The sequence below is a fragment of the Denticeps clupeoides genome, chromosome 18, assembly GCF_900700375.1.
Source record: "Denticeps clupeoides chromosome 18, fDenClu1.1, whole genome shotgun sequence".
NCBI classification, from domain to species: domain Eukaryota; kingdom Metazoa; phylum Chordata; class Actinopteri; order Clupeiformes; family Denticipitidae; genus Denticeps; species Denticeps clupeoides.
The window spans coordinates 17404404-17476492 of NC_041724.1; the positions used below are offsets into that span (position 1 = coordinate 17404404).

Genomic DNA, 72089 nt, shown 5'->3' on the forward strand with positions numbered 1-72089 from the left:
TACATAATTGCATATTTTTTTCCACCAACAGTTCCATTGGTTATACATTGAAGTGTTATTAGTTTCACTCCCTGCTTTGTGTCACAAGTGATTATTTCCTGCCCACTATCTCCAATCTCACACCTCACTTAAAGCAAACAGGATACTTCCAGTTACTTAACCACTACTGAGCTATCAGTTTTGCAAGCAACATCTCTCCATCGCCACTTTACTTACGCTTCCATTCAAAACAATGCCAGCGAAGACGTCCCAAACGTTTTCCCAAAATGCACTTCGCTCACGTCAGCTGTCAAAGACCGATATTTAGCTCATAATGTTATGGCTGATTGGTGTAAAAAGCAATGCTTATATATACATATATCGTTGTAATAAATTGTAATATCTGGTATGTTTGCTAATATATGTCGTATTCCATTTTGTTACATTGCGCTTAGCTGGTGATTCTTCTGCTAGGGACAAAATTATAATAACATGATGTTTTTAAAACTGGTTCTAGAAGCTGGTGTATAACCGCAATTTTTAAAAGTGAGTTTCGCTCTTAGTGTGTTTTAAAACAGAAGAATCCAACGTCGGCTAGTTCAGGTATGCAACAAGTTCAATGTCCACTAGATGGCAACCAAGAACAAGTCCACGACAGAAAAAGTCTCTACAGTCCCGATCAAATACTATTATTAGCTGCCAACCTCACCTTACTGACGAGGTACGACCATCATCATCGTCACCACTGACTGTGCTGAACATGATTGCTCCTTTCATTTACACTTTACATGCTAATTCTTGAAGGTGTCAAAACTGCATAGAATTAGTTGCCAAAATAGTACATTACCTAAAGAATTCAGTAAAATAATACAGTGACTGGTGTCACTTGAGCTGCTCTGTAGCATAAATTACATTTCTGGGCACTAAAAATTTAATTTGTTGTCCAAAAAAATCTCTTAAAGCAAATAACATCATTCTCGTTATATAGAGTACCCAGAACATTTAACATGGAAATTCATGATGTATGGTCATCTGTACTGTGCATCTCTTGCTAGGTTAGAGTTGTAGGATATGGCGTAATGATTAGTTTACATCACATGTACTGACATATTGAATATGTTTTAAATTGACTACATGCTACAAACTAAATTGCATTAAAAGAATATATAACCTTTTACCTTATGCCTTTCAGTGTCTGTGCCATGGTAACACCAAGACATCTGACAAAACAGTGATAACATAAAACTAATTGAAAATTAAAATTAAATGGTATTCATTTGAAATGGTCCCTGTGCCACTGGCCCAAAGTACATCATATCCACCCCATGAGCCTATACTCAAGATTCAAGATTTTTATTTGTCACATGCAGAGTTATAGCAGTACAACATGCAGTGAAATGCATCCTGAACCACTGTACATAGTTAATTAAACGTTATAGAACTAAATAACATAGAAAAAAGGAGAAAATAAAACTGAATAAAAAAGGAGACAGCAAGATATTATTTTCAATGAGAACATATGACACAGACATCATGAGTAGTGGAAATGTATTCTGCTAAAGTTAATGGTTCATAGATTGTGCAATGGCCAGTGTAACAGTACAGATTGCAGTAAACAACAGTGAACATTTAGATTTTTGGGGTTGTTCAGCATCCTTGTGGCCTGTAATGCTGTAAATGCCTGAGGATAGAAGCTCCCCCTGAGTATCTCAGTCCTGGCTATTATGCTTTGGAGCCTTTTGCCCAATTTTAAGTGCTGGAACAGGCTGTTGTAGGGGTGTGTGAACTACATGAACTATAAAAGCTGCATTATGAAATCAAATTGCATTATGACACTGAATGGAGGCAACATGCTTGCAAAGTATTTACAAATGTGGGTTTATCTTACAAAATTATTCAAATGTTTTGCTCTCTCATGATCAGAGAATGACCACATTCTTAATGACTTTGATCTTGTTATAGATCATAAGGCATCAGTGGCTCACCCCAGAGCCTGTTTTTACTTCTCTCTTGCAGTAAAATTAATTTCAGGGTGTCGATCATCCACTCTACATTCACCAATTCCAAAGAGATCAGATGGGTGATTATTCTCAATACTGCACTCTCAGGACAAACATGGTTGGTAGAAGTGTATAATCGAATTTATACCTCCATCATAACCACTGCAAGCTAGAGAGTGGTCCACCATCCCAGGAGACGCCACAGCCCATGACGTCTGCCTAGCAACAGCCGGTCTATATGATCTGCTAAAAAACAAAGGACGCTTGCAGGGGTAGGTGTCTGTAATAAAGCGGCCTCTGTGTGAAATATGTCTGTGGTCGCGTTGGCACTTCGTGCAGTCTGTTTCACCCCCCACCCAGCTACGCGCTCACACATAGCCACAAGCGCGCATACGTGAGCGAGCCTCGCACACTATGGCAAGCCATCCGGGCCAATACATGCCACATTACACTTTACACTTCAAATATTTTTACGCCGCTTTTATGGGTCAGATGGTGAACTTGTTTGGCGTGTGTTTAAAACTTGGACAGGTTGGTCAGGGTGCCCTGAAGAACCGGTTATTTACTTATTTATTTTAATCCAAACAGGTCCAAATTCTCTCCAAGATGCCGTCTGGTCCTGCTGCCTCCTTGGTGTTCACTCTCTTGAAGGCTCTCCTCACGTCATGCTCGGTGATAATGAACGCCTTCTCGGTGCTGGCAGTGTCTTCCTGTAAGCGATCATAGAATGTGTTCAGCTCGTTTGCCAGAGACACGTCTGTGTTCATCATACCGGATGTTGGTGCTTTGTAATCCGTGATTGTTCTTAGTCCACTAGGCCACAACTGCCCAATAAGTGTATATATCCACGCTACACAAATAGATATATAAGATTTTTTATATATTCATACACTCATCCACATTTATATTTCCAGATTATTTTTGTATACTTTCATACTACTTTTATATTTAAGAAGCCTGCAGACCCGATATAGAAACCTGCAGACCAGGACCAGCCAACAAAAGATTTTTTTTTCTCCTCGTTATCACCGTCCTCAACTTGTATATCTGTATATCTATGTATATCTGTATTGTCTCAGCAATCTGTAATATTTGTATTTTCATATATATAAGATTTGATTATATTGTATATTGTCGTTGTTTTTATACTGTTGTTCTTGAGAGACACTGTTAACAGAATCAAATTCCTTGTATTTGTTCACTTACATACTTGGCTAATAAACGCGATTCTGATTCTGAACTAACGCCCCTATCCAGAGTGACAGTTCCCCTGGAGCAACTAAGGGTTAAGTGTCTTGCTCAGGGACACATTGGCAATATGTGGGGTTTGAACCTGTGATTTGTGTGTTACTCACTAGACTACTGGTGCTGTTAATATAGTTTTTATTCCTGTCCATTTTATTGTACTGTCCATTCCCCTCTTCTGTGGCTAATAAAGGATTATCTTATTTTATGCAAAGTTAAGTCACTTGGCCTTGTTTCCATGTCAGTGAGTATCTGGGTCCCACAGGTTTCTTCCATTTCTGTGAATTTGGCATTGCTGAACATCCTAATCATACACCTGAATATAATCCTGCAAAACCCTTTGTGCAAGTGTACCTGTATGAAATTATGCTGACAAAAGTAGTTGTGTTTGTGCTGTGAGTTCTTGAACAAATACCCCTCGGATTATTCGACAGACACTGATCTTTGCTAAAATTAAACATTCATTAGATTTTTTTAATAGTTCTTAGTTTTTAAAAATATTCACACCTGCCTAAAGTAAACATTTTTTTTTCTATTTCATGGTCACACTGGAATAAAAAGAGGGGCAGTGGTGGCCTAGCGGTTAAGAAAGCAGCCCCGTAATCATAATGTTGCCAGTTCGACTCCCGAGCCGCCAAGTTCACTCAGGGTGATGGGATAAAAGCAGAGGACACATGTCATTGTGTGCACCGTGTGCTGTCCTGAAGTGTTAAACAATGACAATCACATCACTTTCAAAATGTTTGAGATGCATTTTGTGTGTTATACATCAAATGAAAAAAATGAATCAAAATGCTTGTATGAAATACACCTTCTTTCCATCATATATTAACCACCTTATGGTTTTAAGTGCTAAAACGATAAGCCATGATATTGTCTACCTACTGAATTGTTTCATTTTGTTCAGGCTACCTACATGTAAAAACAGAGTATTGTACAAACAGGTTGCAACCGATGCATCTTAGGAAATCTGTGCTGGACTGGTGTGGTCTGATGTTCTGAGTCACTGATTGAGTCCTGACAGTTCACCTTTATTGGTTGGGAAGCGCACAGGGCGGAGATCATTATAATACAAGAAAACGACATATTTTACGCCTCCTGTGTAACGCGCGATGGCATAAAATACACCGTTTAGGGCGTGTTCAGAAGGCCGTTTTTTACAGCGTTTTTACACCGTTTTAACCAGGTTTTACCACAAAGCGGCGTAAAAACCGGTGTCGTGGATGTTTGAACGGCGTTTTTTACGGCCTTGACTTTCAACATTGTATTTAAAATCGCGTCGTGAGAACTGGGGGTTTGACCCTTATGGCTTGCCACAGTACTCTCGTCCGCTCGCGCTTGCGCATGGCGTCGTGTTGCGGGAGGAAACTGACGGATTCGCGGTTTCGTCTTGTTTTCTGCCGAGAGGGCCGCTGTGCGCTAGAAACCGAGGTAAAAAAAAAACAACAACCGAATAAATAAACCAAATTGACATTTTTATCTGTGTAAATAGGTGTGTTCGTAAAACCTTTCGCCATTTTGACCGGGAATTCGCTCTAGTGTTCGATATGCTGTTGTAGTATTATTTTGGTAATAGCATACAACATACGAAACGGAACTGACAGCTGTGGCAAAATGTAGCGAAATGTAGGGAATGTTGAAGACACAACAGAACCGAAGGAATTCGCAAACCGGGGCTGCTCATGCTCCTGCTGCTGCTGCTGTTATTGCTGCTGCTGCTGTTCAGATTTTCCGTTCGCGTTACATATTTCATATTTACCGTAAATGTATTTACGTTAATACGTTAGGTAAATAGCTTTTTATCTGATATTGGGCCTTAATGTTTGATGAACGCCTCTCGCCCATTAATCACAACTCTCATATATATATTTTTTTATGTTGCAACTCCTCAGATTTCGCCCATCTACAGAGGGTTTTACGGGAACGCGGCATGGTGTGACGAGGACAACATGTTTCCCTGAAAGGAGGACTGGCGGAAGGAAGGCTGCTGCCACGCCAGCGCCCTGCGACCGGGATCAAGCGCGTGCCAGCGTGCATGAGTGGGTGTGAATGTATCTATCGTCTGACAGTTTGGGTTGCTGAGACGGACTTAAAACCGATAAGACGCCGCCGAAGATGCTGAAGAGGTGGACCGCAGCATCGCCGTGCACCAGTTGTCTCTCCGCCATGATCCTCATCCTCGCACTGCCAAGATGCATGCTGTCCACCGACGCCGACAAGAACATGGTGAGCAAAGAAGAGTATTACAGCGCCACGGTCAATGCCACCGTGCTGGACCTCAAAGGCAACCCAAAGCAGATGCTGACCAAGGATGACGGCAGGTATGGGCAGAACTCACCAAAAACGGAAGCCAAAGGCATTGTGGTGACCCCTGCACCAGTGAATGGAGGTGGGTTTGTCTTCAGAGAACATTTCCTGTAGAACCTTACACCATCACTGTCAGTTATATTCTGCTTACATATTCGCTTGATCAGATTTACCATGTGGGAAGTAACTCTCATTCAATGCTGCTTGCCCGCTCATTAAAAACAATGCACACCCCTGTTAAAATTTCAAAATGTTGTGACCTTAGGTTATAGTTCACATATAGATTATGTAACTTGTACACAAAATGTTTGGGTTATAGGTTCCAAGATGGGCAACAACCTGGCATTTTAACAGGGTTGTGCACACTGTGTACAGCCAGTTTGCATAACATTAATCAAGTCATTATGACCAAATGCAAACTGTGTTCATGGTCTTCAAGAGAAGCCACCCCTGTTGACCCTGATGACCCTGAAATGGAGATGCTCTGTTGTTTAGGCCACAGATCCATGTCATATTGATGCACTGCACTGTCCTTGTCATTGTAAAGAACCTCATGGTTTTCCAGTGTCATTTTAGGCACCAGTAGAAGCAGCGCTAATGATCTTTTATCTCAGAAGTAACCTGTTAAATCATCACCACAGACATTTTCCGTTTGATTTTATGTTTTGTTGTCTGGTGTATCACCTGGTAATGCATGTTAATCTTAAAATGAATTGAATCCTTGAATCCAGTGAAAGGTCCTTGTGTAATTAGTGTAATAACATGCTAATAACATCAGCCTAAAGGGGAGGTCAAATGTTGCACCTTGGTTGGTTCCTCTGGAAATATTATACCAGGGCAAGCCTAATTTTAGAATATTATATGAACCGATACTCTGCAGACTGTTGTCCTGTTTATCTTTTTTTCTGTGTGTGAGCTATAGAGCAGTTTAGTGCCATCGAAAACAGAAAGCAAAACTGATGTCCACATTCAGCATCCTTAAACTCCTGTTTGGTCCTTGGATGCTTCCTGGACCCTTTTTATAGGTCGATTGTGTTGTTGCTAATATTTGAGTCCTTTTGTTGGCTCTGACAGTGGCCTGCTTTGGTTTTTCTGTGTTTCATGAACTGTCCTGGATTTCACACCATGGTCCATAATTTGCACGGGGGTAAAGGGGGGTCCTGACCCCCTCAAAAATCAGATACAGCCAATATTGTCCATGTTTTTGAGGTCATTGGCATCCTACTCGCCCGATTAATTAGGAAATTCTGTTCTGGCAGATTGAACAGCACAACATAAAGCAATTTATTGTTTAAAACAATTACAGATTATTCCATACTGCCAATTCCCCCTCCCCTTCCCCTGGTCATGCATTTTGAATCTTTGCTAGCACCACCTTCTCCTATTTGCCACAAGCATTACATTTATAATTTTGCTGAATCACTGGTTTTGAGCAGTTTGTCTTGAGTGTCAGTGGTCTGAGCTGGAGGATGAGCTTCCACATTTCAGAGATGTTGGCAATCCGGTTGTTATCAGCATTCGATTACAGGAAGCTCTCAAAGGCTCAGACAACCATAAAACTGAGAAATGCAAAACAGTTTGGTTTTTGAGATCGTTTACTTACTTAGTTGACTGCAGGCTGAAAATGTACTTCAGGCATTGAAGAGATTAAGAAAGTTCACAAAGGCTCATATTTAAACAAATCACATCTTTCAAAGCTCTATCTGGTTCCTCTGTTGTTTTTGGTTTATTAAAGTAAAGTTTATTTTTCAATCTAAAAGTGACTGATTGAAAACTGATGCATGTCCTACTTGATGTAACTGGAAAAATGAAAGAATACTGTGGTCTGGTGTGAACACTAATATAACCAAGCCAGAGACTGAGCATCCTTTTTTTGGTGGGATTTTTTTTTTCAGTTCAGAACAATTGTAAGTTATGATGTTTCAGACATGATGTTTGTTTCCTTGAATTATTGGTTGTCTAAGCAAACCTTATGATGTGAGCATGCAGTTTTTCTAATGTTGCAATACACTGGCTAGAGGAGTTACTGGTTTTTGTAATTGCTGCAGCATGCTCATTATAGTTTAGATTACCTCTCATTTCACATTGTTTTAGTTTTATTCATAGTTAGCTGTCATTTCACGGCATGGAACTTTTCATAACTGTTATGTTACCACAAACCCAGTTAGCTTTATTATCTACTTAAATGAATGTTATGCTTGATTATTATCCACCCTCTTCCTGTTGTGTTCACTTCCTTTCTGCATAGCGTTTCTTAGTCTCTCTCACTCTCTGTCTCTCCTGGCCTCAGATCTTTGGCATTAGGGGGACATGTGGCAGAGATATCAAATAATTGTCTCTCAATCTGCACTGAGGCGTGTCCTTACCGCTTCTCCCTGCTCATCAAAGATTCGATACCAGCTACAGCTTGCTCTGAGAGGCTGGCACCTTATCCAGCCATCCAGTGTCTATCAGTGTAGACAGCTGCCAGTGGCCAGGGTGTGTGTGTGTGTTTGGACCTGAAGTGGGAGAGATGCTGTTCAGCGTTAATTATGACGTTCACCGTTAATTATGGAATCAAATATGGAATCAAGATAAATTGTGTGTTTGCTGTTTGTCATGGTAATCCCTTTTTTTGTTAGATACTCTTGGTGTTGGTGCCACTCTTGAAGCTGTTTTCCTGGCTCTGGGACTACCTTGCTGGAAAAGTGGTTTAAGTAAAGTCATTTCATAATCTACTCTTTTAAACAAAGGACTTTTAAGAAAGAATACACAGCACACAGAGAGTTACTGAGAGTTTATGCCATGCTAAAGGGAATACTTTTAAAAGTCCATGTCTGCTACACATCAGGGAGGAATTCTTCTTCAGTCTGACAAATGTAGTTTAAGCCCTGGTGGTGAATCATGTGAATCAATGTATGCAATTCCCAGTACTTACAGGCATTGAGAAGACTGTGTTCTATGTGCATGTTGTATATACAAGTGCACACACCCCTGTTAAAATGGCAGTTTTTCGTGATGTAAAAAATTAGACCACAGTAAATGATTTCAAAATGTTTCCAACAAAAATCTGTTAGGGGAAAAAATAATAAAAAACTTGTTGCCCCTTTAAAGTGTTCAAGGCCCCAATATGGAGTGGGTGGGGAAAAAAGTAACCTGCAATTTGACAAATCACATTTAATAACTGTTCAACAAAGTGCTTGGGCATTTACTGTTTGTGTTTGTAAACCTTTTACATGTAAATAATATGTGCATTTCATGCAAAGAACTATTTCACAATATTACATTTTATATTATTTTACTTTTGTAAAATAAAAGTACTGCATGTTTGACCTCAACATAAAAAACATACCAAATAAATAAACATTATGGAGACCTTTTCAAGAGTAGCATATGTGAGCACATGCGTTGAACCGATTGGCAAGTGGTCCAGATTCGGCACTGACTGCCGAAGCATCTTCTGACTGCGCGTTTACATTGGGTTGGTGTGTGCGAATGTCCTGTTTCAACCAGAAATGTGTAGTGGGCTGCAGCAGTCAGAAACGGCAATTATACACAATTCCACATTTTATATCGGATTCCGTTTTATATGTTGTACTCCATGTTTTCCACATCGTGGGTGGTAGTAGCCTTGTGGGTAACACACTCACCTAAGAACCAGACACACTCACCTAAGAACCCAGGTTCAGATCCCACTTACTACCATTGCTCCAGGGGGACTGTCCCTGTAACTACTTATTGTAAGTCGCTCTGGATAAGGGCATCTGATAAATTCCGTAAATGTAATGTAAATGAGATCACAGGGCCCTAGTTAAGAGTAGGACCAGTGGACAGTCACCTACCTCATACTGTCATTCTTACTCATTTGCATTTATTTACTTTTGTTTCTATTATATTTAAAAGTTTGGCATTGTGTAGATGGCAAAATATGAGTTTCATTGCTTATTCTACTGTACATATGACAATAAACACTTTTTACTAAAAACGAACTTTTTAAAGAACTTTTAGTTTAATTAAAGTTGGTAGGAGTCTGTCCGCATGGCACATCTTGACTTGGCAATATTTACATTTTAACGTGGGAAAGGATTTGAAATCAGTTCTTGTGGTCTCATTACATGGCATTACCATGATGTGGACACTCATGTGCACTGTTGAAAGTGAAAGTAATTGTCACCCTCGCTGACAGCGCTATTCTTATTTGCAAATGCTGCTTTCCTTAGAAGCATTTAACTGAAAGACACATGGACTGGTGCTGTCTGTGGCTCTCTGTGGCCCCCAGTTGTGGCCTGCAGAATAGTTAAATGAATTCAAGATGAAGCTGAAGACCAGACGTCGTGTCTGTGGTGATGTCATATGTTTGTAATGGATCCTAGGAGGAAATGGGAGAGGGTCAGATGATGTTGGAATATTGATTGAAGGCTTCTGGGGGCACAATGAAGACGTCATTAAAGACAAATGACATGCACAGTCGTCTCCTAAGCAACTGGAGAGCCAATGACTACTAAACTTGTGCTCCTTCGTGACCTTGTTGAGCGGTGGGGGGAGGGGGCTGGCCTTTGCTTCGCTGTGAATGTCTGTGTGTGTGTGTGTGTGTGTGTGTGTGTGGGCGGCCGTGTCATTACCTGTCCTGACAAGTCTGAGTCACACGGAAGATTATATAATACATTTCACTGAGATATGAAATGAATGAGTTTTTTTCACTTTATTGCATGTAAATTGCAGAGGCATGCAAGTTTAGTTTGCAGGGAAATAAATCCTTGTATTCCTTGTAACAATTCCTTCCTTGTATACCATATATATATGGTATATATATATACACACACACACACACACACACACACACACACACACACACACACACACACCATATATATAACTTGTATATTCCTTGGTTTATCAGATTTACTGCTTCTTTATCAAAGCTTTTCGGGAGATGCAATAGTTCTAAGTTACTAAGGAGAAGAAAAAATGCCAGGGAAAAATAGGTTTATGGTTATGTGATTGAAAATGAACTTGTGCTCTCTTTAACTACAATGATGAATTAAAGCACAAGCACAAGTTTTGACTGAGTTATTTGGATTAGGCCACTTGACCATTTTAACCATTTATTTGACTAATTGATCAGCAGAAGAGTTATTTTGCTGCAGGCCAGTTTATACCCAGAATGCCGAACTGATAAAAATTAAACCTTTGGTAAGAAATAATATGGACTTTAGATTAAATGTTTTTGCATTTTTCTTGTTACTTTACTTCCCAGCAACTAGTGGCACATCCGTCAGCAGTCTGTGGGTTCGCTTAGTTTCTATCGCAGCATTCCACTCAAAGCTTGCATACCAATGATTCAGAGATGCCTGAATGTGATAACGTGCTGCTGGATCTTCACCTATGCTCCAGGTGGCATGGAGAAATGCTTGCCTGTGAATGTTCTCTATGTCACCTGTGGTGGCTCTGTCTTTTATCTCTGCAATGTCAGACAGTAGTCGTGCCCTCAGCCTGGTGTGGTTCACATTGTGCATCAGCTGCGGTCAGCTATGGGGTCATGTCCTTGATTCTGTTCTGCTGTTGAGACTTGTTGTAACATTGTGTTATTTGTTATGTTCTTTAAAGCTTTGTGTTCCCTGTGTGGTGTCAGGAATTTTTGATGGCAGAGAGGAACCTTGTTCCTCTCTGCCATCAGTTTGAACCTAAAATCAGTCTCTTTATTTTGGTCTGTTGGTATCATGTACACATGGCCCACATTTCCACTCCACCACCACCATCCCTTTGTTCTGCCTCATCAGGTCAGTATTGACAGCTCCTGCCCTGCCCTGCCCTGACTCACTCTAATTAGGTCCATTGCATTTGTTTTGTGGCACGGTCAGAGCATTGTAGTTGGATGGATGCAGCTGCCACTGGGGTTGCATTTCATGGCTGGGTGCAGAGTGGCTCTCTCTGTCTTTGTGTCAAGTGTTCATTAGACTCTAAAGGGGTGGGAATCTTGTCCTCATGCTATAATATTATAATAATAACAAGATGCTCATTCTTGATCTCTTATGATTCATCTTTGACACAGGTGAAAATATCAATTTGATAGTATTTTTTTTCTTACAATTTTAAACCAATGTTACAATTTTAAGCCAATTGAAATAGAGAAGTATTTGAAAGCTTCAGTGGTTAAACGTGACTGTTTATTTCACTGTGAGGGACTGGAACGAACTGAAACAATGATTTATTTTTAATTATGCTTGCCAACTACAGTGACTGCAAAAAAGTTATACATTTTGACCCTTTTTTTCCTCTCATGATTTAATGGTGAAGTGAGCAGGTCAGTCAGCACATTCCTTCCCTTCCTTCATTTTTTTTGCAGTTTGCAGTGACTCAATAAGAAACATTTGGCTTAACGTCATGGTTTATGCACAAAATTCTAACACAAGACTAATAGGGGAACAGTGATTAACTGAGCAAATGAATTGCCAATGAATTGGCATTGACTATGTATTAACACCACTAGTACACTATTAAATTTGTATGTAGCTAACATAGCTACCTACAAGTCTGCAATCTGCATCAGTGAGTAAAATAACTTTGCAAACTAAGTTCAGTTGAATTTCGTGTCCTGAATGATCCTCACTTGCACATTTGGCACTAAGTAATGTTTAACTGCCAAATAAAATGGAATAAAGCAACATGAATGTTTTGTCACAATGTTTAATACAGGATTCAAACCAAGGGCTGTAAAATACAACAACATTGTCTGGGCATAACCCTCTGAACCAAGTAATCGTCACACAGTCCTGCTCTCTTATTATTTTGGCACTTTATTATCTATGTAGCAGTGAAACCCGGCAGCTGGGGACACAGGTGACCGTGTGTTTTTTGTTGCCGGCCCAAGTAAATTTGGAGGGTTGTGTCAAGAAAAACTTCAGCCAAATCTTTGTCCAGACAACCTGACCAGTTAATCTTGTGTGGCAACTCTTAATGGGAGCAGCTGATGGGAGACAACATTTACCATGTAGTGGTATGGGAAGGGGACCTGAAATGTATTAAAGTCACCTTAGCATAACAACAGTGTTGATTTTCTACATGACATCCCTTTTGTTTTGTGTGTGTTAATCTTTAAGATGCTGCCAACCATGGAAGCAAATTAAACGTAATGGGTTCTACATCACAAATGTATTCATGGCTTTCTGTTCATGTTATGTATTTCCATATGTGTTCCATATGTCCACTTGTCACACACTCAACACAGCAGTGTGTTGAGATGGGCAGCATCTGCTCCCCTGTGTTGACTCTGCAGATTGCTGAATATTTTAGCATCAGTCTCAAAGTGTTCCTCGAAGGTGAGGATGGAGGGCAGGCACCCAGCCATGATGCAGCAGGCATACACCCACACAAACACGCATGCAAAACTGAATGTAGACACATACATTAATCTGGGAAATGCATTTCTGCAAACTTGCTGATAAATGCACACTTTACTAGCTCACACCAGTTGGTCACTTAGTATTAATTCTTAGTATTAGTAGGGAGGTAGTAGCTACCACTTACTACCATTGTGTCCCTGAGCAAGACACTTAACCCTAAGTTGCTCCAGGGGGGGGTCTGTCCTTGTAACTACTGATTTGTAAGTCACTCTGGATAAGGGCATCTGATAAATGCTGTAAATGTAAATGTAGTTCTTTTTCTATTGCGTGTGTATGTTTAATGTGCCCCAGCACGCTGGAATTGAAGAGCCTGCTAAAACCAGCTGAAACACAGCTTCAGACCTGACTCTCCTCATTAAAGACAATCAATCACTGTATCTTTCTCTGTTCCCTCTGGATCTGGCCTTAGTGGGGGGCCAGACCTGCAGGTGAAGAGCCAGACTGTTACCTTTTGTAACTATGAGTTAACACAGCTCTTCTTATCACCTCTGACTGTACCAAGGACAAGGACAAGCACCTCTTTTCTGCTCTAGGTTTCATTTATGGCCAGCTGTGCTTTTTCACTCCTTAATAAGTCTCCTCCCTATTAGGAGTCTATGATCTTCATACTCCATACTTCAAACTTTTGTAACCTTAGAAACCACAAATGTTCAATGTTTTTATTGAGATTTTATGTGATAGACCAACATAAAGAAGCACATAATTGTGAACTGCAATGAAAAATGTTTTTCAAAAGGTGATAAAATGTGCTTTTTTCTGGACAGTGGTGGACCTGCAGGGCTGCTGCCCCAACACACGCTTTGTGGTTCCTCCACGCACCACTCACTGGGTGGCACTGGTACAGAGGGGCAAATGCACCTTCAAAGAGAAGATCCTCAAGGCTGCAGCCTTCAACGCCTCTGCAGTCCTCATTTACAATAACAGCTCCAAAGAAGAAACAGTCACCATGGCGCATGATGGTGAGACCATATCTATTCACACACTCTCACACTCCTGCTTTTAATGTAGGACCTGAAGAACCATTGGTGCATACATCAAAGATGACCTGTAAGAACACAGAAGAGAGTATAGGAAGTCCGAGAATATATAGATTTATGGGTTTCAGTACATAAAATGGAAACATTTGTTGTATTTCTGGTGTGTCCATAATACCTAGTCAGTGTGATGTGTGTACACATGATGATGCTGATAATTATCCTCATTGTGTTTGGTTTATACAGTACCTTATAACGTTGTCAAAAATGCATTGTCAGATACTAATCGATATTTTGATATCATTTACCACTGGACTATTGGAAGCTAGTGAAAGCACCTTCCTATGGCAGCTTTGGACCACAAATTTTACACTATCAAGGCAGTAAACTCTTTCTCATGTAACCCAAATTTTTGCCCAGTAGTTTACCAGTGATGTGGCTCTCGTGTTCACACAGCTTGCTGATATTGTTCATTATGTAAGTACCTTTTTAACAACTTGTCTAGATGCAGAAATCAGTTTGAGGCAGCTAATCATTGTTCATACTTTGTGACACTTCTTGGATTTGTCACTTCTTGAAGAATGAATAACTGACACCTGGCATAGTGCGAACTGGCTTAGCCTGGTGTGGGGCTGAGCACAGAGGCAGTCAGACGGCCCCTGGGGTGCTGAGGGAAAGGAAGTGGGCAGTGAGTCATGAGATGTCCATGGGATCGAAGGAGATTTATAAATATGCATGGAGCCCATGACTAATTTAGATGGTTGTTTTCTTCTCTTGTGAGCCCCTGGTTGGGTATTGATCTATAATTGTTTGTGTGGGGAGAACTTCCAGGAGTGCAAGCCATTTCTGGTTTTTGAAGGGGTCTCTGCAGATAAATTTGTGAGCATTGCTGTTCTTGTCTTTCACTATTGCAATCAGTAAAATATTCTGTATTCACAGCTGTCTGTATGTATACTCAAATAAAACTAATAGATTGATGTACTTGATTTTCACCCCTGTGATCCATTAATGGCAATAAATTGCATGCGATATAAATTTGCCTAACAGGATAGATTTTGATTACCACAGAACTATCTGCATCCCATGCGCAAAACCAAACCTACTTGCAGCATGATTCATTATCTTTGGAAAATGGACGAGCACATGGAGGAGCAGCTTGTTAAATAAAGTGCAGCATCTTACTTGAGTAAAGTTAACAGTTGTCCTGTGTTCGACAGACATTCACAGATGTTCGCTGTATTTTCTCTTACTCATTAAACAAAAACCTAGAAATTTCCACTTGTTTTTTAATACAGCCACTCTTCTGATTTAAGACACTCACTGTGCTTTTGATGGTATGCAACGTTTCAAAATAAAAGTGCCAAATGGAAAGACAGGGAATTATTTAATATACATTAATAAAGTTCCTTTCAGGTTGGGGTCAAACAACATGTAAATCCATGTGCATCATGCACTTTCACACTTATAATAGCACCTGAATAGGGTTTGGTTTACATTTGGGGTTAGGCTATTATTTTGAACCGTTGCATACATCAAAAGCACATAGAGTGGAAGAGCAGGTGTATAATCGACAATTTATCGGCTGCAGCAATTCAAAAATCAACGTGTGTAAGTTTACAGGAATACATGACATTGTGAAAGTGGAAAGGTTCTAGGTTTTTGTTTAATAAGTAAGAGAAATTCCAAAGGACTCGGAATGTCTGTCAAATACAGGACCCACTTCTAACTTTACTGAAGTTAAGACCTTTATGGGAGAGATGTTCGAATGTTATCATACTTTTTCTATCATTGCAAAATATGGCTACTTAATGTTGCACAGCCCTTGTCTTGGGTTCCCCACCCCTGCAATACACCTAGCTTTTTCTACAATGAGATAATAAAAGAAAAACATTTATGCTTCCAAATCAGAATATCAATGAAAACACAATAAAAAATGCCACAGCCTATTAGGAACATCTCTGTTGTCGTCCTTTAACAATGTCAGTGTTGGTGCCAAGTCCACACATTTTCTGTTTGCAGTGTGTGATGTAGAGAGTGCATTTCTGTCAAAGGGGAAGTGAAGAATTCTGTACACAAAGATTTCACCACTCTTTCCCATGACTGCCAATTTTCTTTTTTGGGTAGCAGTTGGTGTTTAAATGCCTAGTGTGCAGTAAATTAATGTGTTGTGTCATTCTCCTGACTGAACAGAGAATAATGGTTTGGATACATGTCGACAGTTCCATATTTCACCAGCTGAGCAAGGCAACTACTGATGTCCGTGATGCGCTGTGCTTTGCATCTGATTATAGCTAACATTCTTCCTTCTTCCGTTCTCTCAAATTGATGTCACCACAGTGACTCAGGAGTAGTGCAGACTGGATTCTTGTTGGCTGGAATATTGGACCGCTAGTGGCAGACATGTTTAACCAGCAGGTTGGTCTCTGTAATTGTGCAGTCACCATGAGCAGGCTAAACCATTCAGTGGTTATGGATTATCCCTCCATGCTCAAATTGTCCATTCAAACATTTCAGAAATGAACCTTTCCCTTTACGCTTGTCATCTTGACTGAGTTACTCAGTGTGGACAGTTGACTGACGTGATGCGTATGACATTGATGTTTTGGAAGTTTGTAGCAAGTGTAAGGATCTGAGAAACATTAGCCATAATATGACCATAAACTGAAATTATTAAGGATGTACTTCAGAATCTTGTAAATTGTCACTTTAAATTCAATTCTTACTGGGTTACTGATGGTATCTTTGCCGTAGAGGAGTAATATAATAATATAATATTTTTTTCCATAAAGGAGTACAGTCCCTGACAAAAGTCTTGTTGTTTATGTACAAATTTACCTCAAGTGCCGCTGAAATATATTTCTAATCAAGATTTTTTTTACAAGAACATTCCCAACATTCCCCTATTCCCAACAGCTTTTGTAATAATGTTTCCGTGCAAAACGAAACTGTCCAAGTATTCTAATTTAAAATTTTTTTTTTGCATAAGTGTTGTCACATTGTCATATGAGCTTCACCTGTGACTAATAATGGATCAATTAGGTCTCAGGTGTGTATAAAAAGAAGCCCAGTACACTAGACCTTCACAGCAACTGCAACTAGACCTCTGCAAACATGCCTAAGATTCACCCTGAGACTAAAGTGTTGATTATCAAGAGGCTGAAGACCAGATCCACTGCTGATGTGGCAGACACCTTCAATGTGTCTCAGCGTCAAACACAGAGGATAAAAATTTTTTTGAAGAGGCTGGAGACATTTTTGGCAAGCCCACATCAGGCGGACCCCGCAAGACAACTGCTTGAGAGGATCGTTTGTTTGCTCGAGAATCCAAGGCCAGCCCATTTTTCTGGTCACCTGATGTCCCTGTGTCAACCAGAACAATTTGTATCAGATGAATCAGTCCTTATCTATCAACACAGGCCACCCATCTACTGGTTCAGTAATCTCACGACTGGACTACTGTAACTCCCTTCTAGCTGGTCTACCTCTATGTACCATCCGACCACTACAACTGATACAAAATGCAGCAGCACGACTGATCTTCAACCTTCCCAAATTCTCCCACACCACCCCTCTGCTACGTTTCCTCCACTGGCTCCCAGTAGCTGCACGCATCAGATTCAAAATACTGATGCTGGCCTACAAAGCCAAACATGGAGTAGCACAATCCTACCTCACAGCCCTTATTATACCTCGCACTGCACCTCGTATATGCAGAGTATCCAGTACTGCTCGCCTGGTCCCTCCATCTCTGAAGGTAAAAGGAAGACATTCATCTAGACTCTTCTCCGTCTTGGCCCCTCGGTGGTGGAGTGAACTTCCTCTTGAGGTCAGAACAGCTCAGTCACTGAGCAATTTCAAACGGTGGCTCAAGACGTTCCTCTTCTGAGAATATTTAGATATATATTTATAACCTTCTTAATGTCTTACTTATGTATAGAATCTACAACACGGTGAATAAAAAGATTGTTGGGAGTCCTAGTGAACCAGAATTGATCACTTCATTGATTGTAACATGGAAGCACGTTGGACGTCGCTCTGGATAAGGGTGTCTGCCAAATGCTTTAAATGGAAATGTCACAGTGTCATTGTTACTGTGGACAGCCTATTGTGATTGGGACTGTAATTCCAATGTCTATATATATCTGTTAAAGACAGACTCTTCAGAAAAGCAGGTCATAGCAACAACTTGATTAACCATGTTTTTTTTTTTTGTTTGTTTTTTTGTTTTTTACTGTACCTCAGGGTTTAGTATGCAATCATTAATTTGCAAAAATTCCCCGATGTTCTCTCTTGTTGGCTCCGATGTCTGGTTGTGTGTTCAAGTTCAAGTGAACTTTATTGTCATTTCAGCTATATCTTAGTCAGTAAAAGACAGTATATAGTTTCACCGCAGTGCTGCCTTGATCAGATCAATTTCTGTCAGTGATATTTACGGCTGTTGCCTCGTACCAGGAAAAAACGTTATGCCAGACAGTGAATAAGGAGTGTTGATATGAACACTGACCGCGACTGAGCTCTGATTCACTGAAATTGATTGCGCCATTCCCCTCACATCTCTGTCTTGGCTGACCTTGCTGTTTTCCATTGCGCAATCTGGTGATATTTTAAAAGAAAATAATCAAATAAATTAAAAGATGAGACTGCCTGTCTAAACGTCACTTGCACGTTGTTACTGAAACTGCAACCTTACCCACCTCAAATCAACTTACAGACCCCTGAGCAAGGGCCTTCACCCACACGTCAGTGTTCCTTAATTTATGTTATATGAGCCAAACTGAATTGTTGCCTTGGTGACTGAAGGGCGCGAGCAGTAGCAGATTGTCAATGTGAACCTGTTCAAATTGAACCCCCTTCAGTACATCCAGTGTTCATCTCAGGTCTTCTGTAGTGCAGTCCATGCTCTGCCGCTGCATGCCAGTAGACCTGAGTTAAATGGGTCACAGTCCTAGGCAGGTTGAGGTGAACTCTACACTGAGTTGGATGATGCAGTACTTGGCTAGAACGCATGATTCTAGAAACTATGCACAATGAGATTGGTTTTATTGAATACTCATGACCTTGTACCTTAATAAACCGAAATAACTGCTAAATTTGATGTTGTGTGGATAATTTGCGATAATTTGACAGTTATAAAAAAAGGGGTAGATTTAGTGTAATTGTCCACTTTTAATCAGTGTTTGGGTTTTGAGATCTTCTTTTAAAATTACTTTAAAATTACTATTAAATACAGATGCTACTAAATACTTATGCTACCCTAAATTTACCAAAGATGTGTGTTCACTAATGGCTTCTTGTTCAGTACCACAAAGGCGTGTGTGTTTATGTGCGTTCACTAATGGCTTCTTGTTCTTCATTGCATTCTCAGGCACTGGAGACACAGTTGCAGTCATGATTACTGAGTCCTATGGTAAGGAACTCTTGGGCCTTCTGGATCGTAACCTGACCGTGCTGGTGTCTGTGACGGTGGGCTCACGTGGCCCCCCCAGGGCCATCAACCGTGGCTCGCTGGTCTTCGTGTCCATATCCTTCATCGTCCTCATGATCATCTCATCTGCCTGGCTCATCTTCTTCTTCATCCAGAAGATCCGGAACACCAACGCACGCGACCGTAGCCAGGTCTAGAGCTCTTTCTCTTTTGTTATTTTTTTTTCTTTGTTAATTTTTACTTCTCACTTCTGTCACCACTCAACATTCTGTGTTCTGTGACCACTGAACATTTTTTGTATAACCCCTGAAAACTCAATTCTGATCTACATAGAATAAATGTCTTTCTGGACCTGGGAGTAGTACGGGGTTAAAATGCTCTTGAAAAACATTGGCAAACACTCTAGATTTAAAAGGAAGCTCTTGAGACCTGAACAAACTTCAGACATAGTGGGACTTTATTAGGATTGATCGCTGTGAGTGTGTTTCTTTATTTTGTAGCTTTAATCATAGCTAAATTAAATTGGATCTGGTTTCAATGGTGGAGAATAAATAGCAGAAATGACTGGTTGTGCTTGATAGACAGTGGTGTTTGAAAGTTTGTGAAACCTTTAGAACTTTCAGTATTCCTACAAATACCATCTTAAACATCTCAGAATCTAGAACTTATGAGCTGGATATGTTTGTGGTACTGAGTGTTGTTTTTTTTTCATTCATACCATTAGTGCTTTTTTTTTTTATCTGGTTACATCAGTAGTTGCAGTCTTGCCACAGGACTGCTCAGAGACTCATCCCATTCTGAAAAATTTGTGTGGTTCCTAGGGGTGTTTAAATCAATCATATAATTGATGCATCACAATGCAGACATGAATGATTCTGCATTGATGCACTGCAGAACATAATCAATTATATCATAATGACGTTGCTCTGTGATTGTCTGGTGGTTGCATAAAAATTATCTATAAAAAAGTTGTGCCGTTAGTGACTTTGGCGGCTTTATCTGAGTACAGGGCTGCTCCGGGTAGGTGTTTCATGATACGTGTTGCGGCATTCGCCGACCAATAGAATCAAAGCAGGCAAGTTTTCTGTCTGCCACTTTGAAACACACAAACAAAGCGCGAATGGAGGAAAAGCTGATCCTAACAATCTCTGGTTGTCCAGAGATCTATGCCACAAAATTATCATCTCATGGCCAGTTTAGAACACCACATGTATTCTTCCTTGTGCTGAGCCCCGCTGTGAGTGGCGCTGCTGCATTCAGTTTGAAAGCAGCTTTAGATTTTGTCCTATGAGCAGAAAAATGGTCTGTGTGCAGTCCACGCTCACTTGAGTCCACCGATGTCTAAACCAGCCATTTTCTGACATTTGTGGCTTCAGGTTGTTATGGGTTTGGGTTGGTGTGTAGTGGAGGAAACTCTGGTGAAGCATGCAGAGAAAGGAGACCCACCGGGAAGAAAGATAATCTCAAGCCGCTGCTGGGGTTTCAATCACGTTCTATGCATCAGGACTGGGCCAGACGACTAACTCATCCCACAGAATAGTGACATACTACCAGTATATACAACTGTTATAAGGTGAACACAGATATTGTCATCATGTGGCAATGTAGAACATATATGGGATGTATCTCGATGTGTCAATATTGAGGAATTGGCCTCTTTGGCTACTGTCATCCAGCGAGAAGAGTTTGAGGTCATTACTTGGTAACTGGTGAAGCCCAGTTGTACAAATTATTTGTTTTACACAGTTTAAACCTTTTTTTTTTTTTATTAATTAGTTGTAGGGCTGCACGATTTGGGGAAGAAAAAAAAATATTGCAATTATTGAGATCAATATTGCGATATGCGATTGCGATATAATAAAGGGAACTTGCTTGTATACCAAAGTCGCATACAAATTACTAATAGTGAAATGTTTCATTTCAAAGTGAAACATACAAACTACTTATAACAACTTGAAATGCCCAGTGCTTTCAAAATACAATATTATACAAAATATTAGCTTAGCTAAGGTTAAGATTTGTAAACTGAATTTCTTAAGATAACCTTCAAAGTTTGAGAAAAGTTAACTAAACAGCTAAGAACAGTCTAAATAGTTAATGCCTACGTTTAGCCAAAACGTTGTTTGGAGGCTGACATGAACACAGGAATGCATAGTTTAGCCTAGCTTAGCTAAGGTTAAGACTAAGGTTAAGACTTATATAAGACTTAAGACTTTTATAATGGCCAAATATATTCAAAACAATTGTCCAGCCTTACCTATGAAATGTAATCCCCCGGGATCTGGTTTGGAGCGTACAGCGGTTTGTACAGCCCCAAGCAGCACAAGAGTGAGGCATTTTTATGCACTTCTCGCCATAGACATGTATATGCTTCTCTCCACAGCAGAGCCTATCGCAATATGGCGGCGATGTTGACGTACGATGCATTTTGTCATGCGGCGTCACCCATATGTCTATATGAGTCACGAATCTGCGGTCTCCATTGAACCGAATCGAAAGTCATGTGACCAAACACGTCACATTCGACTGAAGTGAGACTTCAGTCAGCTCGCAAACTTTGAGAGAATGAGTGATATGTTGCCGATTCTGTCCATGTACTAATCATTTAAATCGCAGCTTTTTGCGTTAATGTAATCGCACAGACTGACATCGCGATTACGATTGCGATTAGATTCATCATGCAGCTATAATTAGTTGTAATGTTTGAGCCTAAAAGTTCTCTGATTGGTGGAAAGGAAGACTGGTAGTACCCTAGTGGGGACACTAGCTACTAACTATCATTGTGTCCATGAGCAAGACAGTTAACCCTGAGTGTCTCCATGGGGACTGTTCATGTAACAGTTTTAAGGCACTCTAGATAAGGACATCTCATAAATGTAGGAAGAGGCTATGAAGAGAATGGCTGTGTGAGTTTTAATATTTATGTATTATTTTTATGATTTTAGTTGTTTTGTTTATTTGTTTGAGCAGTTGACAGTCCGAATATTCACACTTTATTTTTTGCAGAGAAGACTTGGTGATGCAGCCAAGAAGGCCATTGGGAAGCTGACCACCAGAACAGTGAAGAGAGGAGACAAGGTAAGGGTCAACCGTATCAACTGAGCTCATATCTAAAATTAAAATGGGTGTTGTAGAATATGACATGATTTTTAGCCAAACTTTAGTAATATTGAGGCTTGAGAAATTTCCTGTCAGAATTACTTAATATTTAGAATATGGTAATCTCCTGGGCATTCAGAAAAATTAAATAGTGCACTTACACTATAAATGTTAACCTGCATTTTTAGTAGGGCTGCACGATTTGGGGAAAAATACATATTGCGATTATTGAGATCAATATTGCGATATGCGATTGTGATATGATAAAGGACACTTGCTTGTATTTCAATGAAAAGTTGCATACTTATAGTGAAATGTTTAATTTCAAAGTGAAACATACAAACTACTTATAACAACCTGAAATGCCCAGTGCTTTAAAAATAATATATTGTACAAAATTAAATAAATCACAAAAACTCTTTTACATTACATTTACATAAAGCCTGGTAAGGCTAAGCAACTGTTTTGATTATATTTGGCCATTATAAAATCCCGTATTATAGTTCTTATGTTTAACCAAAACGTTGTTTTGGGGCAGTGGTGGCCTAGCGGTTAAGGAAGCGGCCCCGTAATCAGAAGGTTGCCAGTTCGAATCCCGATCTGCCAAGGTGCCACTGAGGTGTCACTGAGCAAAGCACCATCCCCACACACTGCTCCCCGGGCGCCTGTCATGGCTGCCCACTGCTCACTCAGGGTGATGGGTTAAATGCAGAGGACAAATTTCACTGTGTGCACCGTGTGCTGTGCTGCTGTGTATCACATGTGACAATCACTTCACTTTGTTGTTGTTTGGAGGCGGACACAGGGATGCATAGCTTTGCTAGCTTAGCTAAGGTTAAGATTTGTAAACTGAGGTGAAATTCTTTAAGAAACCTTCAAAGTTTGAGAAAAGTTAACTAAACAGCTAAGAACAGTCTAAATAGTTAATGCCTACGTTTAGCCAAAACGTTGTTTGGAGGCTGACTTGAACACAGGAATGCATAGCTTAGCCTATCTTAGCTAAGGTTAAGACTTATAAAATGGGATTTTATAATGGCCAAATATATTCAAAACAATTGTCCAGCCTTACCTATGAAATGTAATCCCCCGGGATCTGGGTTGGAGCATACAGCAGTTTGTACAACCCCAAGCAGCACAAGAATAAGGCATTTTTATGCATTTCATGCGGCGTCTAACCATATGTCTCCGAATCGAAAGTCATGTGACCAAACACGTCACATTCGACTGAAGTGAGACTTCAGTCAGCTTGCAAACTTTGAGAGAATGGATCGGATATTTTTCCAATCCAATCCATGTACTAATCATTTAATACGCAGCTTTTTGCGTTCATGTAATCGCACAGAATGACATTGCGATTAGATTAATCGTGCAGCACTAATTTTTAGCCTAGTTTATTAATATTTTCATTTTTTTTTCTGCATGCTATCTGAGAGATAGGATTTTTCTTTTTGGTCAAAGCCTTGCCATGTCTGTGAGCACTCCTTTGTAGGTCCACTCCTTTGAGATGAGTGGGTTGTGTTGTGTCTCAGCAGATCAGGAGGGTGTGATAGGGCTGGTCAAGGACAATCGGCAAGGACCAGGCATGAATAAAACATTGGAGGACTCTGCAAGAAATTGCAGATCCCAGAAAGTCAGCGCAGGAATGATTGAGCGCTGCAGGACAGAGAGGATAGGGAGGGCAAGGGAGTGAGTGAATGTTGTCACTTGAGGCTTGTTAAGTTTAAGCATGGTCAAAATGTCAAATACATATAAAAGCATAAATCATTTATTCATACAAATGGTTCTAATGGGTTCTTCTAGCCATTCTCTCAATCAGGGATAGCTCTCTCTTGGCATCTGGAACAATAGGGTGAATTTTATGGGAAAATTTTTGATATTTGGTTGAGGCATTGTTGAAGGTGAAGGGATTAAAGGGGAGATAAATGGCTTGTTGAAACTGAGCCAGGTCCAGAGGTCGATGGAGGAGGAGCCCTATCCCTGGCACTCCTTTGAGACGAGTGTGTTGTGATGCATCGACCGCTGAGACGAAGCCCATTAGAAACAGGACACCATGTGGCATGCCACGACCTTGACCACTGCTGAGAGAGGTGGGATGAGTTGGATAGCAATGACAGAAATAGCATCTGTGCAGGAGGAGGACTGCTTCTGCCATTACACATGGAGCTGTTATACAGTCTTTTTTGTGTCTGTTATCAGTTTTGTAGAAACATCTGCTATTAACCTGACTTTTTATTTATCAATTGGTGTATGAAAAGCTAAACCCTACCAAATGATGTTTAATGCATTGAAATTAACTAGTTTCACTGAAAAAAAAGGTCAGACAGAAAGGTCAGACAGAAATTTAACAAATTTACTGCAAATACAAAAATATGTCAGCAAATTATGTAGTGGTGTTGTGAGATCCAAATATCACTTCCATGAGCTTTAAGGAGTACATCCATGCGGTTTGGCAAGGATTCATACAATGTATTGATGAAGTCATCAGGAATAGCAAAGAAAGCAGTCTTGCATGCCTCTCAGAGTTCACCAATATTCTTTGGTTTCATTTTCCATGCTTCCTCTTTCATCCTACCCCACACATGCTCAATTATGTTAATTTCTGGTTACTGGGCTGGCCAATCCTGGAGCATCTTGATCTTCTTCGCCTTGAGGAACTTTGATGTGGAGATGGAAGTATATGATAGCGCACCATCCTGCTGCAGAATTTGGTCTCTTTATGGTTGTGAATATAAAAGGTAGCTAAGATTTCTAGGTATTTCAGACTACCACCCTGCTGATCTCTCACACACCCCCAAATTGGATGTAAGCACATACCATGATTTTTCCACCACCAAACATCACTGTTTTCTGGGTAAATATCGGATCCATGCGGGCTCTAGTAGGTGTCTTGCAATATTTGTGGCAACTGTGGTGTAATTCAACAGAAGATTCATTTGAAAAATCCACCTTCTGCCATTTTTCCATCCTTTTAGCAGGCTGTGGGCCTTGGCAAATGCTTACGGTTTTTCAATTGTCTTTTGTTTAGTGCTGGCTTCTGGGCACCGATTTGACCATGGATGCCAATTTGAGACAGAATCCGACAAACAGTTCTGGTTGACACAGGGACATCAGGTGACCAGGTCTTGTGGCGATCTGCTGCAGTGGAAAATGAGCTGGCCTTGTATTTTCAAGCCAACAAACAGACCTCTCGTGTAGTTGTCTTGCGGGGTCTGCCTGACCTGGGCTTGTCAAAAACGTCTCCAGTTTCTTCAAATCGTTTTTTTTTATACTCTGTATTGACGCTGAGACATATTGAAGGTGTCTGCCACATCAGCAGTGGATCTGGTCTTCAGCCTCTTGATAATCAACACTTTAGTCTCAGGGTGAATCATAGGCATGTTTGCATAGGTCTAGTTGCAGTTGATGTGAAGATCTAGTGTACTGGGGTTCTTTTTATACACACCTGAGACCTAACTGATCCATAATTGGTTACAGGTGAAGCTCATATGACAAAAATTGACTCAATGGGCTTTACCAAGTATTAGAATACATAAATACATTGCTACATAAAATGCTGTGAAAAAGTACATTACAGGCCAAAAGTTTGGACCTACCTTCTCATTCAATGTGTTTTCTTTATGACCATTTACATTGGTATATTCTCACTGAAGGCATCAAAATTATGAATGAACACATGTTCATTCTTTTTCTACGTATTAAAATTAGTTTTTCTAGTGACTCATTCATTTATTGACGTACCATTCATTTGAAAAGGGTAACTCAGTGCTTGGAACTTCCAGGAACACGTCACTGTGTTTATATACTGTGATATTTTGGGCCCAATTCAAGTCATATTGCATGTCGATTATGAATTCTCCTCTTCAGCTCCACTCACAACATTTAAATTAGAACTTAATTGAAGGTTGTTTTTAGCCAGCATCATGGTGGGGACCAGGATCTCCTTCCTCCTGTGCCACATCCCTCCGTCAGCAGAGATTGATATCCACCTTAGGCCATAAATAGCACTCCATTGATTTGCTTCCTCAACCTATCATTCTCTGCTCTTCTCCCACCTTTTTTAACCTTTTGCTTTTTTCCCCATCATGTGCTTATTGTTATGCACTATCCTCTTGCTCTCATCTATCAACTCTTAAAGTCAATTGTGTTGATTGTCTTGACAATGTAAAGTGAAGTGATTGTCACATGTGATACACAGCAGCACAGCAGTGAAATTTGTCCTCTGCATGTAACCCATGCATGTAACCCATGCTTCCTTAACCGCTAGGCCACCACTGCCTCACCACTGCCAATGGTGACCAGTTGGTCAACAAACTGGGGATTAACTGGTCATCTAACCAACACAAAACTCCTCAGCATTTTTAGATACAATTCTGACCACTGGCTATGCTTTGTGTGTTTTTAGGAGATATATTATTTAATGTACAGTCATGGCCAAAAGTTTTGAGAATGACACAAATACTGTTTTTCACAAACTTTGCTGCTTCTGTTTTATGGCAATTTGCATATACCCCAGAATTAATCATTTTGGTGATCCTCTTGCAGTGGTGGCTTAGTTATTAAGGATGCGGCCCCGTAATCAGAAGGTTGCCAGTTCGAATCCCGATCTGCCAAGGTGTCACTGAACAATGCACTGTCCCCATACACTGCTCCACGGGTGCCTGCCATGGCTGCTCACTAAGGGTGATTGGGTAAAAGCAGAGGCCACATTATGTTGTGTGCACCATGTGCTGTGCTGTGTATCACAATGACAATCACTTCTCTTCACTTCACAACGATTTTCATTCGTTTCATTAACAACATTTATAACTGTTTATTCCTGGACATATAATAAGATATATGTTCACTTACACTTTTCTAGACAAGTTTATATGTGTGAAAATCAGTCAGGTACATAATTACATGTTGCTGATGTAGTATTATTTATAGACCCCCTGGACCTTACTCCTTTACCTTACTTTACTTTGCAGATGCTTATCCAAAGCGACTTACAATTCTGTTATTGTGTGTTTTAGTGTTGGAGTCGTCTGAAATACTTTTAAACAAGTGGGTTTTCAACTGCTTCTTAAAGGTGGCAGTAGTCTTGACACCGAGTACTCAGAGTTTCTTAGTGAATTTACAGACTTTGTTTCCAACCTGGGTGTATCTGGATAAAACCCTAATTTTCAGTGACTTTAACATCCACTGTGATACATTAGAACAGCATTCCTGTCTATACTAGACTCAGTTGGAGTTAAAAAAAAAATAATAGGACCTACTCATGAAGGTTGTCACACGCTCAATCTTGTACTGACCTTCAGTTTAAATATAGAAGACATAGTCATTCTTCTGCAATCTGAATATAATATAATCTCAGATTATATTCTTATCACATTTCAAATATGTCTTAGACACAATAAACTAAACTCCCCTCATTATGGAGACAAACGGGCAATTACATCAAGTATAGAGCAGAGGTTTATTAATATCCTACCAGATTTATCCCCAGTGAAGAGACCAGCAGATAAATCCTGGTTCCTGACAACTGCTAAACGAGGACATAGCATGAAATGAACCAGAGGGTCACCACAGCCACCACCACCGTAACAACTACAGCTTCAGGGATCTTCAAGTGGACCAGTAACACCATAATGGACATGTAATGTAGACCATGACACTGGACTACATCCTGGACTTCTCCAACCTTACAACTGTAGGACTTATTATTATGTTTTCATTCTTTCCTTTCTATTGTACAAATCATCACCAACCCTGCACTGACACTATTTGCAGGCTGGAAGGTGGTCCCTCTCTGTATCACTCCTTTCCAAGGTTTCTTCCTTTCTTTTTTCTTTTTTTCTTTGTGTTGAGTTTTTCCTTGTGTGCAGAAGGGTCAAGTGTGGGGGGTGTCGACTGTGGGGCTTGTCAAAGCCCATTGAGACACACTGTGTGAGATTTTGGGCTGTATAAGAAATAAATGTTGTTGCTGTTGTTATCAACGCTGATCAACTCACCGACAGACCCCGCTGAACTCGACCAAGCGACCAAATTTCTAGAATTAACACTGTGTCGTAGGTTAGAAAATGTCCCCTCAAAAGTAAGATGGAAAGAGATAAGAATTTAATACCTTGGTATAATGATCGCACGCGATTGCTTAAGAATACCGCCCAGAAATTAGAACAGAAATGGCGTCAGAGTAAATTGAACATATTCCGAATAGCATGGCAGGAGAGCCTCCTTAACTATAGGAAGGCTCTTAGTGCAGCTCAATTGATGGATCTCTCCTTGTTAGTAGACAAGAACAAAAATAATCCCAGATTCCTGTTAAAATTATAGCCAAGGTAACCAGGAATAAGACAGAAACAGATACTACCACTCAATATCATCAAAGTAGTGACCTACACAACTACGTCCCGGTGTAAAGTTTCTCCCCTTGCACACGCTAAATTAAAGCCCCATATCACACACATCCCGAACCCCAACAGAACACATTTACCCGTAACATAGTTAACTATTCACCCACAAGGCATGCTGGTCCCAGCTCATGGCCGACACACTACATATTGAATGAGAAAAACAGTATGCGAGGCGAGTAGTATGCGTTGTACTTCCACTGTACTGCGCGTGCGGACTGGACACCGACACCGGGCTGGAACTGGACGAGCTGAGCGGTGAATTCATGTTCAGTATTCGAAAAACAGTAGACGAGAAGTACCCGGATGACCGACTACTTCCAGCCGAATTCTGTAGTAGGCATTCGATGGACACTTCACTATCCCAAAGCACTTCACTATTGAAAGCAATTCATATTGTGTTGGCAGTTCTATGGTAACAGCAAACCAGAAATCAGACTATCTGCTGAGGGTTGTAAGTCATTCATAATGTTTTGAAGTCTAAATATTTGCAACTTCCTTGACAAAATGTTTCTTTTTAGCCTGAATTAGATTTAATTAGACCAGATGAATATATTACATGTTTATTTTAGAATGATCATTACATAGATAAATGTTTTTATAGCTAATAATAATTTAAAAAGCATTTCTCTAGGGAAATGTTATATCGCAAGAAATATCGTTATCGCAATATTCAACAACAATATCACATATTTTCCCAATATTGTGCAGCCCTAGTCAATATTAATATGGAAAATAATCTTCAAATAGCAGACCACCGATTATAACGCTTCAACCTTCTTAAAGATCATGAATTAATTAATCTAATCTTGTCCCCAAATGAATGAACTTGCACATTGGATCCGCTTCCTACAAGTTTCCTTTAACAAGTAGCACCCAATGTAATAAATTCTATCCTTAAAATTATTCATTCGTCGCTTAGCACCAGCCAAGTACCAAGTTCGTTCAAGGTAGCAGTTATTGGACCCCTGATTAAAAAGCCTGATCTTGATCATAGTCAGCTTTCAAATTATAGATCGATATCCAACCTTACAACATTTATATAAAAAATTTTAGAAATTACCTAGACAGCAACAATATACATGAAGTATATCAGTTGGGATTTAGACCTCATCATGGCACTGAGACAGCGCTGGTTAAAGTGGTTAATGTCCGGCTGTTGGCCCCTGATCAGGGACGCATCTCGCTGATCTGAGTGCAGTGTTTGACACTATTGATCACACTATTCTCCTTTCCAGGTTAGAGAATGTTGTTGGGATTAAGGGAACAGCCCTTGTATGGTTCAGATCATATCTGACCAGACCGCATCAGTTTGCGGACATCAATGGTGATTTGTCTTCATGTAGTAAAGTAGAGTTTGGTGTTCCACAAGGCTCTGTCCTAGATCCGTTACAATTTTCCTTATACATGTTATTCACATCATTCACAGACAGCTTTCATTGCTACACTGACAACACACAGTTGTATCTTATCAGTAATGCCAGATGAGAATAGACTATTGAAACAGAATAGAGAATTGTCTGAAGGACATTAGATGCTTACCAACTTTCTTCTGTTAAACCCTGATAAGACAGAGGCTCTCGTGCTTGGGTCTCAAGTATCCAGACATAAGCTGGCTGACTACATCATAACTCTGGATAGCCTTTCTATCTCACCAAGTACTGAAGTAAAGGATCTAGGTGTCCTCATCAATGCAGGTCTCTCATTCAATTCGCTTGTAGATAATATCCCTAGGATAGCATTCTTTCACCTTAGAAATATTGTGAAAATAAGAAATATTATTTCAATGCATGATGCAGAAAAGTTGGTCCATGCATTTATTACATCAAGGTTCGATTACTGCAACGCACTACTGTCTGGATGCTCTAGTAGGCGCATGAGTAAATTCAGAATGCTGCAGCCAGAGTTCTAACTAGAACCAGGAAATTTGACCACATCACCCCAGTCTTACAATCAACAACAACAACATTTATTTCTTATATAGCCCAAAATCACATACAGTATGTCTCAATGGGCTATGACAGGCCCTACAGTTGACACCCCCCACACTTGACATTTCTGCACACAAGGAAAAACTCCACACAAAAAAAAAACTCTAGGAGAGAGAAAAAAAAGAAACCTTGGGAAGGAGTGATACAGAGAGGGACCCCCTTCCAGGGTAGAGTGAGCCTGCAAATGGTGTCAGTGCAGGGTTGGATATGATATAATGAGTCCTACAGTTGTAGGGTTGGAGAAGTCCAGGATGTATTCAGTGTCATGGTCTAGATTACGTGTCCGTAATGATGTTACTGGTCCATTTGAAGATCCCTGAAGCTGTAGTTGTAACGGTGGTGGTGGCTGTGGTGACCCTCTGGTTTGTTTTATGTTTTGTCCTTGTAAAGCAGTTGTCATGAACCAGGATGTATCTGCTTGTCTCTTCACTGGGGTCTGCCAGTAGTCTGGGTGCTTGATTCCATGTCTCGGAGAAAAACAAACAGAAGCAGCGGCAGACGGTTGCACTGTACGACCGATACTGAAATCTGTGGTTATAATGGTATATTGGTGCTACAGTGGCCCGGTACCCTAACTAGGACAGCCTAACTGGTGAATTTAACTTTGTCTGTGTCTAACAGGGGGACTCTGTGATAAACTGGACTTTATAATTGACACTGTGTCAAAATCAAGTGAAATGAGGGTCTAGGACTTTAGCAAAAAGCCAGAGAAAACAGATAGGTTTTGAGATTGGATTTAAACACTGAGACTGTGTCTGAATCCCGGACACTGACAGGCAAGCTGTTCCACAACTGCGGAGCTCTATAGGAGAAGGATCTGCTCCCAGCTGTGACCTTCTGCACCTTTGGTACCAGTAGTGACCCCGCACCCATTGATCGAAGGGGGCGTGGCGGTTCGTAAGGAACCAAAAGTTCACTCAGGTACTGTGGGGCGAGACCATTTAGAGCTTTATAGGTTAAAAGTAGGATTTTGTAGTCAATCCTAAATTTGATGGGTAACCAGTGCAGTGATTGTAAGACTGGGGTGATGTGGTCAAATTTCCTGGTTCTGGTTAGAACTCTGGCTGCAGCATTTTGTACTAGCTGGAGTTTACTCATGCACCTACTAGAGCATCCAGACAATAATGCATTGCAGTAATCTAACCTTGATGTAATAAATGCATGGACCAGCTTTTCTGCAAAAAATGATTGAAATGATATTTCGTATTTTCGCAATATTTCTAAGGTGAAAGAATGCTATTCTAGTGACATTATCTACGTGCGAACTGAATGAGAGACCTGCATCAATGATGACACCTAGATCCTTCACTTCAATACTCGGTGAGATAGAAAGGCTATCCAGGGTTATTGTGTAGTCAGCCAGTTTATGCCTGGCTGCTTGAGGCCCGATTATGAGCGCTTCTGTCTTGTCAGGGTTTAGCAGGAGAAAGTTGGTGAGCATCCACTGTCTAATGTCCTTCAGACAATTCTCTATTTTGTTCAGCTGCTGCCTCTGATCTGGCATTGCTGACAGATACAGCTGTGTGTCGTCAGCGTAGCAATGAAAGCTAATACCGTGTTTGCGGATGACGTTGCCTAAAGGTAACATGTAGAGAAAAAAGTAACGGACCTAGGACAGAACCTTGTGGAACACCAAACTCTACTTTACTATGTGAAGACGAAACACCATTGATGTCCACAAACTGATATCGGTTGGTCAAATATGATCTGAACCATTCAAGGGCTGTTCCCTTAATCCCGATAACATTCTCTAACCTGGCAAGGAGAATAGCGTGATCGATAGTGTCAAACGCTGCACTCAGATCAAGCAGGACAAGCAGCGAGATGCGTCCCTGATCAGAGGCCAACAGCCGGACATTAACCACTTTAACCAGCGCTGTCTCAGTGCTATGATGAGGTCTAAATCCTGATTGATATACTTCGTGGATATTGTTGCTATCTAGGTATGTGCTCAGCTGCTGGGCTACAACTTTTTCTAAGATTTTTGATATGAACGGAAGGTTGGATATCGGTCTATAATTTGAAAGCTGACTGCGATCAAGATCCGGCTTTTTAATCAGGGGTCTAATGACTGCTACCTTGAACGAACTTGGTACGTGGCCGGTGCTAAGCGACGAGTTAACAATTTTGAGGATAGAATTTATAACATTGGGTGCTATTTGCTTAAGGAGCCTTGTTGGAATCGGATCCAAAGCGCAAGTACATTGATTTGATGATGAGATTAATTTGATTAATTCATGCTCTTTAATAGGCGAAAGATGAAGAGAAGCCCAAGCATTTACAGCATTTACCAGACACCCTTATCCAGAGCGACTTACAATCAGTAGTTACAGGGAGAGTCCCCCTGTAAGTGTTAAGTGTCTTGCTCAGGGACACAATGGTAGTAAGTGGGATTCGAACCCTGGTCTTCTGGTTCATAGGCGAGTGTCTAACCCACTAGGTCACTACCACCCTGGGTTGATAGGGTTGAATCGTTCTAATCGGTGGTCTATTAGAAGATTATTTTCCATGGAAATATCGGCGGAGCTATTTGTTGTGCTTTTAATCTTCTCTCTATTTGCGACAATTTTCGTATTAAAGAAATTCATAAAATCATCGCTACTATGATTATATTGAGTGGTCGCATCCATTTCTGTCTGATTCCTGGTTAGTTTGGCTATAGTTTTAAACAGGAATCCGGGATTATTTTTGTTTTTGTCTATTAACGAGGACAGATACGTTGATCGAGCCGCGCTAAGTGCCTTCTTATAGTTAAGTAGGCTCTCCTTCCAAGCTATTCGGAATATGTCTAATTTACTTTGACGCCATTTGCGTTCTAATTTCCGGGCGGTCTTCTTAAGCGAGCGCGTGTGATCATTATACCAAGGAATTAAGTTTTTATCTCTTACTATCTTCCTTTTGAGGGGAGCGACTATATCTAACGTACTACGCAGTGTTAATTCTAGACATTTGGTCGCTTGGTCAAGTTCAGCGGGGTCTGACGGTGAGTTTATCAGCGTTGATAAATCTGGTAAGGTATTAATAAACCTCTGTGCCGTACTTGATGTAATTGTCCGTTTGTCTCTATAACGAGGGGGATTGAGTTTGTTGTGTTTGATACATATTTTAAAAGCGATGAGGAAATGATCTGAGACCATTTCAGATTGCGGAAGAGTAACTATATCTTCTATATTTAAACCGAAGGTCAACACAAGATCGAGCGTGTGACCACCTTCGTGAGTAGGTCCTGTTACATGTTGGTTAACTCCAACTGAGTCTAATAAAGACAGGAATGCGGTTCATAGTGAGTCTTCTAATTTATCACAGTGGATGTTAAAGTCGCCGACAATTAGGGCTTTATCCACAGATACAGCTAAGTTGGAGACAAAATCTGTAAATTCACTAAGAAACTCAGAATAAGGTCCAGGGGGTCTATAAATAATAATCAATGGAATGAATTTAGGATTTTTATTTTGTGAGACTACATGAGTTATATTGGTATATAGAATCCAATGAATCCAATGAAATTGGATTTCATTGGATTTTTCTTTTCCCCTCAATTCCAGAAGGGGCAGTGGTGGCCTAGCGGTTAAGGAAGCGACCCCGTAATCAGAAGGTTGCCGGTTCGAATCCCGATCCGCCAAGGTACCACTGAGGTGCCACTGAGCAAAGCACCGTCCCCACACACTGCTCCCCGGGCGCCGGTCATGGCTGCCCACTGCTCACTCAGGGTGATGGGTTAAATGCAGAGGACAAGTTTCACTGTGTGCACCGTGTGCTGTGCTGCTGTGTATCACATGTGACAATCACTTCACTTTATTATTATTATTATTTTATTTTAGAATCTCAAAAGAGTTAAATCCTTGTCCGGGTTTATGAGTAATACCGAGGTTATCCTTATAAATTACTGCAACGCCACCTCCTCTTTCAGTTAAGCGAGGTTGGTGTACATAGCTGTATCCAGGAGGACTAGACTCCTTCAATGCTACAAATTCATTTTGTTTTAACCAAGTTTCGGTCAGGCACAGTACATCGAACCCCTGATCTGTAATCATTTCATTGACAATAAGCGTTTTAGGTGTAAGGGATCTAACATTTAATAATCCTATTCTTATGTCGGGGGTGCTGGTGGTACGTTCAGAAGGAGTGATAGTAACGGGTAGTAAGTTCCCGAAACAGACACCCCGCCCAGTCCGTGGAACAGACACAGTGTCAGCATATTTATGAGTTTTATTATTAACGTTTCACTGCACTGGCTACCCATTAAATTTAGGATTGACTACAAAATCCTACTTTTGACATATAAAGCTCTAAATGGTCTCACCCCGCAGTACCTGAGTGTGCTTTTAATTAATTATGACCCGCCACGCCCCCCTGCGATCAACGGGTCAAGTACAGAATTTCACAGCTGGGAGCAGATCCTTCTCTTATAGAGCTCCGCAGTTGTGGAACGGCTTACCGGTCAGTATTTCAGTATTCTATTCTCCTTTGTTGTCCCTGGCTGGTGGTGGACTATATAAGAAATAAATGTTGTTGTTGTTGATGTAGTATTGGTGGAGGGGCGGTTAAATCCTGGGTACCAGGCTAAATTTTTTTAGGTATTTTTTTAGGGTAATTTTTAGGTTGGGTGGCCAGACATCAGATATCATGGCAGAAAATGACAGTACAAGAGCAGCAAAACATAAATATCATAGATAATATTCCAGCTGTGTAATATAAGAAGTTCTCTATACAATAAATTGTCTGATAAAACAGATGAGAGTATTCAAAATATCTGTATATACATACAATTGGTGTGTGTGTGTGTGTGTATACCATTCTCCATTCTCCATCCACTAATGGAAAGCACTCGGGTACATAATTAAACATAAATACAGGAAACAGTCACTCATAATATACTTTTAAATACAATAAAAAAGGCAGAGAAAATGTCTAAATAAAGAGAATCCGCCTAACGTTGAACTTGGGGAAACTGAATTTACCGTAACACCATTGTCGGGGTAGAGACACTTACTGACTGACTAGGCTGGTGTGCATACGGGGCTAGAAATGAGTCTAGGAAGACTCCTGACTCCTTAATTAAATGTAAATTTCGGATGTGCTCCTCTAGCTCGGCTATTTTCGTCATTTCGGATAGTCTTCTACACTTTCCACAGGTAAAATCCTCACTACTGACAGAGTTCAACAAACTGTACATTTCACAAACTGCACAGGGGATTAGAGAGCGAGCCATAACTTACATTTGAGTTTAGGTGATTCTTAATTTAGTGGAAATTCAGGAAGTTCTTGGAAGTCTGGGATAAACAGTTCTTGTTTACTGAACCCTTTATTCTGTTAAGGATTTTGGTTAAATTGCATTCCTTCTATCGTTACATGTATAAGTAAATAGCCACAGTAATGATATTCATAATAGTGGGCAAATACAAGACTGTTATGTGTTTGGAATTTAAAATGTGTCCTTTCTCTTTTATATTTAAGGAGACAGACCCAGACTTCAACCACTGTGCTGTGTGCATTGAGGGATACCAACTGAATGATGTAGTCCGCATCCTGCCTTGCAAGTGAGTTCACGTTGCTATGCAATTATGTCTGTGATAAACAGTTCTTATTTACTAAACCCTTTATTCTGTTAAGGATTTTGGTTAAATTGCATTCCTTCTATCGTTACATGTATTAGTATAATGCTACTGGAAATTTATTGTCCTGCTGTTAGGTCTGGTTGTCCCTTTCCAGTCATAACAAAATGCAGATATTTCACTGCAGTCCATTCCTAGTTGTTGTCCAACGTCACACATTTTTTTCATCAGTGCAAATTACATTTGGCATCACCAAGAAATGTGCGTCACTGAAACCTGTGTGGCTGTGTTCAATTTATTTTTAGCCATGATTCTGCTAGTGACCTCTACAACGCTTCAGGAATCTCCACTCAGACTCGCGTGGGCACACACACACGTAAACGCACATATTTACTTGTGCTCACGCTGGGCCCGACACCATCTGTTACATCTGCCCTAATCACACAGCTTCACCTGTGCAAATGTGAAGACTGTCTGCTTCTCTCCCTCCCACTTCAATGCACACACACTTACAGAACCATTCACATGAAGTGCAATTTCATGTGAAGACCTGAGTGGTGCCTGTCAGTCGGTGGTGGTAATGATGAGAGTTGATTCATCTAGAGGGGAGAGTGCAGGCAGAGGGCTTCAGGCTGAACGGCACTGTGATCCTCTCTGAAAGAGAAAAGACATGACTAGATTCGGTTGTAGTCAGTATTGCAACTTTCAGAAAGATGCATCATTGTGATAACAACTAAAGAACCAGCTTCAGTAGCTACCTAAGCAGAGCTGCTTCAGATTTTTTTTTTTCAGATTTGTTTCTGCAGACCTTGTGTGTATTTTAGATTGACTATGTAATGTTAGATTAATAAATTTGCTAATCAAAATGAAAGGAATTATAATTTGTCTGCATGTTTGGATGATCTGAGATCATGACTGGCCACCGATTGCCTCCATCTGCCAGCATTTTAACACACTTCTCAACAGTGTCAATAAAGTGTCAGGGCAATCTGTATAGTAGCAGTATCTTCCCTTTTGGTATATATTATCACTTCTTACACACCTCTCTTTTTTTAGCCTCAAAACTTTTTTGTGTGTGTGTGTGGGTGTGTGTATGCCAGCATCTGTTTGGAGATCAGATACAGTACAGGGGTCTCGTGACAGTAATGCCTCTCAGTGCTCTGACCTAATCGGGCCTGATGCGGATACTGTGGTGAAAAACTGAAAAGATTTGCAGTCAAGGGCATTTTTCTTTAATTACTAGCATTGAGAACTTCTTGGCACCAGTGTGTTGATTAAAATGAGATCTCTTGATTAGGGGTTTATTAAATGGGTGTTAAATCTTCTCCAGTGGAAGGCAGAGTAGAAGATAGGTAGTGTTTGTGTTTATAATATTTTTTTCACTGAAAGCAATTCAGCTGCCCAACCTGCTATTTGTAAAATTTGCATCAGCCTCATATCCACCAGTGGCCTCCCATGGGTTCATAGCACATCCACAATCAATAACCAGCAGCATAAGTAATGGCAGTGTGCTTGACCTGGTCTGGGCCATTCAATTATGTCTTTGTACATTAGTTTCACCCTTTCTCTGTCAAACTACTAGTGACTATTCATGTTACCATTTCAAATCTATGTATTCACTGCTATACTAATCTAATCTAAACTATATATTTTTAACTGTATTGTTTGTTATTTAAGAGCACTGTTTGGTAAAAACAATGGGGTTTGATTGGATGATCATTTTAAAAAAAAGGTTTCTAATGAAAACTAAAAGGTAAAAATCTGAAGTCAGTAAAAACCGGCAGTAGGCAAGTAAAATGTATTTATTATTTTTTTAATGCTGTTTGAAAACACTGTGCTATGAATGATTTACTTTTACAGCATTTAGCAGATGCTCCAGAGCCACTAGTTACACTTCATTTTTTTACTTTTTGTGAAAATGAAGTGATTGGCATTGCACAGAAGAGGTGCACAGCCCTGCATCATGCATTTTTTCTGTTATGTTTTCCTTTGTAGCACCAGAGAGTCTCCCTCCTGCTCTACTAGTATGTTGTCTCCTCCTCTCTAGTCTTTTAAACACTCTCATCATTAATTCATTAAGCACTTGTTTGTGTGCGCTACAAACAGAAATAAAAGCAGCCAGGCCTAGAGAAGATCACTCTCTACATGACTGCGAGCCACGGTCTTCCACCTGCCCCTACCTGTTCGCTCTCGCTCACCTTCTAAAGGGTTTGGTTTGGACATGTTTTCGCCGTTACCATACCAACTCTTTTACTGCTCCCAGCTGTTCACGTAGTCAGCCTCCACTCACACAAACATCAGCACCGTTTTAAAAACATTAAGGACACTTAACCTAAAGAAACATCTGCTTATGTACACATTCTCTAATGCAGTTCCTGAGTGACAAAGCAAATTCACTGATCAAATAGCCTTTTATGTTAAGGTCTTTTAGTGAAAAACACCAAACTATCGAGAAGGTAATGGACAGGCCTGAATTGGATTCTGTCACTCCCTTCATTCCAGCCACAAATGGCCATTATGTTTGGGACATTTTTCCCCCTTCCTCTACTTGCTTGTGCTGTATGTGGAGACAGAAAGACCACTGCTCAGCTAAACAGGGCTGGCTTTATGGTGCTGTAGGAGCTAAGGAAAAGGAAGGAAATGTCAAAAAGAGAGCTTTGAAGGAGTGCGTTCTGCCTTTGAGCTCACAGGCTTCCGGGTTCCCGTGTGTACAAAGCTGTCAGCTGTGGTTTTACTGCAGCTTTTCTGGTCATTGTCCATGTTCTTTTTAAAAACAGGCTTCTTACAAGACCATAGGTCTGCTGTTCTATTATTATTGTGAAATTGTTGTGCTTCCGTTCTCTGCTTCTCCAAGCTGTGCTTTGTTAATAATGGCAAACTGACCTGAGTTTGGCCTTTTGTCTTTTCCCCGCAGGCACGTCTTCCACAAAATGTGTGTTGACCCATGGCTGAACGAGCACTGCACTTGCCCCATGTGCAAACTCAATATCCTTAAAGCCCTGGGCATAATGGTGAGGAATCTCACTACATTTACACATTTCATGCAATATATTAATTTTGTGATAATTAGGGTTGCTTTTCTCATTAATATTTATTTAATTACTTAAGAGCATTTACAGAAATAATCTGATATTTTGTATTTTAGTATTAGGTATTTAAATGTATGACTTCATGGTTATTATATCTTTTTATTTATTTAACTGGATAGATTCTTTGATGGATACTTTGTCACATCCATTAATTGGCTCTCTACTCCCTCTGCTGGAGAGACGATGGACCTTCAAGCAACGCTGGTGTCATTTCTTTCTTCACATTCCTTCTTTAGCCAAACCTGCCCTGCATGGACAATGCTGCATTCGACATGGACCGGATATCCCACAGCCAGACGTCCAGCCAGCGGACTGCCCTGGTAGACCTCTCCTCTGAGACCAGCATTAGCGTTGAGCCCCTACGCAGCTCTGGAACCACACAGATACCATCAGACATAGAGCTAACCCCTCGCACCGGAGAGATTAATATTGCTGTTACCAGTAAGGACTCTAAATGGCTCACCTCCTCAGCTGTCTTCTATTTTATTTAACCTGTTGGTTTTCTCTGACACACCTATCTGAAACCTCTCATTTTCACTGAAATAAAGCAGTGGTGGCCTAGCGGATAAGGAAATGGACCCGTAATCAGAAGGTTGCTGGTTTGATTCCTGAACCGCCACAGTTCTACTGAGGTGCCACTGAGCAAAGTACAGTACCCACACACTGCCCCCATGACTGCCCACTGCTCTCCAAGGGTGATTGGTTAAAAGCACACATTTTGTTGTGTCACTGTGTGCTGTGATTTTTTTTACAATGACAATCACTTCACTTTTACTGCTATGTGTGCTTTATGATTAATACTATTACTCAGTCCTCCTGTTGATTTATGTTTGAGCTTAAAGATCAATATGCAATACACATTGGAAAGAGGGCTTTATGTGTTTGTACACCTTGGGCAATGGTCACCAGAAGTGTCATGTATGGTAATAGCAGGAAGAGTGAGTTACTTTTTACTTCCCATTAACTTCAAATGGGATTACTTCATGCACCACCTAACTGAATTGTGTGTCTATTATGTTGCATGCAACAGAAATTTAAAAGATAATAAAGAGTGATAAATAAAGGTTTAGAATAAAGATATATTTCAGTCTTACAGTTGGCCTTCAAAGTATTTGGCAGCAATTAATGTGCAAGTTTCCCACTTCTGTGAGACAGAATGTAAAAAAACGTTTTTATCACAATAAAAAATTCTGACAACTTGACAGGTTATGCAAGGGTCAGATATATCACTTCAAAACATTTACATTAATAATTTAACAATAAATCTCATAAACCTTATTACCAAAGTAATTATTCCACATTTAATGTAATTTCTATATTTCTCATCTTCTAAGTTGCTGCATTTAAGTTAATAACAAAAATATTGACTGTTCATAGAAACTGTTCATTAGAAACGTTACATCTTAAACAGGGTGCAGTAGCATTAAAACTACTGGACTCTCTAGGAATAACTGGCATACCAAAAAATTGTTTATATTTCAGTGTATGTGAGAATCTGTCATTTTTCATTATTTCTTTAATATGAGAGTTATATATTGTTGTTGTCATAGTTTGTATAAAAAAGCATGACATTTTTTGTTGTGCATAGGATTGGGAGAAATTGTTTATGCATAAGAAGGAATCTTATATTAGACAATTCTTTAATATACCTTTATAACTACAATATATATTTTTACTATATATTCTAAAATTATTTTTAAGCACATTTGACTGTGAAACAGTCAATACACAATACACATGAAAGTCAACAATCAACTTTCTGCCATGAGCAATACGAAGTAACAGACCCTTTATTCAGTTTGGCAGTGCAGGACATAATTCCAATGAAAATGAATGGGAAGCCTGAATGAATGAAGGAGGCCTGAGGCTCCTTCTAGTTGCCTTACAGCAAGCTTTAGAATTCCACATAGGACCCACCTGGGTCCTTTATGGAATCCATGGACTAGTCTATTGGGATTCACCAAGATAGCACCTTTCAACCCATGGGCCCCAAATTGTAATTTATTTGGTTATCTGATAATCTGATAAACTTAAATACTACATACCTTGACTTCCCTGACCACTACTGTTTCTTCTCACAAAGAATGTCATTAATGAACACTCTTCCAGCAGCTGTGTAAGTACAGGATCTGCACTTCCTCCAGGGATGAAAACAACTCAGTAGATTAATATCTTGATCCAAATCTTAAGAAAGCCTGTATGAGCTGTGGGTTTACGCCTTTATCATTTTAGTCTCCCTTTATCAATCTCTTGCTGGATGCCCTGTGCTCCTCGCTATGGGTCAAACAGTCTTTTTTATTTTATTTGTTGCGGGCACTGTTTCCTTCTTTGCCTCCTTCCATCTACATTCTGCTGTCTCCATGGCGACTATCTCTACGCGGGCTCCCTTCTTGCCTTTTCCTTCGTCTCCTGGGGCCAGCACACTCTCAGCTCTACCAAACAAGCTACGAGTGATCCCCTCCCCCTTTCCTTTGTTGACAGAAGAGTGGTTTATAATCGGCAGCTTCGGCCTCCTGAGTGCACTCACACTGTGCTATATGATCATCAAAGCCACGGCCGTCTACCCCAGTGCTGAGTGAGTGTTGTCTTATCTTTTTACTTTTCCTCGCCTTTGAGTCTCATAGCACACAACACTCCAAAGAGAACGGTACTTCCAGTAAACTTCACATCATCAGTCAAGTGCAATCACCCAAGTAACATGACTGGAATGCAGAAACAAGGGTGGTGTTACTAGGGGGGAACTGAATACTACATATTGAATTTAACTGAATTTAAGTCTTAAGGCCATATTTATGAACTGAACTGGCCAATCACATCATTGGTTCTTAGTGTTCTGAGTGGATGATTGCAAAGGTGCCATGCCAGCTGTCTTCCTCTGTCAAATGAAACAAGGAACAGCGGCAGAGATGTTTGTCTTTTTTCTTGACCTAAAACGAGACAGATTCTCTGTTCAGACTTAAATAAAATAAATCCTGGTGAATTGTACATTCCTGTTTACATTAACAGTTGTGGGGACAAGCTTCTCTCACTGTAAGGTGATAGTAGCCTAGTGGGTAACACACTCGTCTATGAACCAAAAAAAGACCCAGGTTCAAATCCCACTTACTATCATTGTGTCCCTGAGCAAGACACTTAACCTAAGTTGCTCCAGGGGGGGACTGTCCCTGTAACTACTGATTGTAAATCGCTCTGAATAAGGGCGTCTGATAAATGCTGTAAATGTAAACTGTAAACACAGTGGCTTTTTATCTGTGCAGTTGTTTTCCTTCATCTGCAAAACATTACATATTTGTGATTTGAAAGAGTTTTTCCATTCTATAAATATCCATGTAGATGCAAAGAACGAGGTTATAACTGCATGTTTTTTACCGGAGTCTTTCATTTGTGAGAATTTTGCCTTTCCTGCAGTCTTCCAGGGTACTGCATCTTTGCAAGTGGCTGTTGGGAGACTATGGCTATCTGCAACACACATGGCGTATCAGTCTATATATTACCTCAACTACACAATGGCAGTGAATATTCAATAATGCAGACAAGAGATTGTACTGTATGATGTTTTGAAAATGACATTGTTAAGTCTCACTAAAAGATACTTGGCCAGAATGTGTATGATCACTCTTGTACACTTCTGGCGATCTGAGTGTGATTGTGGCCATATTTCAGAGTTAAATGAGTGAGGCAAAATGTATTTCCTCATGATGATTATTGTTTATGATTTTAGTTTAGTTTAATAAAACATTAATGCTATATTTTCTTTTTTTTTTTAGCTTGGTGAGAGACTGAAGACTACTTATATCCTGAAGTGCCTGCCTTCACCTTTTTCATTGCTTTTTTTTAACTAGCTTGTACTGTTTGTCCTCTTTTTAAATTAAGGTTTTAGTTAATTAATTAAATGCTTTAATTACATTATCATGTGTCTGCCTCAAATCATTCCCTGTATTTGCAATACACTGTGAGATTTTGTGTTCCTTTTGTTAGGGGGCAGGGGCAATGGTGGCCTAGCGTTAAGGAAGCGGCCCCGTAATCAGAAGGTTGCTGGTTCGAATCCTGATCCACTGAGGTGCCACTGAGCAAAGCACTGTCCCCACACACTGCTCCCTGGGTGCCTGTCATGGCTGCACACTGCTCACCGAGGGTGATTGGTTAAAAGCAGAATGTGCTTGCTGCACTGTATCACAATGACAATCACCTCACTTTCACTTAAAAACACCAGATCAGTTATTCCTGTGAATTTCTCTATGGTTTCTTTGGAGATTTTGTGTTTTCATGTAAATGTAAATTGAAATTAAAAAAACTTTCTTACTCATATGTTTGGCAAATTGTCCATTCTGGTTTAAGAAATAACTTTTAATGCAACTTTGACTGTAATGAATGTGTGGTGATTTAATGAATTAATTGATAAACAAACAGGTCATTTTTGTTTGTTATTAAATTTTTTGATTAACACTTCCCTCTCTTGTGCAGGTGGACACTTTTTCAACCGCAACTCTATGTCGCCACGGAGTGTTGTTTGCGAGATGGAGCTTCCTGATATTCAGGCTTCTTTGGACCTGTATGATGAAAACAAATCATGAGGCCAGTGCCCTTGAGGTCACCTGCCCTTGCCACCCAGTCTCCCCACCCCGCCACCTCTTCACTTGGTGGCCAAGTATCTTTTAGTGAGAGTGACACTATGACAACACATCACAACTCTTTCTAATGTCAAATCAGCATTGTCCAGAGTGACCCCTTCTCCCATCTATGAAGAATGTACTGCAGCAAAGAGGTGCTGTGGGAAAAGCCTTTTTGACAAACTCAAAGTTTTCAATTGTTTCCCCTTTTTTTGGTTTCTCATGTAGATACTGATGTTCCGAAAACGTGATCTATTTCAGAAAGAAGCACAAAGCATTTGCTGTTAGTTGGTTGTATTTATGTTAAGCTTCTTGGCTCTGTGTACCATAGTAAATAATCAACCTACTTTCGGAACAAAGGTACAGGCATAATGAAAACAACTAAGACTGTCCTATGCAGCAAAGTGGAGAACAATTTTGAAGATGTTTGAAGGGGACCTGGACATTCCTTCCCACCGGGACATAGCTTAACGAAACAACATTATTCCCCTTGTAGTAATCAGTGTTCCCGTGTGTGTATGTATGTATGTATGTGTGTGTGTGTGTGTGTGTGTGTGTGTGTGTGTCATATATATATGGCAGACCTTTTAAACATATTAAAGAGAAATACTTCAAATACTCATTGACTATTAATCTTGTGGGGGTGGGGTACATGCAAGAATCCAATAATCAGAAAAGTTTTGTGACCTCTTTCAATATTATTTTTTTCATAATAAGTCAAGTTAGGAATTATGATTTAAATACTGGATACATTTGATCAGAAAGTGGGTGACTTGTTTTTTTATCTTAATACAAAATTGATATGAGACATGAGTTTATTGTTATGATCATGTCTTTGATCTTGGGGCATCACAAATATTTTTTCCCATGCAGCGTACACACATGTATACTGAATTTTAATACATACATGTATTCTCAGTGGCCTTTATACACAATCTGTTCTAAGAGAAAGGAACTGAAAAGGTATCCCATGATGCCTCTGTTGTGCTCTGACAGATTGTTGGTCATGGGTTAAATATGTTACATACTGCCTTAGCATTGCTAAGATGTATTCTGGTTCTTTAAAAAAGTACATGTTTGTCTATATCTGTGTTTTTATATGTTTTAAGCAGATGTATTAACCATGGATAAAGACAAAAGGGGGATTGACAGACAAACAGAAGGGAAGGATATCTTTGAAGAAAAATCCATATTTTTCAACTGTTTACAGGGCACAAATGCAAATATGACACTGAAGCCATCTTGTTTTTGTAATAATGAATTCATTTAATTCTAAGCAATATTCCACAAATACAAGCCCTTCTACAATGTATTCCATTTTAAGAGTATTTCACATTATAAATCAGTAATGCCAAATATTTTCCATGCTGCAATACTCGGTAATATCTTATTTTGTCAAAAATTAAGTCTTGTGCTCTCCATTTTGATTTCACTCATTTGTGATCCTTGTGAGCAGGCAGGGCTGTGCCGGCTTCCATCTATCCTGCTTTGTTGTGAAAAGAGATTTTTAATGTCTAAAATATACTGAATAATTTAAATGGTAGAGTGGTTACTTGCTATCATACAGTGTTTTTTTCATAGTAAAGGATCCCAGCAGTGGCAGCATTAAAAGCATGATCTGCGGTGTCAAAGATTTATTTAGAAATGTCTTCGCTGGATGCATTTCACCTCTACTTACATGGTCAATAGCTGTTTTGACCCTTTTACCTGAATTGAGGAATAAATGACATTCATCAACGTATTTGATGTTATTTAGATTTTCTGTTTCCAACCATTCGGCTAGACATGTCTCTTCAGTCTACTGTTGCGTCCTTAGGGTATATACGTATTTACGCCGTTTATCAGATACACCAATCAGCCGTAACATTGAAGAAATGGACCAAGCCACCAGTGGATTTGCGGTGGTGCTTCAATGGATTAAACCATTTTTAAGGGCATCGCAAAGACAATTGACTGGATTGAGAGCTGGGGAGCTGGGCACATGAACTATTATGAACTTCAACAGAGGATAAAATGTTCACTTGTGGTCATAATGTTATGACTGATCAGTGAGTGTCTCTTGGTGGTGGCCAGAGCCATAATCACTTTCTTTACACCCCATGTTTGGGACATAAATTCTTATTTATTTTATTCTTATTAAATTTATATTTGAATGGTTTTTTAAAGGTTCCATTCTGCTGAAAAGGCCATAGGGCTTTGCATCATACTTGCAGGTAAGTGTGACAGTCTGCCCTGTGTATCCCTGAACAGTCACAAATGCATCAGCTATGAAGGAGTTGGCAGAAAGATGTTTATTCCAACATCACAATTTGGTAGAAGATGGCATTTAAAGCCTCTCCTTTGATAGCTCCTTTGATGACTGTGTTCTTAGGGTCATTGCAGTTAATGACCCATTCCCTCTAGTTTCACCATTCCTGCAGCTGAAAAACATACAGCATAATGCTGCCACCACCATGCTTCACTGTAGGGATATAATTGGTGATGAGCGGTGCCTGGTTTCCTTCAAATGGGATTCCTGCCATTCACAGCAAAGAGTTAATATTTGTCTCATAAAGCCAGAGAATTTTGTTTCTAATGATCTGAGAGCCCTTCAGATGATTGTCCTTCTAGATGGTTCTCCTCTGTCCTTAGAGGACTTCTGGAGAGGACATCAGGTTCTTGGTCACCTCCCTGACCAAGGCCTTTCTCCCTTGATTGCTCAGTGGCTGGCCAGCTCTAGGAAGAGTGTTGGTGGATTTAAACTTCTTCCACTTTCAGATAATAGAAGCCACTGTGCTCATCTGGACCTTCAAAGCAGCAACAACAACAACATTTATTTCTTATATAGCCCTGTAAGATGGGGCGTCGCAGGACCAAGAAATCTGACATTCCTGTGCCTTTGTTGTGCATGAAGATTCAACACCTCCGTTTTACAATTCTTTTGTCAGACGGCAGTGCAACATTTGCCTCCCCCGAGCCAGACGTGTGACTGCCCACTCTCTTTGTCTTCCCAGACGGGAGCATGACGTCAAAAACAACAGGTTCTGATTGGTCTGTGACAACTTCCTGTAGGCCAGGTGTATAAAAGATCTGTTCACATGTGGGAAAGGGACTGGGCTTTCTTGCTCAGGGTTTTTTCCATTGGTACCTTTTTACATACAATATTCACATGTAACTGCAATAATTATTTACCAGTGTTAAATAATTGGGGCAGTGGTGGCCTAGCGGTTAAGGAAGCGGGCCTGTAATCAGAAGGTTGCCGGTTCGAATCCTGACCCGCCAAGGTACCACTGAGGTGCCACTGAGCAAAGCACTGTCCCCACACACTGGTCCCCGGGCGCCAGTCATGGCTGCCCACTGCTCACTCAGGGTGATGGGATAAATGCAGAGAACAAATTTCACTGTGTGCACTGTGTGCTGTGCTGCTGTGTATCACATGTGACAATCACTTCACTTTATTATTATTATTATTAATAAATTAGAAACTGTTCATTTTTTAACCTCTATTGTGCCATGCCATCAAGTTGGAGTGGTTGAATACAGTGCTTTTGTGTGGAGGGAGAAAGAGTTTTTTACACTCTGTTCTCAATGGGCTTTGACAGGCCATACAGTTGACACCCCCCACACTTGACCCTTCTGCACACAAGGAAAAACTCCACAGAAAAAACTCTAGGAGAGAGAAAAAAAGAAAGGAAGAAACCTTGGGAAGGAGTGATACAGAGAGGGACCCCCTTCCAGGGTAGAGTGAGCCTGCAAATGGTGTCAGTGCAGGGTTGGTGATGTTTGTACAATATAATACCAAGTCCAACAGTTGTAGGGTTGGAGAAGTCCAGAATGTAGTCCAGTGTCATGGTCTAGAATATGTGTCCATAATGATGCTACTGGTCCACTTGAAGATCCCTGAAGCTGTAGTTGTAATGGTGGTGGTGGCTGTGGTGACCCTCTAGTTCGTTTCATGCTCTGTCCTCGTTTAGCAGTTGTCAGGAACCAGGATTTATTTGCTGGTCTCTTCACTGGGGTCTACCAGTAGTCTGGGCACTTGATTCCATGTCTCAGAGAAAACAAACAGAAGCAGCGGCAGATGGTGGCACTGTACGACCGATACTGAAATATGTGGTATATAGTGGTATATTGGTGCTACAGTGGCCCGGTACCCTAACTAGGACAGCCTAACTAGGGTGAATTTAACTTTGTCCGTGTCTGTGTCTAACAGGGGGACTCTGTGATAAACTGGACATTATAATTGACACTGTATCAAAGTGAAATGAGTGTCTATGACTTTAACAAAAAGCCAGAGAAAACAGATAGGTTTTCAGATTGGACTTAAACACTGAGACTGTGTCTGAGTCCCGGACACTGACAGGCAAGCTGTTCCACAACTGCGGTGCTCTATAGGAGAACCATCTCTCCTTCTCAACTCACATCAGCAATCTTTCCCGCTCATGTAGATTCCTTCTCTACAATATCAGACGAATTCGCCCTTACTTGTCAACCCAGGCCACCCAACTACTGGTTCAGTCCTTAGTAATCTCACGACTGGACTACTGCAACTCCCTTCTAGCTGGTCTACCACTATGTACCATCCGACCTCTTCAACTCATACAAAATGCAGCAGCACGACTGATCTTCAACCTTCCCAAATTCTCCCATACCACCCCTCTGCTACGTTCCCTTCACTGGCTCCCAGTAGCTGCACGCATCAGGTTCAAAATACTGATGCTGGCCTACAAAGCCAAACATGGAGCAGCACCATCCTACCTCACAGCCCTTATTACACCCCGCACTGCACCTCGTTTACTCCGAGCCTCCAGTACTGCTCGCCTGGTCCCTCCATCTCTGAAGGTAAAAGGAAAACATTCATCTAGACTCTTCTCCATCTTGGCCCCTCGGTGGTGGAATAAACTTCCCCTCGAGGTCAGAACAGTTCAGTCACTGAGCACCTTCAAACGACAGCTCAAGACCTTCCTCTTTAAAGAATATTTAGATTAAATTGTAATTTTCTTGTTGTCAAACTTTGTGTACAGAATCTACAACAGAGTGAATTAAATAGATGTATTCATAGTTGGGGTCCTAGTGAACCGGAATTGATCTCTTCATCGATGGTAACTTGAAAGCACATTGTAAGTCGCTCTGGATAAGGGCGTCTGCCAAATGCCGTAAATGTAAATGTAAATGTAAATGTAAATGTAAATGTAAATGAGAAGGATCTGCTCCCAGCTGTGACCTTCTGTACTTTTGGTACCAGTAGTGACCCTGCACCCATTGATCGAAGGGGGTGTGGCGGGTCGTAAAGAACTGAAAGTTCACTCAGGTATTGCGGGGCGAGACCATTTAGAGCTTTATAGGTCAAAAGTAGGATTTTGTAGTCAATCCTAAATTTGATGGATAACCAGTGCAGTGATTGTAAGACTGGGGTGATGTGGTCAAATTTCCTAGTTCTAGTTAGAACTCTGGCTGCAGAATTCTGTACAAGCTGGAGTTTACTCATGCACCTAGTAGAGCATCCAGACAGTAATGCATTGCAGTAATCTAACTTTGATGTGATAAATGCATGGACCAACCTTTCTGCATCATGCATTGAAATAATATTTCTTATTTTCGCAATATTTCTAAGGTGAAAGAATGCTATCCTAGTGACATTATCTACGTGCAAATTGAATGAGAGACCTGCATCAATGATGACACCTAGATCCTTTATTTCAATACTTGATGAAATAGAAAGGCTATCCAGGGTTATGGTGTAGTCAGCCAGCTTATGCCTGGCTGCTTGAGGCACAAGTACAAGAGCTTCTGTCTTGTCATGGTTTAACAGGAGAAAGTTGGTGAGCATCCACTGTCTAATGTCCTTCAGACAATTACATACAGCTGTGTGTCGTCAGCGTAGCAATGAAAGCTAATACCGTGTTTGCGGATGACATCACCTAAAGGTAACATGTATAGTGAAAAAAGTAACGGACCTACGACAGAACCTTGTAGAACACCAAATTCTACTATACTATGTGAAGAAGAAACACCATTGATGTCCACAAACTGATATCGGTTGGTCAAAAATGATCTGAACCATTCAAGGGCTGTTCCCTTAATCCCAATAACATTCTCTAACCTGGCAACCTCTGGTTAGTTGATCGAGCCACGCTAAGAGCCTTCTTATAGTTAAGTAGGCTCTCCTTCCAAGCTATTCAGAATACGTTTAATTTACTTCGACGCCATTTATGTTCTAATTTCCGGGCGTTCTTCTTAAGCTAGGGGAGGGGAGCGACTTTATCTAATGTACTACGCAGTGTTAATTCTAGACATTTGGTCACTTGGTCGAGTTTAGCAGTGTCTGACGGGGAGTTTATCAGCATTGATAAATCTGGTAAGGTATTAATAAACCTCTGTGCAATACTTGATGTAATTGTCCATTTGTCTCTATAACGAGGGGGGTTGAATTTATTGTGTCTGATACATATTTTAAAAGCGATGAGGAAATGATCTGAGATCATTTCAGATTGCGAAAGAGTAACTATATCTTCTATATTTAAACCGAAGGTCAGTACAAGATCGAGCGTGTGACCACCTTCATGAGTAGGTCCTGTTATATGTTGGTTAACTCCAACTGAGTCTAATAAAGACAGGAATGCTGTTCTTAGTGAGTCTTTTAATTTATCACAGTGGATGTTAAAGTCGCCGACAATTAGGGCTTTATCCACAGACACAACTAAGTTGGAGACAAAATCTGTAAATTCACTAAGAAACTTAGAATTAGGTCCAGTAATAATCAATGGAATGAATTTAGGATTTTTATTTTGTGAGACTACATGAGTTATATTGAAGTCTTTCTGTTCTCAGATTTGTGCCTCAAGACAATTGTGTCTCAGACATCTACAGGCAATTCATTTGACTTCATGCTTGGTTGCCTGACATGAACTGTCAACTGTGTAGCCTTTCCACATTGATTAGGGGAAACAGGGTCCACCTGAGCTTAAGTTCAGAGGGCCAAAAATATTAATTTAATCCATTTTGTAATAAGGATGTAACATACACAATACTGTCCGGATTCACTGTAGTTCAGTTTGGTAAATTCACAAACAAATATGTCTGTCAAGATTGACTGCAACTGGGCTCAACACTGGTGGCCAATCCTGACGGCGCATAAATGCCGAAGACTTCCGCCCCTTCGGAATCTCCGGCATTTTCGTGAACTCGCTCATGAACTTGACCTCACTTAGTGAATGTGTTTATGTTATGAGTTCTGGCAATCGCCACACGCCTGCGGGTTAGTTTCTGTTCTTTTATTTAAGTTCAACTGTTTTCGGCCACCGAGCCGCATTTATGTTTATTTATTGTTTGTTTTATAATAAAATACCTGTTCCCAGCATGTCACTTCCTTCCCCCGTAAGTCTGTAGTCGTGACAGAATGCTGGAGATCTACCCAAAAGCGCAGAGGTAAGAGACAGAGGAGAAGAAACACCGCGAAGGACGCAGCCCGGCGCGACGAGCGCGTGCGCCGGGGGAGAGACACGCCGCCCATTCTGGTGGAGCGTTTTCGCTCCACTCAGGAAAGACTACTCTTCTGAACTTGGATCGCAGTGGTTTTTCAACCTTTCCAGTGCCATCTTGCCAAATGCAAGCAGAGCCCTGAACCTCTGGCAAGCCGTGCCTCTCGCTCTGGCTTTGGGCACTTTTATTATTTTCGGCATTATGGGAAATATTTTAGCCATCCTGTCTGTGATTTGCAAGAGGCATCTTCAGACTCCAACAAACCTCCATCGCCGACCTCCTGTTGGGGACAACGGTGCTGCCAGTTTCTGAAGCTCTGGAGGTTTTGGACTGCTGGGTATTCGGGAGAATATTCTGTGACATCTGAGCTGCATTGGACGTCTTGTGCTGCACGGCATCAATCATGAGACTTTGCGCCATTTCAGTGGACCGGTACATTGGGGTGAGCCACCCGCTGCAGTGTCCCAGCATTGTAATGGGGTGCAGGGTGCTTCTAGGGATGCTGGGTGTCATAGGGATGGTGGGTCATTTTACCTTTTTAAGCTTGAGAACACCAACTGGGCCACTGCAGAACACCCATCACTTTGTGGTTGAAACTTTTAGTAAATATTTTGTTCTTTTTGATGTTGTTGATTAATTGCGTTAATTTCACCATATTTCTTCAGTGCAGGTAAAATACATAATTAGTAACATGATGTTTGCTTTTTGTAAATCATTTCCTGTTGCTGTTGTCGGTACAGGCATGGGAACATGATATCGGATCTGGAATTTGACTGGCAACTGGCTGAATGCTACTGTTTTTACGTATATGGTACATTTTGTAGTAAAAATGAGAACACATAATAAGGAGAAGTTAGTTCTTGCTTTATCAACCTGTCCTGGTCCTCCTCATCCTGACTGCTGCCTTGGATTTTATGGGTTTCTGTTGTTGTTTTAAGAGTAATTTGTACACACATCTAATGCCAAGAGTCTAACTGAGTGGGTTAAGACACCCAAATTTAAATTTATGGCCTTATCACCCTTATCCAGTAGTTACAGGAAACGTCCCCCTGGATACACTAAGTGTCTTGGTAGTGAGTGGGGTTTGAACCTGTGACCTTGCGGTCTTCTGCTGCTTAGGTGAATATCTTACGCACATTGGCTACTACCACCCTAGGTGTGGAGAAATGGAAACATGGAGTGAGGAATATAGGTTTGACATACTGCACTGTTTATGCATTGTGTGAATGAGAGATCATGGACTGTTTAAGATTCATTTCCAGTGAAAGGCAATCTTAAGACAGGCTTCCAACGTTGTGAACACAGTTTGGGACAAACCCATTTCTATTGCAGAAATGACTCTGTCCCAAGTGCAGAAAGCAAGGTCCATAAAAACAAGTTTGGCGTGGAAGAATTTGAATGGATGCACAGAGCCTCGTTGAACACCCTTGGGAAGGACAGGAATACAGACTGTGAGCCAGGCCAGCATCAGTGGTTGACGTCATAAATGTTCTATATAAAATGGATGGGCTCAGAAACACTAACACACTGCAATGTCATTAAGTCAGTATCATATAAATGTTTTCTCCACTCAATATATGATTCACTTATGTTGTAGCAAGCTTAATAAGCTACAATTTTGTGTAACTTCACAGGAAGAAACTCTCACAAAGTTACAGCACCAAACCCTCACCATGGGAAAGAAGAGACTGTATGCTCCTTTTGGCTTCTACATGTCTGTTTTTTGAGCTTATGAAGAAGAACGATCTCTCAGGCCATTCAAAGTTTGCCACTGTATGCTGAAGTTCAGAGCCATTTCAGCAGTGCACCCTGCTATAGGACCTTTGTTTAATTACCAAATTTTGCACATTTTAGTCTCTTCTCCCACTGTTCAGCACTGCCTGCAACTGTCAATTATGATGCATAGAAATATTATATAGAATGATGCATAGAAATAATATATAGAATGTATGCATTTCTAATGCACTTTGAACATTAATGTTTATGTTCCCAAGAAACATAATGGCAATTAATTATCTGAAAATTATATTGTTATATGTTGTTACAGGGAAGGCTTCTTTGTTCATACAGCCTGATGTGAGAAAACACCACAGTACAATATGTTCTGATACCACTATTGTTATTTCCCAGGTTTCCACTGGACAATTTTTTTGGAAAATTAAACACACCATATGAATTATGTATTTAGTGAAATGCATTCCAAATACAGTGCATCATGAAATTATTCACATTGCATTGCTTTATCCACATTTGATTTGATTGACGTCATTTCTCAGTTTTTTCTTTTATTTGCCAAAACCCTTGTCTCTGTGTCTTTATGGGGTGTTGTGTTTAGAATTCTGAGGGGAAAATGAATTTAATCCATTATGGAATAATGCTGTACCATAACAAATTGTGGATGCACTGTATACATGAAACAAATAAACATACCCATTCCCAAGCATGAAGATAAACTATTTTTGTCACATATTCCAGTATTCTAGGTATAGAAAAAAACAATAGATATGGGGCAGTGGTGGCCAAGTGAATAAGGAAGCGGTCCCAGAATCAGAAGGTTGCCGGTTCGGATCTCAATCCGCCAAGGTGCCACTTGAGCAAAGCACCGTCCCCACATACTGCTCCCCGGCCACCTGTCATGGCTGCCCAGTGGTCACTAAGGGTGATGGGTTAAAAGCAGAGGACACATTTCGTTGTGTGCACTGTATGCTGTGTAATGGTTATTATTATGAGGATTATCATTATTTTGTTTGATCAATAGCAACAATTCCTACAAAAAAAAATCAACATTAAAATAAACTATAAAATCACTTTATTATCTAAAGTGCCCCTGCTGGCACCTATAACCCCAGGGTCAAGCCAACCCTACAAGGAAACAAAATCAAGAGGTAAGGTTTTTATATATATGTATGTATGTATGTATGTGTGTGTGTGTGTGTGTGTGTGTATATACACACACACTAAATTATATATATATATATATATAATAAAATAAAAAACACCTTACCTAAACCTTATATAAGTAACACACACAAACATATATTTTACTCTGCAAAACAGTGCCAGCTAAATGTGGCTTGTTTCAATTTTCCCCCAGTATCACAGGAAGCCGTGGTTGTCTCATGTAGTAGGTGTGCTTAACATTAAATTTCATTTCTCTTTGGCTCCAGATTTAACAACAGCTGCAACCTTTCTGTAAATGACTAGACCAATGGAGCCCAAATACAAATATTTTTACAATCAGTGTTTCGGTAATTCCAAATCTGTAATTCCAAAAACAGAAGTGCTGGTTTAAGTAGGTCCATCACTGGCCTTTTGGTTGACAACTTCAGGGTCTGCATAAATGAGAAACCCTGTAAAAAGACTATCAGTCCAGTATGGGTCAAAGAACAGTCCATTCTGTTCTGAGTAGAAGATCTGAAGCCAGACCTGATCATTCTTCTTCAGACGTAGAACTGTTGATCCAGATGCCACATCATGGTTCCCTGTGTTGCCATCAAAGGTTTTTATCTTGTATTGCCCGTTATGAACTAGACCAATGGCCAGGTGTTTGTCGGCCAGTGTGATGTCATAGGTGAAGAAGTACACCCCTGGGATACCGCAGAGGAATTTGCCAGTGGTAACATTGTAATGACCACCCTCGTTAATCAGGATGCGGTTGAAGCGGATAGGAAGGCGTTCCTTCGGGTAACTTTTAGTCATGGCCACAGAAAATGCTGATCTAGCTCCTGGGCCACAGCTGCATACTCCCATTACACCCGCCTCCCCCTCATCCCCCTTGTCCCCCTTTACACCAGCCACACCGGCCAGGCCTGGAAAGCCCCGCAGTCCCCTCGAGCCCCTGAGCCCTGCTTTTCCAATTACTCCCAATTGACCCTTTAATCCCTGTTTTCCAAGATTACCAGGATGACCAGGATCTCCTATTAAAAAAAAAAAAAAGTCATGAGGGGTTATTCTCATATTTATTCAGTGATTATATTTCAGTGATTAAAAGTTCAGGTTCAGTAATTAAACACCCTCACTGCCTTTTTATGCCAACCTTATGCGTTCAGGGGGTTCAACACAAAAACCCAGTCAAGATTTTTACTGCGCCTTTCTTAAAGGTTGTAATTATTAATTTATATGTAATTACTATTCAACCTTTAGTTACTGTTCATGTGAAATATTATAAACATTATACATTTTAGCTTAAACTCTTCTGAGTGTCATTATTTCCAAAGTCAGTTTAACTGGAGCAACATGTTCCAGGTGTCATGGGCTGTATTCTGTTCCCAGTATCAGTACCAATACAGACAGAATTGCTCTTTGTTTACTGGTTGATGTAAAGACCTTGGATGCCACATGTAAAATATTATCAGAAGATACAAACATGTTGAAACTCTGCTTCTCATTTGGGGTTTCTTTTATAGAGCTACAGCAATGCACAATGCCTAATTTTGCTCATTAATGTTTTTTACTTCTCATAACATAATTTGGAATATGGAAGTCATTTACAGCCATTTAATACAAATTTACAACATTTAATACATGTTTCTCTTAATGTACAGTGCAATGGTAATTTTTGCAGATTTTTTTTCCTGTGATATTTTTTTAGCCACAAATCAACACCTGTGGTATCACAGACAAATTAAGCTGTGTGCTGACAACTTTGGACATTTCCAACAGCAAATGAAGCCAGCATTACTCCCTGGTTTTCAAAATTACATGCTACAAAGGGAGCTGAAGGGCATGTGACAAGTGGATCTCCAACCTGTGATTTTGTTCATTCACCTGCTTCAACCTCTGTGCTCATTTTACTAAAGGAACTTATGCGGATGTGAACACATACCTCTGTCTCCCTTGTCCCCCTTGTCCCCATCTTTTCCATCCATGGCATCATTGCCGGGAGGTCCCATCCTGCCCATAGTGCCAGGAATTCCAGGGGACCCTGGGCTGCCAGGAATTCCCTGCGGCCCTGGAAAACTGCAGACAACTTGCGAAGAATGTAAAGTGAAGTTTTTTCCCTTCTTGACAGTTGAGCTGGTTGAGTCAGTAGAGGCAAGAAACAACAGGCTGAAAGCGAGTGACAGCAGGAGCATGGTGTGGTCTGCAGGGAACAAGAGCAGACAATTCAAATATGAAATACTAAATGCAAAGAATTCAAAACTGAATTGCTTGAAGACTTCCATAGATGTGCACTGTCGAATTCTGATTCTGAAAGGAAAACAAATACTCACTCATAGTCAGGAGACAACGTTCAGCGCGCACCCTCGATTTCCAAGAATGATGCAATTCCGCAATTAAAATTTACGTTCCTCTTGATGTGTCATCACAGACAGGAATTTAAAAAATGAAGTCAAATTATTTATGTATCAAACTGAAAGACAACATTGCTCTTCTTCCAGCACTTCCCTGCCTCTGCGTCAATCCTGCTCGATGCGCCGAGTCATACTTTCACCATGATGTCACAATGGAACTGAGACACAACGATACAATCATGGCTATCCACTAGGAAATTTATAAACTCATGATTGAATAAATGACAAGGAGCGGTATGGAAATATCCTTCATTTTGCTCATGATGACCACAACAAGGTGTTTCCCAATGTGCAGATGTCATGTTCAGGTCCGCAGCCAGGAAACATAAAACCAGAGCAGACTCCCCACAAACCAAAAAGTGCATACTGGCAGAGAACATTTACTGTAAACGTTCACAGAGTTTTATTAAAAACATCATTGCTCCATCACAGGATCAGAAACACAATGTCACATTCCATGAGTGGGTCTGGGTACATAGATGCAGAAGTCACCACTGGACCAAAAAGGTGAATATGTTTTTATTTTTTAGCATCACTCGGAAATAAACACAAATGCAATTACACTGATGTGCAATAAAAAGAACATCACTGAAGTGATGCAAACACAGATCTTGGAAAGAATATAGAAAATAAAAAGGCTGCATTTTAAAAGTTAATGGTGGAAGAGCAGCAGTCCAGACAGTTCTATACACATTGATTAATGGTTCACTGGCCCAAGAAGGATGCCATGGGGTCATCAGGTCGGCTTCTCTTCATACGGAATGCTTCCATCTCCTCTTCAGTGGGTTCCCTCACTTCCTTCAGACTGTTGTAGGGGCGCTTGCGCTCATCTATTTGCATTATTTCGGCTACATGCTTCAGCCTTTGGTCCTCTGCAGTCAAAGCCTGGGCCACAAAGGGAAAAAAAACATGCATCCATTAGGTAGCTGCTTTTGTGTTTTAATAATATGTTTAATGACATGCCCCAAACACATACATTTCTTAACAAAATCAGTCCCACACACAATATGCAGGTGCACCAATGAAAATGAAACAAGTGCTACTCTTTGGAGTATAATTGGGCAGGAAGATAAATATAAAATCACCACTCAATAGACATTTTAGGGTAGTGGAAAATTGAAAAATTCTCACCTTTTTCAGCTTCTCATGCTCATCATCACTGCTGTCAGATTCCTTCTTCTTTTGTTTCTTGTCTTTTTTCTTTTTCTTCTCTTTCATTTTGTCTTGGTGCATCTGGAGTATATATGTGAATTTTTTTCAGCATAGAAACTGTAGTAAAGGCGAGGCCAACCCAGAATAAATACATTCATTTCTAACCTGTAGGAGTGTCTTTGGTTCCTCTTCTTCTTCATGATCTTCATCAAATACAACACAAGAGGAACTGCCCTATAAGAGTGAAAACAGTGTTATATTACAGTTGATCTCTATATCTTACCATTAAACTGAATGATTAACTGCATTAGTGCAAACTTACCCCGATTTTCTTTCCAGCATCTCCAGTGCAGTAGCTGAGTTTGACCAATGAGTGGCAGCACTTGTAACCCCAAAGTCCTTCTTTCCAATAGGAGCCCCAGATGCTCTAGCAAACATGCAACAAGCTTTTAAGCCACCCAGTAATGACTGAATGTCAAGTCACAATTAGGTAACAATCTACAACAATTTGCAATTTCCAGGGTCACCAGGAAATACCAGATGTTGTTTGACCCAGGTTATGGTTCATCAGGACATGAGAGGTGTAAAGGTGAATTTCCTTTATGGACATCCAAGATGTAATTTGTTTTGGGCTTTGTTCCTAATGAAAAACTTCTGTATTTCTATATAGAAATGCTACTCACAGAATGGTTATTATTGAAGACATCCTCTTCGTATTTGGAGCGAGCCACAGCTTTTTCCTGTCCCTTCAGCACTGCTCCATGTCGGGAGTACTCTACATAATCCTCGGTCTGTGCCAGAAGCAGCTCCCGAGGTGGAGCATCCAGGTGCTCCTGCCCACCATACTGTAGGACAATGATCAAACATTACAACAATACAAGAAAAATGTTGACATATTGGACAAAGTGGTGAGACTGCCACTTAAACACAACAATTAAGCACTTTTCAAAGACAAAATGTTCTACACATGAACGGAACTTTCAAGGCATCCAATAAAACAATATGAATAATATGACTTTTGGTGCCTTAATGGCAGCAGCTATGCTCATTTTTGAGCTTCTTTCTAATCTGCTGTTCTGTCACAATTATAAGTAATATGGTATTCTGCACATTATCATACACAAAAATATCAGCTTGCACACACACACAAACATTTATGTTCGTCTTAATGTATTTTTTATGCATTTGTTTTTGCATAGCTTTGTGGTACAGTGCACAGTGAATAATAGTTGTATGTGGCAAATAAAGAATCTTGAATCCTGAACGTCACATGCCTGTTTTCTAGTGACTGGTATCACCACAGGTCATCCGGCCCCTCCTCCACAAGTCCACAACTCATTATCTGAGTGAAACAATGTTACACTTCTATGTTCTTCAGCCGATCACGCCCCAAAGCGACAATGGACATTTACAGTCCAGTTTTTTTTCCCACAAGTCCTATTTAGGCAACATCTCACCATCCATGAAATGATAAATAGGTTTCATTCAAACAGAGAAACACTCTACCTTTTCTAAAATGCTGGCTTTTTGCATGTCCTTGAAATTCTCCTTCTTGACTTTAAAGGACTGATGGAGCAGCTCCAGTTTGGTGGGATCTGCTTGAAGGTGCACCTCTGAGCCCTTTTCATAGGCCTCCCAGGCAAACACTATGTTTAAGAAAAACATTTAAAAAGATGGAAAATACATATATTTAATGATGTTTATGTTTAAGTATTATTTTAAGAAATCAGTGGTTTTGGAGCCCCTACACTGTGTCTGGGCCATGGTGATTGTGTCTCCAGTGTAGCGTGCAAAATTGTCGCCAGCATATCCCACCCTGTCAAACAAGCCATTAACACACAAATCAGTCCTCCAACATTTCATTTTTTTTATTATCAAAAAATGTTGAAACATACTCCTCTGGAATCTTTCCAGTGTTGGAATACGGGTTCTCCCTCATGGCTCTTGTTTTTGGGTCATAGTACGCAGAGTTTGGATCCAGATTTCTTAGGTACTATTAAAGCAAGACAGAAAATAATGAATAAGAAAATTATACAACGTAACAAGGCCAGGCAGTGGTTGCAATATTAATCAGAAGGCTGACATTCTGAAAATGAATGTTTATTCTTTATTCACATATTTTGTTGTTTCATAATTAAATTGTTGCATTATGTCATTATCAACCTATAAAAACAATATATATGACTAGTGAACTGGTTATGACTTAAGAACTAAGGTCAACACATAAATATCCAAAATTAATACTAATTCCTATGACAATAAAAATCCAGCTCTATTAGATGATGCATTTACATTTACAGCATTTATCAGACGCCCTTATCCAGAGCGACTTTCAATCAGTAGTTACAGGAAAAGTCCCCCTGGAGCAACTTGGGGTTAAGTGTCTTGCTCAGCGACACAATGGTAGTAAGTGGGGTTTGAACCTGGGTCTTCTGGGTCACTACCATGATGCAGCCATGCATTCACAGCCTGAGAGGAAATATTGGACTTACTTTTGCAATGTCCTCTCTGATTCGAAGATTCCTCACAGTGATGCGTCTTTTGGAGTCAAAATTCTGCCCAGGCATATCAATATCATCTGCATACTTATCCTCGTCCTCATCTTCACTGTTAGGTTCCCGATCCTGGAATAAAACAGGAAATTGGGAAGTCCAAATGAATAACTACACTGTAGCAATGGTTACAAAAAAAGCTTGGTTTCCATATAAGCCATGTGTGAATTTAACCCTTACTTGTTCATCATCTTCCAAGTGCCTATGTGAACTCTGAAACACACAACATGCAACATAAGACCCTAATGGAACATTTTCAAGATTTTAATAATGCATAGTAATAATAGTGAAAACTTACAACTTGTTCAAGTTTTCCTGAAGCCAGCTCCTCCTGAAGTCTCTGTGCCTTCAAGGTTCTCTTTGCCTGTGAAAAAAAAGCCAATCAGAGAACTAATACATTGCAAATTGAATAGTATCTGAAACACATACTTTGCTTTGTATTAAAAATACGATGTGACAAAGAGAAAAAAAAAAAAAAAAAAAAAAAGGCAACGTGACTAACATCAATGCTGATTGAGATGACCAAGCAAATAAACTAAATTAAAAAAGGCAGGGAAAATACAAAAATATCTGAGGTCTCTGTATCGATACAGTACCACCACATAAAATATCAGAATATATTGCTATATTGATATTTTCTAACACCTCTACATGAGACATAAAAGCTTTAAACCCTGTTGGAAGGAAATGTAGATCGCAGCTATCAGTCTATAAAGGGACAGATTTTGTTTGTATTCTACTTCATATAAGATAAAAAAGAAATCAGCTTTTTTTTAAATCAGCCAACACACAACTGGCATACTCACCAGATCAACTTTGGCGTATTCTTCCACTATACGCATGTGATCATCTGGGTCATACCCATTCCAACGATCTCTTTTACCATCATAATCCAATTTCAGTGTGATTTGCTCCTGCTCATCTGGAGCAATGCCTGTTCCAGTGAATCTTGCCCCCACCTTCCTTGGTCTCTGTTGGTGACCCCAAAACATATATAACCAAAACGCCTACAAATGTCTAGAGTTTAAAAAAAAAAAACTGCAGGCACCTCAAAGCAATCCTTCTTCTTGTGTGTCATGGCGCCACAATTTTCGCATGCTCCTTTACGGAATTTAGTGCTGACAGATGTCTGTGATGCCATATAGAACATAAAAATAAAATAAAATAATAAAATTAATTGATTGTATGAAGCTATTAAGTTAAAACAAAAACAAGAAGGAACTGCTAACCTCTGGAACACCTCTCTTGTACCATTCTCCAATGGATGAAAACTCTTCCTCCTTTTCACTCTGTGGCCTCTGATGCTTCAAAGTAGGTCTTTTTGATGGGTCAATGTACCAAGGCACAGATGAAATGTACTGTGGAATGTGAGGGTTAATGTCCCTGTGAAGAAAATTGACAAACAATTAAACACACATTTCTTATATATAGGGGTGTTAGAAAGTATCGATACAGCAATATATCAAGATATTTTACATGATGATATTGTATCAATACACGCACATCAAATGTCAATATTTTTGTTAACAAATTTACAGCTGGGTACCTTAAATTACTGCTTGGCATTTCAGGCAGAGTGAAACCTCAAAATTTGACCGACCAATCACAGCATCTTGTATTTCACCTCTGTTTTTACATTTCAGTTTTGTGACATGTATCTTATCGATAGATCATTGCCAATACACACAGCTTTATATATATATATATATATACACACACACACACACACACACACACACACACACACACACACACACACACACACACTGTATAGGCCAAAAGTTTGGACACCTCCTAATTCAATGTGTTTTCTTTATTTTCATGACCATTTACATTGGTAGATTCTCACTGAAGGCATAAAAACTATGAATGAACACATGTGAAGTTATGTACTTAACTAAAAACATGTTTTATATTCTAGTTTCTTCAAAAAAGCCACCCTTTGCCCTGATTACTGCTTTGCACACTCTTGGCATTCTCTCAATGAGCTTCAAGAGCTGGGTGAGCTTCTTGCAAGGTGTTTAGCTGGCCCCTTTGCCTTTACTCTGCAGTCCAGCTCACCCAAGTCATTGTCCTGTTGAAAAATAAATGATCGTCCAACTAAACACAAACCGGATGGGTTGGTATGTTGTTGCAGGATGCTGGGGTAGCCATGCTTGTTCTGTGTGCCTTCAATTATGAATATATCCCCAACAGTGTCACCAGCAAAACACCCCCACACCATCACACCTCCTCCTCCATTTCCACTGGTCTAATGTCCATTCCTTGTGTTTCTTGGCCCCTACAAATCTCTTCTGCTTGTTGCCTCACCTTAGCATTGGTTTCCTGGGTGCTATTTGACCATGGAGGCCTGATTCGCGCAGGCCCATCTCTAGAACAGTGGTTCTAGAGATGGGTCTGCTGCTAGAACTTAGTGTTGCATTTATCTGGTCTCTGATCTGAGCTGCTGATAACTTGCGATTCCTGAGGCTGGTGAATCGGATGAAGGCAGAGGTTACTTCCTTTCCTGGGTCGGTTGTTCCTTATTTGGCCAGTGCACACTCGTTTTTCTTTAGTTAGCTGATTGATTCTTGCCATAAAATGAATTTTAACATTTGTCCAATAGGGCTGTTGGCTGTGTAGTAACCTGACCTCTGTACAACACAACTGATTGATACCCCATTGATAAATTTGACTAACCCTTTTGGCCTGTACTGTGTGCGTGTGTGTGTAGATTTAATATATCATGATATATTAAAATACGATATATTGATATATTGAAAATGCAAAAACAGAGTTGAAATACAAGATGCTGGGATCGGTCTTTCATGTTTTACAATTTCACTCTTGCTGAAATGCCAGGCAGTAATTCAAAGTACCCAGCTGTACAGCGCCATCTACAGGAGTGAAGGTTGCAGTCGCACGCTGACTCATCTCTACTGACCTCTCTAAAGAAAACACTTGACAGCATCACATGTTGGACTACATTTGTGTACAAAAATATAAATATTTGATGTCCCTGTATTGATACAATATCACTATGTAAAATAATGCTGTATTGATATTTTCTAACACCCCTACTCAATGAAAGTGAAGTGATAGTCATTGTAAAACACTGCAGCAAAGCACACAGTGCACACAACAAAATGTGTCCTCTGCTTTTAACTCATAACCTTTGGTAAGCAGTGGGCAGCCATGAGAGGCGTCCGGGGAGCAGTGTGTGAGGACGGTGCTTTGCTCAGTGGCACCTCATTGGCGCCTTGGCGGATTGGGATCCGAACCAGCAACCTTCTGATTAAGGGGCCGCTTCCTTAACAACTAGGCCACCACTGCCCCTATTCTACTCTATTAGTGATGGAAATGCACTTACTTTCCCTCTTCATCCACCTCTGCTGGAGCATTTCCCAATTTCCGCTGCTCTTCCAGTTCTTTTTTCTTTCTCCAGTCTTCTCGAGTCATTTTCTTGGGCTCCTCCAGTCCCACTATGCCGCTTTGGTTCAGTTCATTTTCACCTCCTTCCTGAGGCATGGCTGCTCCTGAGTGATTTTCTGCTGATGTCACTTCTGTTGTTTAAAAGGAACGTAAAGGTAATGAAAAGGTATAAGGTGACATCAGAGACAAATATATATCGAGTATGTAGAAATGCATAATTTTGTCATTCAAAATTAGGGTAGTGACCAGTGACATTAAAATGTAATTTTCTTAGCCACTATATCATTTCATGATGCTTATAACCAATTTAAAGCATTTGTTAGAAACTGTGTCTTGCTCACTGGTAATGCGAGGGTAAGGGAATGCCTGAGAAAGCATGTGATTCAAGTTTAATTTCAGCTATATACAGATTAGAGGGTACTTAATGAAATTAAACAATTTGCTACATATAACATTTACACGAAGTGTAATACTGACAAAGTGCACCTGAGTGACAAACCGGGCTACATAAAGTGCAAACATGGGACACAATGCAAGCAGTGCAAGAATAACATTTAAGGCAAACTAAACACAGTAAGCAGTAAACCAATTAAATGAATAAATACTGCTGTGCAAAATTGAACAATGCAATAATATCACAATGTAAACATAGAAGAGGTTGTGTTTAAGTGTGTATGTGAACCAGAAGACCCAGGTTCAAATCCCATTTACTACCATTGTATCCCTGAGCAAAACACTTAACCTTAAGTTGCTCCAGGGAGACTGTCCCTGTAAATACTGATTGTAAGTCGCTCTGGATAAGGACGTCTGATAAATGCTGTAAAATGTAAATGTAAATCTGGAGCAAACAGCATCTTCACCAGCATCATCATCAGAATCGTGTCCCTCCAGTGTCGGTCTGCCCGTGGGGTTTGACACGTTAACTACTGTCGTGTTAACACGTACACAAATTTCCCTCCGCGGTTCGTCCCAAACGTTTATTCCTACACTCTTGGTGCTAAAACAAATTACAACAAATAATAACTCGGTGCACAATCCAATACTTACCTAATGAAGAAACCTAACAGTCTACCAATTACAAGAGTTTTATATAAATGTTATGTTAACTCGCCTTTTTCATTTACCTGTGTTTAATTTCGCAGATGTTGGCTATAATCCCAAAACTAAACGTTCAGAACCTCACGTTACAGTCCGCCATCTTCTGTAGATATTTTACTGGCGCTTGCTTCTTCTCCCAAAGCTCAAGATGGTTGATTGTATGACCGCCACCTACAGGGCTGGAAGAAGACATGCTGCTAGAAAAAGGGAGTGTTAGAGAAAGATTGGAATAGATTGTTGTAGATCGCTACCACTGAGCACAGCGATGTCCTTGATATTTTAGTTTCATTTGTTCATGAAATTATGATTATTATGTGTGCTAAATCAACGCCGCAGGTTGGCCATTGCTAACTTTGCTACTTAAAAATTCATAGCTACAGCCTTGATTACATTTACCCCTTTTAGTCACTGTGCAGTGTCCAGGTAGATAACCAAAGGAATGTAGTCAGAAGAAGAAGAATTGAATTTACAGTTTATTCAATGATATTTAAAGAATGTGTGTACAGATCATTTAAACCTCTTGTAGCCAGGGAACCACCCCAGGGCAGCAGTAAATAGGTAATTAGGTACAGCTGCGAGTGGCCAGGCACAGAGACACTCAGCTGTGAACAATTAATTGCAGTGTTTAAAACGACCAGCTAAACAAAAAAGAAAAAAAAAAAAAGAAAGAAAAGACTGCCTGGGTCCTGGAGTAGAGATGACACACACACACACACACACACACACACACACACACACCAGAGTGTGGCACATAGGATTTTAGTTTAGCCCTTTTAAATACTTGGTAATACCAGTAAGCAGTAACAGGAATGTATAAGAAAGGTTGGGTTCACTGGAGTGGACTATTAATTGCATGTATTTGTGGAACCAACTAACATATTTGCATGGCATGATTTTATTTTGAGTGTGCGATTTTGTGTTTCTATACTCCCCTATGAGGATGGGAGCTTTTGGTGACCACATGTATATGCATGTGTGATACTTAATCCATTCAATGTGCAACAAACTGTCAGTCAGCATTATGATCACTGTGAATAAAGTTGTAACGAACACTCATTTTTGTCATGCTCAAGATTAGGAGACCATGCATGGTTTTTAAAAAAAACTTGGATTACTCCCTTTTTTTTATTTTAATAATTCAAACTATTTATATACTCAAGTGTCTTCATATTGTACCTCTTTTTCTTGATCAGCTCATTCACATCCTATGTGCACAAATAATAATGATTAAGAGTGAACCCACTCCCTTTATAGCATGGGTCTATCTTTAGTGGGGCCCTATGACTAAATTTTGTATCAGATTTCAGGACCCAGACTCTGTATACAGAATATACACCTGTTGCAAGCTGTAACATGTCTCTCAAACTGGGCACAGACAAGGGGGCTTCTGTCAGTCAAGCTTTTAAAAAAAAAAAAAAATCAGGTCAGTTTTTATTAAGTCCTCGTCTTAATGGGCCCATACTGACAGGGAAGCTTTGCCCTTCCTTCCTCCTTGTTCCTTTCTTTTTATACTGTGGCAGCGTTTTATAAAAGGGTGTGGGTGTATCTTTCAAGTTACCAGGACCGCTAAATGCAGCCGAATTGGTTCTGTGGACATTATGCAGTGTGTGCAGAAGTGCTGGGCATAGCTGAGAGGGGAGACTGGACTGAATGAAGCTCTGAATCTCGGAGCACCACAGAGAACCTTGGAGCAAAAGGTGTGAATAAAATCCATCTAAAAAATTGAGGGATCACTTCTTTGATCTTCTGAGGGTTGGTAAGATTTTCCTGTTAACTTGTGCACAATGTAACTGTCTATATAAGATCTTGTAAGAGTGATAACATTTCTGATGCCATGTTATGTGATTTGTAAGGTTGAGTTATTACATTTTTGGTTTAAATGACATCCTTCTAATGCTCAAACTTGACCAATAAAACTTCTTACATTTATTTAGTCAAACTATACAAAGAGAAAAAACTGTAATATATGATAACATAATGGCCGTTTAATATATAAAACAATTATGTATATTAAAATCCTGTAAGATTACAAGTTAATTGTGAATTTAATTAACAAATGATCTTATCTGAATGTTTTATCATTTTCTAGGTTGAAAATTATCATGCAGACTGACAACCGTTCAGGTGGTGTGTATTTTCAGACTTTGTATAATTCAGACAACGTAACAGTACAGGAACAGATCTGATGACACTGGAGCCAGGAGCAGGGCAATGGAAAGCTGGGTTTTAGAAGGGGATATCTACTCATTTCATCGTAGTTCTCCACATACTTTCAGTCTGCCAGACAGAGATGGCCCAAACCGTGTTGAGATTTTTGACATAACCAACCTCCCCAGTCAAAGCAGTGCTATATCTGAAACAACCTGCCTGTGTGACATTTTTGGGGATGATTTTGAGATAACATCACTATCGCGGAGCCCAGCCTCAGCCACATCTCTGAAAAAAGGGATGGATGCACTTTCAAGCACAGATGACAACTGTTCCTCTGGATCTTACAACACAGCCAACAATTCAGAACCACACAGTGACTCCAGTGAGAGCTTTCAAGATTCCAAGGACAGCATCCCTGGAACACCTGCAAAAGATCATTTTTCATCTACAACAACTGACTCTTCTGGCTCTACCTGGCCTAATCCTGAACATGAAAACACTACAGTGAATGATGTAGACCCAGCATTCTTGACAAATGCTGCAATTCTTTCAAATTTAGGAAGCTCTGATCTACAGATCAACAGTGAATTCAAAAGCAGGCTCAACTCTCCTGAGCAAACTGGCCTCATGTCTATGAATGTTCCACAGGAAAATTATACTTTAATACCACCTAACACAAGTTTCACAATGTCATCACCCAACATCAGTCCTGTAGAGCCTAAACTAACCATGACAAAAAAATCAGGAGAAAGATCAAAATTACAGTCACCAAGGGAATCAACACCATCACCAAAGCTTAACAACATCAATAATGTTCCAGTGCTTACCATTTTACCTGAAGCTAGAGAAAGTTCTATCATTTTTTCATCTGAACCAATCGACACAAGACCATTACCCGCTGCCAAAGATTTCAGCCCCTGTACAATCATACCAGAATCTAGACAGAGTTTCACAGTATCTTCACTTGAACCAGAGGACAAAACACCATCACCAAACATCAAAGGTGTCTGTCCTGTACCTGCATTTAGCATAATACCTGAGTCCAAAACAACAACCACCTCATCACCTGAAATGAGGGGAAAGACGCCATCACCAGAACTTAAAGACATTTTTGCTGTGCCTATGTTTAACATTATACCAGAATCAAAACAATGTTCCATAGAGCCACTTAATGAGTTGAGGGGAATCAAAGCATCACCAGAGATTGAGTTGCTTCCAGTGTTTTCAGCTAGATCAGAATCCAGAGAAAGTTCCATAGTATCATCACCCAAACTCATGGGCAATTCACCATCACCAAACATCAAGGAAACAAGTTCATGGCAAGTGCTTACCAGTATTGCACAAGAACCTTCTCTAACATTGAAATGTGAACAGATTGTCAGATCAACATTACCAGAATGGAAAGACAACATTTTTCTAAGGGAAGCAGGAGATACACCTGTGGTACCTGCATCTGATCAAAATAGGTCTTTATCAACTGATGCCCCACTAACTGAACAGAGTCTGACAGAATTTTCCAGAAGTCATCATCTGTCATCTGAAAACAGGAATGAAATCATGCAAGCAGAAGAGCTAGATTGTATGAATCGAGGATTTGGAAGTGTAATGGATTACAGCAAAGACAAGGACTTTTCATTTGAGAAGAAAAGTGATGCTAACCCTACCGAATCCCCAGGCATAGTGGCAGCATTGACGCCTTCAATGTTTACATATACACACTTTTCCCCTGAAAGCATGTCAGCTGCTTCTCCTCAGCCTATAGATTCTTTGGAAATTAAAAACATGAACGATTCCCACCCTTCTTTGGAAGACTTGCTAGATTTAGAAAGTCTTTGCTCCACATCTGAAACAAGTGATAACACCTCCATGTCAAAATACATGACTGCCTCACATGTATCAAGAAGTGCAACCTCCTCACCTCAAATTGTTGGTTTGATGTACAGCGTTAATTCCCCAGAAGCCAGTGAGAGGACACAGTCACCGGAGATCAGAGGAATAACCTACAGTGTTTTATCACACCATACAAAGAGTTCAACAAATTCTATAGACAACACACCAGAGATTGAAATGTCTGGGTCCCCTGAATTGTCCTGTTCAAACAGCACACACAGCATCAGCAATATTACACCATTACAGCAGCCAAGAAATGTAACTCTCTCTCCTGATATCAAAGGAACAAATTTATCACATCAGCTGTCTTCAACCACAGTTGAAGGCAAAGCTTATTCATCTGAAAACATATCTTCAGATCTCTCACCAGTAAACTCTGCCACTTCAGCAGACTCAAGTGGAAATGATCCTTCACTGGTATTTTTTTCCAGACCGTCTTTTGAATCTGCTGATAAAGGACATTCACATGATGCAGAATGCTGTTGCGTCTCTGGAAACAAAGTCTCAGACACTCCATCTGAGGTTGGATGCTCAGATGTCCTACCAGAACAGAGATTTCTAGTATCTGAGTCAAAAAGAAATGTCTCCATGTCAGAGCATAACCAACAGACCCAGTTATCAGGATCATTAGTTGAAACCCTTTGTTCCAATACCAATTTGAGACCAGACACAACACTGACTTCTGACTCTAAGGAATCTTCAGCCACACTGCCATCTGAAGGGAAACAGGAAAATGGACTTTATCAGTCAGTAAAAATGGAAACAGAATCAGCAGGAAACTGTAGGAGGTCAGACCAGATGCCTGTCAAATTCAGGGAAATCCCCAGTGTCTGCCATGGTGACTGCAGTGGAGACTATTACTGCTGCCAGTGCCAGAACAGGGAGCAGGGTGCAGACAGGGAGGGGTCAGTGAAGCAGGCGTCAGAAACGGGGGAGGGGAAGAGAGACAAGGGCAGAGCAGAACAGGTTGAGCTGTCAGTCAGTGCCAGGAATAGAAAATGGCCTGCACACCACAGTCTAGCTAACACAAGCACTGACCTGAAGTCAGAAATTCCAGCCTGCTGTTATTCTGAGTCTCTGCTTGCAGCTCGACAGCAACAGACTCAGAGCAAAACACCGAAATTACAGCGAGAAAAAGACAAGAGACATCCCAGGGGACTTCCTTTCCTGTACAGGAGGAGAAACAGTGCTGGCCACTTCTCCACAGGCTACACCGGTGAAGGCTCCAACATGGGCAGTGAGCTTGATGAGGCAGACAACGAGGTGAAATGGCTAACAGATCTGGCATTTCAGAGTCTGTCAAGCCCACAGATGGACTACTTGGACATTTACAATTCAAGCCACAGGTCGTCCACAAACATTTCACAGCCTTCTACTGAGGAAAGCACAGGTGCCAATGCATGGCTATCCTATGCAGACTTCCATGGTTCAGCACAGCATGAAAGTAAGGACACTTCGCACCAGATTTATGATATTCCAACCAGAGATCCTACAAAGCACTTTGAGATGGGAAGTTTTGAATGTGTAGATGTTGCCCTGGAGAGTAGGGAGGACAGTAATAAGGGAAAGAGAACAGTGCCTAAACGTCAGATTCATCTTAAGAGATTTGATGCAGGATGTTCTAAAGATGCTCTAATTCAACAGCATAAAACAGGGCCATGCGAGGCTGGTTGTATGTCAGACTCAGATCAAGCTCTCGGAACGCGACAGCCATTGTTACTGTCTGAAACGTCAAACAGAACAAAAAATGCTTCTTGTCTGATCAAGAATGTTTTGTCAAAAAAGATGCAGAATGGCAGCCAGATTACCAACAAATGCAAAAACGCAAGTCCAACTGAGGTTCCTTACAATCCCCATGAGATCTCTAGTGATGCTACTGACATGGAACATTGCACTGCAGAGCAAACTCCACACAGTATCCAACCAACGTTGCACCTGCTGGACAGAGATGACTTAAAACAGAGAAAGGTTGGGCCAAAAGTGCCTCCAAAGCCAACTCATTATACCTTACCGTGTTCTCCAGAGTATATACCCCTCAGATCGGACACCAAGGAAACAGATGCTCCTTTAGAGGTCAGAAAAAATGGAAAACTTTGCTCCAGGGGTAAAGAGAGCCAAACGGTTGACAGTAACATTGTTGAGAGACAGAGAAGGGACTCAGCGGAGATCAGAGGTGCCACCCAGTCTGTGTGCATGCAGAGGAAACTGGCAGACACTGACCAGAAAATCAATACCCAGCAGAGTGCAAAAAGTCTATTCATGTCCAAATCTTCAGAAATTACGCTCAAACCCTGTACCAAAGAGAGCCAGAAGGAATCTGTGAAAGTTTCTGTGTCTCCCGATCCTGAGACTAAAGGCAAAAATGAAATTGGACTTTTAGAAGAAAAACAGGCAAATAATTCTAAGCCACAACTTGCTGAAGTAGAGGGCACAGAGGATATCAATGGACAAAATGGAAGAAAACCCCCCATGCACAAGGTGAGGGATGTGAAAAAGCTTGTTAAAAACCCAAATATGCTTTCATTCAAGACTAAAAGTACCAATACATCCACGCAGGATGGTGCACATGAGGCAGGAGTTAAGGTACAGAGGAAATCTTCACCACTGCAAATAGAGTGTTTGGCCATCAGATGGAAAGAAAACAAAGGATGCTTTAATGAGGAAAACAGGGTCACTTTGAAGACATCCGATGAGAATGTATGTCAACAGAGTCCTGAAAATAACAGGAAAAAGACAACTCTTGATGTCACAGCAAAAACAATTTCCCCTGTAAATGTTTTAATGCCAGGGTCACAGCACAAACAACTAGATGCGGTAGCCAGACATATTACTTCTGTTAGTGTTTTGGATCCTAACAAAGTAAAGAAGGTTGCTGTAAAAGAAGCACAACAGAATAAAAAATCATCCCTTTTAATACAGCAGGACTCTACTACCGCCTCTCCAAGCCTAACGCCTAAAAGCTGCAGCCATTCCGTATCCATGATCCTAAAGGAAAAGGGCATGCAGGCTGACATTGGGCTATGTGATGCTGGGAA

The 72089-nt window shown here is 40.4% G+C and overlaps 4 protein-coding genes across 13 annotated transcripts in view; 2 read left to right on the plus strand and 2 right to left on the minus strand.

The window, feature by feature from the left end:
- Positions 1 to 4538: 4538 nt before the first annotated feature.
- On the plus strand, positions 4539 to 44665 carry rnf130 (ring finger protein 130). 5 transcript variants are annotated; one of them, XR_003743040.1, is made up of 11 exons: positions 4539 to 4655; positions 5117 to 5613; positions 13678 to 13872; positions 19253 to 19503; positions 22319 to 22390; positions 36249 to 36331; positions 39261 to 39357; positions 39672 to 39876; positions 41917 to 42010; positions 43203 to 43495; positions 43900 to 43917. XR_003743040.1 is itself a non-coding variant. In XM_028960622.1 (11 exons), the coding sequence occupies exons 2-11, from the start codon at positions 5340 to 5342 to the stop codon at positions 44092 to 44094; spliced, it is 1470 nt and encodes a 489-aa protein (XP_028816455.1). In that variant the 5' UTR covers positions 4539 to 4655; positions 5117 to 5339; the 3' UTR covers positions 44095 to 44665. The 5 variants fall into 5 exon arrangements, 4 of the variants coding, with proteins under 4 accessions (XP_028816455.1, XP_028816456.1, XP_028816457.1 ...); XM_028960622.1 differs by having other exon boundaries at positions 43203 to 43206; positions 43900 to 44665; XM_028960623.1 differs by lacking the exon at positions 43900 to 43917 and having other exon boundaries at positions 43203 to 43206; positions 43414 to 43452.
- Positions 44666 to 54298: 9633 nt separating this feature from the next.
- Positions 54299 to 56940, minus strand: c1qtnf2 (C1q and TNF related 2). Its single transcript, XM_028960449.1, has 3 exons — positions 56720 to 56940; positions 56332 to 56589; positions 54299 to 55423 (listed from the first exon to the last, which is right to left on the minus strand). Exons 1-3 carry the CDS (start codon positions 56721 to 56723, stop codon positions 54795 to 54797), a joined length of 891 nt encoding a protein of 296 aa, XP_028816282.1. The 5' UTR covers positions 56724 to 56940; the 3' UTR covers positions 54299 to 54794.
- Positions 56941 to 57295: 355 nt separating this feature from the next.
- slu7 (SLU7 homolog, splicing factor) lies at positions 57296 to 65197 on the minus strand. Of its 2 annotated transcripts, none has more exons than XM_028959981.1 (16): positions 65040 to 65197; positions 63854 to 64046; positions 61734 to 61887; positions 61553 to 61633; positions 61311 to 61475; positions 60803 to 60868; positions 60685 to 60717; positions 60445 to 60576; positions 59848 to 59945; positions 59701 to 59768; positions 59459 to 59598; positions 58636 to 58797; positions 58275 to 58379; positions 58118 to 58186; positions 57932 to 58033; positions 57296 to 57685 (listed from the first exon to the last, which is right to left on the minus strand). In XM_028959981.1, the coding sequence occupies exons 2-16, from the start codon at positions 64009 to 64011 to the stop codon at positions 57506 to 57508; spliced, it is 1713 nt and encodes a 570-aa protein (XP_028815814.1). In that variant the 5' UTR covers positions 64012 to 64046; positions 65040 to 65197; the 3' UTR covers positions 57296 to 57505. The 2 variants fall into 2 exon arrangements, with proteins under 2 accessions (XP_028815814.1, XP_028815815.1); XM_028959982.1 differs by having other exon boundaries at positions 65027 to 65158.
- A 1234-nt stretch (positions 65198 to 66431) lies between these two features.
- The window catches only part of LOC114767976 (uncharacterized), a 9362-nt gene continuing 3704 nt past the window's right edge, over positions 66432 to 72089 (plus strand). The window contains exons 1-3 of one of the 5 annotated variants that reach the window (XM_028959979.1): positions 66433 to 66769; positions 67103 to 71532; positions 71611 to 72089. The exon at positions 71611 to 72089 is cut by the window's right edge and continues 3704 nt beyond it. In XM_028959979.1, coding sequence (XP_028815812.1) covers positions 67225 to 71532; positions 71611 to 72089 — 4787 coding nt within the window. In that variant the 5' untranslated portion in view covers positions 66433 to 66769; positions 67103 to 67224. Of the gene's footprint in view, positions 66770 to 67102 lie in introns of all 5 variants that reach the window. The other 4 variants (XM_028959980.1, XM_028959975.1, XM_028959977.1 and 1 more) reach the window with 4 other exon arrangements.

What these genes read in the sequence shown, in the direction of transcription:
- rnf130 (XM_028960622.1), top strand. Translation starts at nt 5,340, where the DNA reads ATGCTGAAGAGGTGGACCGCAGCATCGCCGTGCACCAGTTGTCTCTCC. An exon ending in AGTCACCATGGCGCATGATG is followed by an intron (nt 13,873 to 19,252) that starts GTGAGACCATAT and finishes TTGCATTCTCAG; the next exon opens with GCACTGGAGACACAGTTGCA. An exon ending in CAGTGAAGAGAGGAGACAAG is followed by an intron (nt 22,391 to 36,248) that starts GTAAGGGTCAAC and finishes TTTATATTTAAG; the next exon opens with GAGACAGACCCAGACTTCAA.
- c1qtnf2 (XM_028960449.1), bottom strand. An exon ending in GGGGGACAAGGGAGACAGAG is followed by an intron (nt 55,424 to 56,331) that starts GTATGTGTTCAC and finishes TTTTTTTAATAG; the next exon opens with GAGATCCTGGTCATCCTGGT.
- slu7 (XM_028959981.1), bottom strand. Translation starts at nt 64,011, where the DNA reads ATGCCTCAGGAAGGAGGTGAAAATGAACTGAACCAAAGCGGCATAGTG. An exon ending in GAGGTGGATGAAGAGGGAAA is followed by an intron (nt 61,888 to 63,853) that starts GTAAGTGCATTT and finishes TTTTCTTCACAG; the next exon opens with GGACATTAACCCTCACATTC. An exon ending in AGAAGAAGGATTGCTTTGAG is followed by an intron (nt 61,476 to 61,552) that starts GTGCCTGCAGTT and finishes GGTCACCAACAG; the next exon opens with AGACCAAGGAAGGTGGGGGC.